General features: G+C 39.4%; 1 long non-coding RNA gene and 1 pseudogene across 1 annotated transcript; both read left to right on the top strand.

Moving 5' to 3' along the window:
- Positions 1-28,315: 28,315 nt before the first annotated feature.
- LOC107779984 (non-specific phospholipase C1-like) lies at positions 28,316-61,865 on the top strand (annotated as a pseudogene).
- On the top strand, positions 30,461-31,656 carry LOC142170730 (uncharacterized). Its single transcript, XR_012700164.1, has 2 exons — positions 30,461-31,382; positions 31,460-31,656. It is a non-coding gene; the product is annotated as an uncharacterized LOC142170730 (long non-coding RNA).
- Positions 61,866-72,089: the final 10,224 nt, after the last annotated feature.

Below are 72,089 nucleotides of genomic sequence, written 5' to 3'. Positions count from 1 at the left end.
ACATGGTCTGCTATCGCATAATCGATATGCGGACCGCATATCGGTCGCATAAATACCATCTAGAACCGGCAAAAATTTATCTCTGTCTGCGGTCACTATGCGGCCCGTAGACCTGTTCTGCGGTCGCATAATGAATCGCAGAACAATTATGCGGTTGCATAGTCGACCGCAGAATTGCATCCAAACTGGCCCTCTCCCGCCTCACTTCTGCGGCCATTATGCGGCCCGTAGAGTGATTCTGCAGTCGCATAATGAACCGCAGAAACGCATTTCGCTGCCAAAATTTTTCCTTTACTTTCTAGTGCATTGTTCAACCCAAAAGGTCCGGCACCATTGTCACGCCCCAACCTCGGGGAGCATGACCGGCGCTTAACCGAGTGAACCCGGTCGAGCAAGCCTTATAAACCTTTCCTACCCGACTCATTCATAATCCAAAAAGGAATCGCATCACCATTTGTAAAACAGATGAGAGATCAGTTATATAAATATATAAACGTTGCTAGTTCATTTTTTCTTATATAGGTACATTATACCATAGTTGAGTTTCCAAAATACAACCCGATCCAACGACCACCCCAATACACATACATGACCCACATAAACGTCTACGGAGCCTCTAGGGATACAAAAGAGCAACATGACAATGCCGGTAACAAGGCCCCAGCTATACCTCAAAATATGAAAACTTATACAAAAGAAGGACTACATGACCCCTGGGAGAAATGGGGCTCACCAAGACTGCTGTGAGGAGAGAAAGAGAGCACCACTATCTGCAATCGGCACTATCTGCAATGGAATCACCTACATCCATTCAAAGATGTAGCGCCCCCGGTAAAAGGGACGTTAGTACTGTCGAATAGTACTAGTATGTAAAGCAAACACCAATCTTAGTAGAATGAACAGTGAAATAAAGACAAGGCAGCCATAATAATCAATAAGTACTTCACAAAAATACAAAGAAACACCAAGTAAGGATCACATAGTTTCCCATTCAATCTTTCCATCTTTTTAGGTTAATAATCTTTAGTGCCAAAGTCACAACTCACAATGCCACCGTATTTTTATACGGAGTCTGGTCTCGGCCTGACTGGCTAAGCCATCTCAAGTGAGACATATCCATATCCACATTGTAAATCAATGATTCCAACACAAATGCCACCATGTGTACAGCATGGCGTCCGATCTCGGCCCGATCGGCTAAGCCATCTCACTTGAGACATAACCTCTTTCAATTGTTCACTCAATTCACAACTCTTTCCCATCTTTCGTTACATGGCACAAACAGCCTCATTTATTAAGTAGTTCTTGGCACTTGGGAACATTTTACAATTCAAGTCTTTCCCTTTTGTATTCGTTCAAATAACATCATCATTCATGTTGATAAGTACCATCACATAAGGCATTTCACACATAAGGGAAGGAGCTTGGAAAATCATGATTTCGTTCTCAAATAGCATGATGACATGGTAACCATCTAAAACAATTAGGGAACATGAATCTTTCAATCCAACACACTAAGACAAACAATTCTTGTATGATCAATTTGGAACTTACACCCATTATTCGGACAACAGGAGTTCGATTCTAAGAAGAAAAGAGTTAGCCATACATACCTCATTTGCGCTTCTATAGATTCTACAATTATCCGGAACCCTTAGCAACCTCAATCGATTTTTGCAATATACAAATTGAACCCAAAATTAGGAAAACATTCATGGTTCTAGTTCACTTTTTATTTTTCCCACACTCTTTATCACATGCATGCAAGGTGAACAACCCTCATACCCATGGACCATCTTATTAATTACTCATTTTCAGTATAAGTTTCAAAATTTAGGGCTAGGGTATAGATTCTTACCTCTAGGATGGAGGCCTAAATTGCTTTCCTTGATAATCTTCAAAGTTTCAAGCAAGAATTGAAGAATAATTGATGAGAATTACTTTCTCACTCTAAGTCTCCCTCTCTCACTCTATAGTATGAGAAAATGAGCTCAAAATAGACTAAAGGGGTGTTTTAACAGAATGGGGGTCGGGTTTTAAATTAAGAAAATAGGTACCCTGACACAGGTCTGCGATCGCATGCGACCGCATAATGGTTATGCGGTCCGCAAAGTGACCGCAGAAATGGCCCTCAGGGGCCTGAACTTTCGAGGTATGCGACCAGTATGTGGTCCGTATATTCGTTCTGCGGTTGCATAATGCACCGCAGAACTCCCTCCGCAAAAATCCAAGAGGGATTATGCGACCGATATGCAGTCGCATAATCGACCACAAAACTGACCTCAAATTGGCCTACATACTGCTTCACTCTGCGGTCATTATGCAGTCCACAGAGTGATTATGCGGCCGCAAAATGGGCCGCAGAAATACTTTCTTCTGCGAAACATTTTCCTCTAAGTCCGTAGGGTATTGTTCAATCCAAAAAGTCTGAACCGCAGCGAGCAAGCTCGCCGCGAAGAATTTCTAATATAATAACGCAGGAATCTACCTTGGCACCACGAAACTCCGAGTTTTTGGTTTAAATTTTTACGGGTCCTTACAACCATGAAACATTATTTTTATTTTACAAAAAATTTTCGGGGCCTTACAATGGATCCCGACAACATCGGGCAAGTTTTTCGTTAAGAGTACATGGAGGATTATGAGACATAGAGCAGCAGCTAATCAAGAATTATGCAATTTGTGGATAAAAGGTTTACCTTTCAAGATTTCCTTCTTCCTATGGAGACTGTGAAAAATGAAAATCCCTACTGATGACCTATGGAGAAGAAATGGATATATCATTGTCTCTCAATGCTGGTGTTGCTCACCATCACATGAATACTCCTACCAACATCTCTTCCTGAAGAATAAAACAGCAGACAAAGTCTAGAAGAGCTTCCTTCAACCAGCTGAAATTATTATAAACATGGTGCAAGTTCATAAAGTTATTAGAGCTTGGTGGAATGAACCATGCTGTCCAAAACTAAGGCCACTATTCCAAGCTGCACCTGCCATTATAACATGGAAACTTTGGAATAGTAGAAACAAAATGAAACATGGGAGAACTATTTCAGACAAAAGGGTGATACATGAAGTAAACAAGACTTTGTATCTTCTAGCAAGAATTAGATATCCTTGGCTGACAAACATTCCAGTATTGTGGCCGGATATGATTAGATATTTTGAAAATGATAAGCCTTATGTAATGAGCATAAGAGTCACCTAGAAACTACCCTCAGCAGGATGGTTCAAATGTAACTCTAATGGGGCATGAGCATAAGAGTCACCTAGAAACTACCCTCAGCAGGATGGTTCAAATGTAACTCTAATGGGGCATCCAAAGGGAACCCAGGCCCTAGTTCATATGTCTACTGTGTTCGAAATTGTACTGGTGATTTGATATTTGCTAAAGCTGCAGATATAGGAGAAACAACAAACGTAGTTGCAGAAGCAAAAGGAATTCTACATGGCTTGTTATACCGTGTTGATAAATAGCTGCATCCACTAATCATGGAAACTGACTCTTTGGTCATGAAAAAGATCATTAAAGGAGAATGGGATTGCCCCTGGACTATAAGAGCAGATGTCAATAAAATAAAATAGATCAAGAACAACTATAATGTCATGTTTCAGCATGTGTTCAAAGAAGGAAATGTTGTTGCAGACCTGTTAGCTAACTTGGTTTTCTCTTTTGTAGGTGATACCACTTTTCACTCATTTGAAAGTCTGCCTATAACAGCAGACTCTTCTTAACATAGACAAATCACAAATCCCTAACATTAGGGTAAGGATGGCAAAAAGAAAATCACTAGACTAACTAATCTTTACAGCTAGCCGTACCCAGATCTTATCTGTATAATGCACTCAACTACTTGAGGATCAAGACACTGTCTGAGCCCTTTCATAATGCCAAAGATAAGAGATCACAGCTGATTTTTTACAAGGTATACACTAATGGGAATAATCAATTACTAGAAATTATTGTGTTTGGAACAATGTCCACGGGACTCACTCTGTGTTGAGAGATTTCCATACGCATTGTTATTAGCCTTGCTTGATGCACATTCTATGGTTACTGCATCTGTATATGGGCAGCTAATTTATGTGTTTATTAAACCTAAATGGTTGGTTACATATGTTCATGCAAAATCACATAACAATGTAGTTGGAGTACTGGTTATTCCTAGCACAACAACTAGGCGGTACTTACATATATTGACATCTGCTACTGAGATTAGGAAGATTTGATAATATTCTGATCAATCCAACTACTTTCCAGTGGTATTAGCTTGGCAACAAGCCTATTCTGGGGATGGTCTGAAGATACACAACTACAACAAACCCACAAGACATCACCAACACCACTGCCCCATCATTCACAACACAATCATCTTCTATGCTCCTAGAAAACACAAGAACATTGGAGCAGAGACTTCACTCCTAACTTGTTTGCTTCATTTTGAAGGTTTCAATAACAGGCTCAGAAAACAGAGACAATAGTATGGACTGATTTTGTACAGATACCATATCAAAGGATACTAAACATGTACTATTTCTGCATAACTCCAGAGATTAACACAGACTGTTGTGGCCAATTGTGAAGACAATTACAGAAATGTTTGGTTTTCTGCAGCAACCTGCGAGCATGAACTCCCCTCTTAAATTGTTTGCTACATTGTGCATGTTCAAAATAAAGGCTCAGCTAACTGAGGCAATGACAAGGAGTGATCTTGATCTTATACAAATATACCAGCATATTATTTCACAGAAGGCTCAATCATTACTATTTCTGCAGATCAACAGTACACTCTGTTCCAGCAGCATCAAAACATAACTGCTGGTGCAATTATGATTTCTGGAACTGATTGGTTTGTCGATTGAACAGATACTACTATGAGGTTCTGGAACTGAAAGTAGTGTTTTCTCTGTTGGCTTGAGATTGACTACTGTTTTATTGGGTGTAATGTTTGTGTGATATTAGACTATTTCTCAGTGGTATTATCATGCCATCATGCTCATTCTGGGGGTGGTTTAACATCCTGCAGAACCATGGAATCAAGCAGGCATCTCATAGGTCCAACATGAGTTCAAAAGCTTCTTGGTGTATGAATTGTTGGTGCTGGAATATCAAATACAAGGAAATCTACTGCTTGAATCTGTTCTTAATATTTACAGTATAGTGTCATATCATTGTCCAGTAGTATTAGTGTGCATGCATGCTGAATCTGGAGATGAGAAAATACTATATTATCCTCAAAACTCAAGGAAGCAGTACTGTCTCTATTCTGCATTCATAAGCTTCATGAACAGTCTCAAAGATGGAAGGAACACAACATTGAGGAGACTTTGCTACACTTGGATTTTTCTATTTTGGATAGCTTCAGTGCAGTGGTTCTCCAGCTCAAATACATATGTGTTACTTTTACAGAATATCATTTCATAAAGTGATCCATCGCTGCTGTCTATCCACATCACACAATTGTTGCATGCTTTATTTTGAAGATAGTTCCTGTTTGTTTGTTGTCGTACAGTATCCCAGTGGTATTATCATGTTACCATGCTCATTTTGGGGCTGTTCAACGACTAACAACAACAACACTTCAACATTATTCTTAGATGGTCTGTTAGTCAAAATTTACAGCTGCAAACTGGATCTCCAGCAAAGTGATCTCAAATGCATATGTTCTGTATCAACAACAATCAACAATGATGCTGGATTTCTTCAGCCCCAAAGAGAAGATGTCAAAACTAATTTGATGTACAACTAGTAAATTTATACAGACCTATTCCTTTGGATTGCAACAAATGGCGCCTGGTGAGAGCTTTGTAGGCGCTACAAGAAATTGTTTGCAACTGGTGTGTCAATTCATTGTCGTCGGCAACATTTGGATATTTCAAAATACTAGCTTTGTAGCTTTAATTTATCATTAGGATTTGATAGCAAAAGCTGTTGTCTTTATTTCTCCTATTTTTTGTATTTTACTTAAACAGTTTGTAATTTTGACCCAATATGGGATTTATTAATATAACAGCTACTAGGTGAACAACCTAGTAGTATATTTGCTAAAACAATTAGTTGAAAAATATAATAGGAATGCTAGATATCCCATAACCCTAGATCATTTTTATCACATTGATAATAGAAAAATTGACTCTTCCTTTGTTTATTGTTCATTATTTATTTTATTTTTAGTTGAATTATTTTAACATCACTACTTTTGGGTTTAATCCTTGTTCAAATAATTAGGATAATCTGATCTAGTTAATAGTTGATAACAAGTCCTCGTGGGTTTGACACTCTGTCTTATAACTTTATTACTTAATGAGCGCGTATACTTGCGTGTGTTTATGGCCGCAACAAGTTTTTGGCGCTGTTGTCGGGGACGTAGAATTAGCTGTTTTCCTGATTAGACTTTTTTTTGCAAATTATACTACTAGGCAGGTTGCCTAGTAGTTATTTTATAAATAATAAAAGAAAAAAGAAAGACCACAAAGGAAGAGTACAAGTAAGGGAGGTAAAAGCTACAGTAGTGTTTCATCTATGCCTTGGCTATGTAATCAAGCTTATGCACCTCCATTTCCTTATAGTGACATCCTCATGATGAGGATCATGGTGTGGCTGCCGGAAAAGTCTCACGAGGGCGAATGATCGCATAGCCGTATGGATACATTTCCAAGGGCATAGGAATATAGCAAAGACATACAGAGCAAGACCTTACCTTACAAATCCTACTAAGGCATGAATAACCTCATCTACTAGCAAGCATGTAAAAAATAAGAACTAGAACTAACGAGATATTCTATGATCATCATAGAGTTTATAACACACTCTATTATGATATTATACATGACGATGCTAATAAAATGATAAAATAAAATGAAATAGAAGTTAGACTCTTGCCCCTTCTTATCCAAACTTGTGACTTCTTCAAGTTATAGCTCTTTGTCTTCTTCATCCAACCTCTACAATATGTATTCAAAATTTATCATTTCTTTTTGGACCGATTGGATCTCGTTGATGTAATTGGGGTTGTATCTTTTTGCTTTGCAACTCTCATTGGGAGTCACCTAATATTCATCCCTTCAATCACATTGCCATCCCAACTCTTCTTCCTTGTACGTGACTTCTTACTTTTTCTACTATGCATAGGTGATAAATCACCTCTTTCAGCCGCCTCTGCCCGACATTGTTGTAGTATTTCTTCTTCCTCTCCTTCTTAAAAAATGTCAACACCTAAATTGCATGCAATAGGTCAAACTTGCACCCCAACTTTCTTCTCATGCACGTCTGTTACTTGCTGCATAAACCTAGGAGATTTCACAATGTGTTCAGTTTCATCTGATAATTTTTGCATTAGATTACCAGTAGTTCCAACCATCAAACGAGCTGCTTGAACACCATCGGTAGCCTGATCATCAACCAAATTTTGAGGTTGCGTAACATCCTTGATCACTTCTTTAACACCCGTAGCAATTGTACCATTCACACCAGTTGCATTCACAATAGTAGTAGCCTCTAAACTTGCATTCACAACCTGTGAAACATCAACACCATCCATAGGCTGCACTTGCTTGTTAGAACGATCAGAAGCAGCCTTCAAAGCACCAGTAGTAGCTTCATACATCCTTGCAAAACCTGTGGCAGCAAGTATATCCTTCAATCTCATATCGTCACCAACCTTTTTTTTCTTCTCAAAACTTTTCCCAGCTTCAATTGGAATTGCAGCAGCAGTAGCCAGAGATTCAAACTTTTGCCCAGTTCCCTTTGTATCAACTTCAACACGCAATTGTCCAGCTGTTATTTTTTCAATAGTAGTACGATCACCAGTAGCATCTTGCTTATCAACACCCTTTGTAACATCAGCCTCAGCACCTTTACGACCAAAGGCAATACCTGTAGTAGTTGTAGTTTGCTCAACACCAGCAGTCCCTATCAAAGTAGGACTAGAATTGGTATTCTCTTTTGTTGCATCTGCCACCAATGCATGTGATGCCCTAATTGGTGCATCAACAACCATAAGCTCTGTAGATTTAACAAGCTCTAAGTTTTGATGTATCTTTGCATTCAAATAATCCCTTGTATCACCTTGTAGTATTTCAATAGCTGGACCATCTTCCTTGACCAAATCATATACTCCTTGAGTTGTTGCTACTATTTTTCCTTTTAACACACGACATTCTCTTTCTTCGTAGACTTGATGTTTACAATGAAAGCAATATGATGGCAAATTATCATATATAATTTCCTGAAAATCCTCCACGATCTTACCAGTTATGGAATTGACATGTCGAAGTCGCACCTTTTCAGGAAGTTGATCCAGTAAATCAGCGATCACTTTCACTCTTGCTGTACTTGGACGAGACCTTACCTGAGTTGCCTTATCAATTGCAATAGGTTTTCCCACTGCAGCTGCAATAGACAGTAACGCCTTGCGCGCAAACAGTTCAGGTGACAATTTTTGCAGAGAAATCCAAACAGTTGCCTTCGAAGTTTCCTCGTTTGTATTGAATCCGACACTCCATGGGAAAGCTCTATATTGATGCTCCATTCCATTGTATTGAAAGTAGTTTACAACTCTTGCCAAACAACGCACATAATCTTCATATTGATCACAATGAATTAAGAGTTGTCGTTGGGCCAATAAACCTAACAAACAATTACCTTTGATGCCAATGATTTTCGGCAGAATATTCCTTAAAACCTATAAATTTAGTGCGTCGCTAGACAATTTAATGATCACTGCTTGGTGTAATCCTTCCTCCTTTGCAAATTCTGCACGTTCATCCCTTGAAAACTGAATCGTATGAATTCCATGAACAAGTTCAATGGTTTCAAATTCACTTTTGAGAGAGGGGCGACAGATTGCTTGTAATTCAAGCTTGCTGCATATGAGATGATATTGTTAGGGTTTGGAATAGCTTCATTAGGGTTTGAACTCGTGTCTCCCACAATGAAAGGCTGGGGAGAGGCGTTGGCAGCCATGGGAGCCCTAAGTCGCCATTCTAGAGAGAAAAAGGGGGTTTAGGGTTTTTAACATAGAAATGTATGATAACAAAGCAGTTTAATAACATAAACTACTGACAGAATTATAAGAATAAACACAACAAGAAGGAAGCAAATAATCGAATACGGACCAAACTGGTAAAATAAGGAAAAATAAAAGCAACAAATATTGTTCAACCAATAACTCTTTCCAATATGATATACACATCAGGAATCACAACCGAAATACCGCCCCGTATTCACATTTCTCAATTTCAATCACAACATTTCCTTATATCACCGCGGGAGCCTTGCATTTAGTTTTAAAAATTATTTTTCCGAAATAGCTACCCGCGTTTTGGCCCACCTTATCTCAATGCATGGCTTCAAATAGTTCTCCTACTAGCAACACGCATATCAAGCTCACCTTATCTCACTACATCCGTATCAACCCATAGCCATATACCATCGCATGCATATCAATATCACAACACAATCACAACTCGCACCACAAGTGCCTATATGCCACAATCTTGCCAAAAGAATCAATAATACCAACGTTTCCTCAACAAATAGCTCATGGCTCAATAACAATGTGTACAAGAATCTCAACAATAACAAAAATGAATGTGAATTGCTCAATAAGAAGGATATCTCAATAATTAACAACTTTACCTCAATGTGTTCATGGCTTTTACAACTTCAACACTAATAAATCAACAAGATATTCCACGAAATAACAACCTCAAGTAAAGTAATTCAACAATTAAAGATGTAACATGACAATAAGGAAGGCAATAACTTCAACTAAAGCACATAAGAGCGAAACACAAGTAAGAGATAAAACAAGTGTTAACAATGTCAAATAAAGCATATAAGGGTAGATTAACACATGTAAGAATAGATTAATAATGATAGATATGACATGTTCTGAAAATTCAATTAAAGGAATGGAAAGAGTCTAAATAACCTAAACCGGTCAATTATCACATATAGCCCGTGTACCAAACTCGTCATCTTGCGTACACGTCTTTCAAATAACACAAATAGCAAATCAACCCAAATCCTAAGGGGTAATTTCCCTGCATAGAGTTAGGCAAGATACTTACCTCAACTAGGCCAACTCAACCTCGAAAATGACTTTTCCCTTAAATTCACCTCCACATGGCTCAAATATAACCAAAAGTGACTTAATATAATCAACCAATGCAAGGAAGAATTATTACAATAGATAAAGCTTTGATCTTTACAAAATTCCCAAAAAGTCAACAAAAGTTAACCCTGGGCCTGCCCGGTCAAAACCTGGGTCCAAGGGTAGATTCTGACTGCCCATAACCCTAAGAGTCCATATATGTGTTTTAATTTCAAATCCGAGTCCAAATCGAATCTCATAACTCAATTCTTCATTTTTCAAAAACTTGACAAAATTTCCCAAATTTGCTTTTTGATTCTAATAAATTTGATGTTAAATCTATGATATAATCATGAAATATAGTTGGAAATTCAATAGAATTACTTACCCAATATTTGTAGATGAAAACTCCCTCTCCAGATCGCCTCCTACTGAGTCTAGGGTTCTAAAATGTGAGAAATGAGACTAAATCCTGACTTTCTATCCCTTTTGTCCAGCTGGAGATGTTGCATTTGTGACACAGGGTTCTCATTTGCGAACCCTCGCGATTGCGAATCAGGGATCGCATTTGCGAACCCTGACAACACCAACAGAAGTTGCAATTGCAAAGCTGGCTACCATCGCAAGAGCGACCAATTGGTCACAATTGTGAACCCTTTCCCAGGCATGCTGACTTCGCAAATGCGAAGGGGTATGTCGCATTTGCGACATCTAACCACCCCTTGTCCCCTTCGCAATTGAGAAGTTAGTGCTCGCAATTGCGACAATAGAGCAACCGCACACCAGCAATTCCAATTTCTATTCAAGCCATTCTCAATCACGTCCGAAACTTATCCTAACCCTCGGGGCACCAAACCAAACATCCACACAAGTCTAAAAATATCATACGAACTCACTCGCGTGATCAAAACACAAAAAGGACATTTAGAACAATGAATCGGACACCAAAACAAGTGAATTTCAAAGTAAAGTTCAAGAACTTCTAGAATTGTAACCAATCGTACGAAGCCTATCAAATCAACTCCAAATGGCACCAAATTTTGTATACAAGTTCTAAATGGCATAACAGTCATATTTCTAAATTCCCAAAACCAAATTCCGAGCCCGATAGCCAAAAGTCAACCTATAGTCAAACTTCTAAGCCTTAAATTGCAAATATTCAGCAAAACAATACAAATCAACCTACGGACTTTCTAATTCAATTCCAGGCATACGCTCAAGTCCAAAATCACGATACAAAGAAATCGAAGCCATCAAAATACCATTCCAAGGTCATTTTTAGAAAAGTCAAAACTTGATCAACATTTTTAATTTAAGTTTCTAAGCCAAAAACCAAACGGTCTAAATCAACCCGAAATCCTCCCGGAACGAAACTAATCAATCCCGCAAGTCATAAAACCTAAATTAAACACATATATGTGAAGCAATAAAAGGGGTAACGGATTGCAATTACACAAAGCAACCAATTGGGTCATTACATTCTCCCCTTCTTAAAACAAACGTTTGCCCTCGAACATGCATATGGACATACCTGAAGTGGTGAATAGATGATAATAACGACTCTGCATGTCGTGCTCGGTCTCCCAGGTCGCCTCCTCGACCGTATGACCCTCCATTGAACCTTCACGGAAGCAATGTTCTTTAATCTCAACATCCAGACTTGTCTGTCCAAGATATCCATCGGCTCCCCAATATAAGTCAAATCCTTGTCCAATTGGACTTAGCGGAAGTCTAATACATATTATAGATCACCATAATACTTCCGGAGCATAGAAACATGGAACACCGGGCGAACTGCCAAAAAGCTGGGTGGCAATACAAGCTTGTAGGCCACCTCACCCACTCTCTCAAGGACCTCAAAAGGACCGATGTACCTAGGGCTCAACTTGCCCTTCTTCCAAACCTCATTACACTCTTCATGGGTGAAACCTGGAGCAAAACCCTCTCTCCAACTATGAGTGCAACATCATGAACTCTCCCATCGGCATAACTCTTCTGTCTAGACTGAGTTGTACGAAGCCGATCCTAGATCAACTTGACTTTTTCCAAGGCATCTCAAACCAAATATGTGCCCAACAATCTAGCCTATCCTGACTCAAACCAACCAACTGGAGAATGGCACTATCTCCCATATATGGCCTCATAAGGAGCCATCTGAATACTTGATTGGTAGCTGTTGTTATAGGAGAACTCCGTAAGCGGCAAAACCTGATGCCAAGTACCCCCGAAATCCATGACACAGGCATGAAGCATATTATCTAATACCTTAATAGTACGCTCGGACTGCCCGTCTGTCTGGAGTTGAAATATTTTACTCAACTCAACCCTTGTGCCTAAATCACATTGCACAGATCTCTAGAAATGCGATGTGAACTGCGTGCCTTGATCAAGATAATTGATACCGGTACACCGTTGAGACGAACAATCTCTCGGATATAGATCTGAGCCAACTTCACAAAAGACTAGGTAGTCACCACCGGAATGAAATGAGCCGACTTGGTCAACCTGTCCATAATCACCCATACTGCATCAAATTTCTTCTGAGTCGGTGGGAGACCAACAACAAAATCCATGGTAACACGCTGCGATTTCCACTCGGGGACCTCAAGTCTCTGAAGCAACGCCCAGCCTTTGATGCTCATACTTCACTTGCTGGCAGTTCAGGCACTGAGCCACATACTCCACTATATCTTTCTTCATTCTCCTCCACCAATAGTACTGCCTCAAATCCTGATACATCTTAGCGGCACCAGGATGAATGGAGTACCGTGAACTTTGGGCCTCCTCAAGGATCAACTCACGCAACCTATCCACATTGGGCACACATAACCGACCCTGCATCCGCAACACCCTGTCATCTCCAATAGAAACCTCCTTGGTATCACCGTGATGTACCGTGTCCTTAAGGACAAGAAAATGGGGGTCGTCATACTGACGCTCTATGATGCGATCATGTAAAGAAGACCGAGAAACCATGCAAGCAAGAATCCATCTAGGCTCCGAAATATCCAAAATCACAAATGATTAGCCAAGGCCTGAACATCCATGTCTAGTGGCCTCTCTGCTGCCGGTATATATGCCAAACTGCCCAAACTCTCCGCCTTTCAACTCAAGTCATCGGCTACCATGTTGGCCTTCCCGAAAAGATACATAATAGTGATATCATAGTCTTTGAGCAACTCTAACCATCTCCGCTACCGCATGGAACACCGTATAGATAATGCCTCAAAATCATCAATGCATACACAATAGCTGCCAATTCCAAGTCGTGCACCGGATAATTCTTCTCATGAACCTTCAGCTATCGAGATGCGTAGGCAGTCACCATACCGTCCTACATCAGCACCACACTAAGCCCAACACGCGGCGCATAACAATATATTTAGTGGGGTAACACCAACACCGGGGTTATAGTCAAAGAAGTCATGAGCTTTTCAAAGCTCGCCTCACACTCCTCGTACAACCTAAAAGGAGAACCCTTCTAGGTTAATCTGGTTATAGGTGCAGCAGTGGATGAGAAACCCTCTACAAAATTGCGATAATACATGGCCAAACCAAGTATACTCCGAATCTCAGTAGTTGAAGATAGTTTGGGCCAACTTCGAACTGCTTCATTCTTCTTCGGATTTACCTTGATCCCCTCATTCGACACCACATACCCTAGAAACGCCAAAGAATCATGCCAGAATTCACAATTTGAGAATTTTATATTCAACTTCTTATCTCGCTAGGTTTGGTGCACGATCCTCAAATGCTGCTCATGATCCTCCCGACTGCGGGTACATCAAGATGTCGTCAATAAACACAATGACGAATGAATCAAGGTATGGCTGGAATACACTGTACATCAGGTGCATAAATGTTGCTGGGGTGTTGCTCTGCCCAAATGACATCAAAAGAAACTCATGGTGACCATATCAAGTCCTGAAGTAATCTTCGAATATTGGGATCTCAAATCTTCAACTCATGATACCCTGACCTCAAATTAATCTTCGACAACACTCTAGCACCCTGTAGCTGGTCCAATAAGTCATCAATGCATGATAATGGGTACTTCTTATTTACGATAACCTTATTCAACTATCGATAATCAATACACATGCGCATAGAACCATCATTTTTCTTCACAAAGATAACTGGGCACCCCAAGGCAACAGACTAGGCCGGATTAAACCCTTATCAAGCAACTCTTGCAAATGCTCATTTAACTCCTTCAACACGGCTGGTGCCATATGGTATGGTGGGATAGAAATGGGATGAGTGCTCGGCAACAAGTCAATACCAAAATCAATATCTCTATCAGGCGGCATGCCCAAAAGATCTTCCGAAAATACATCTGGGAAGTCTCTCACTACCGGAATTGACTCAATGGTAGAGGTATCAGCACTGCCATCTCTCACAAAGACTAGATATGTATCACACCCCTTCTCAACCATTCTCTGGACCCTGCTTGGAATATAATCCAATGTACCCCTCCACTATAACTGTGGCAATCCTGGCATAGCCAATGTCACAGTCTCGGCGTGACAATCTTGAATAGCATGATAGGATGATAACCAGTCCATACCCAAGATCGCGTCAAAGTCTACCATATTGAGTAACAATAGATCAACTCTGGTCTCAAAATCACCAATAACAACTGAACACGACTGATACACATGGTCTACAAAAAAAGAATCTCCGACAGGCATGGACACATAAATAGGAGAACTCAAAGATTCACGAGATATATCCAAATACGGAGCAAAGTAAGATGACACATATGAATAAGTAGATCCTGGATCAAATAAGACTGATGCATCTTTGTGACAAACTGGAACCATACCTATGATGCGACTACCTCCGTCCTACCCGGAAAAAGCATAGAATCTGTCCTGGCCTCCCCCTCTAGGGCAAACTCTACCTGCCTGACCCACACCCCTAGCTGGCTGTGCGGGTGGAGCGATAACTAGAGCAGCAAACATGGCCTTAGAAGTTTGTGGACCAGGTGGAATCCGTGGGGCCTGAGTAGACTGCGGAGGTGCACCCCCGCCTTAGTATGGGGCAGTCCCTCCCCATATGTCGGGTATCACCACACTCAAAGCAAGCTCTCAGTGGGTGTGGATGCTGAAACTAGCCTTGGCCTGGTCCACTAGACTGACCGCTGAAGGCACCCTGTGCAGGAGGTGCACTAAATATTGGCTGAGCAAAATGTGCAACCTGAGACCTCGAAGTAGCCGGAGTACCACTAGAAGCTGGAAGTGCTAAATGAACTGGACGGCTCACATAGCCTCTACCATGATGGGCTGCAACTAGGGCGCGGGTACCACTATATCCTCTAGAATCTCGAGGACTCTTGGCCTGCCAGTCCTCTCTCTCACGGCCTTGTATACCATCCAAACTCCACGCAATCTAAACCACCTATTGATATGGGGTATCTTTCTCTCCAACTCTTGAGCCATGCTAAATCTAATACCATAGTTGAGCCCCTCGATGAATCTACAGACTTGCTCTATGACTATAGAAACCAAGGTAGGTGCTTGTCTGGACAAATTACTGAATCTGATGGCATACTCCGACACTGTCATAGTACCCTGGTGTAGTTGCTCAAACTCCGTGCGCCATGCATCCCAAAGGGTCTCGGGATTAAACTCTCTCAAGAACATCTCTGAAAAATGAGTCCATATGAGTGAGGCTAAATCGGCTGGGCTACCCTCCTCGTAAGCCCGCCGCCACTGATACACTGCTCCTGACAGCTAGAATGTAGTAAAGGCAACTCCGCTCATCTCCATAATACCTATGGTGCAGCGAATACGGTGGCACTTCTCAAGAAAATCTTGTGAATCCTTTGTAGCCAGGCCACAGTAAGTAGGAGGATGATACTTCTTGAACCTCTCAAGTCTAAGCTGCTCCTCCTCAGATGACACAGCCCTAACCTCGGGCCAAACTGGATTAGCAGGCTGCTTTGGCATAACCTCCGGGATGTGATCAACATGGACCCTCTGCTCTGGAGTATGGGCCGAGAGAGTCTAAGTTCCTCCCCCAACCTGAGATGTGGCTGGTGCAAGTGGAATCAACCCCGCCTGAGCTAGAGTGTCGAACATGCTCAAGAACTGTGCTAGGGTCTCCTGAAGTGCAGGGGTGACAATAGGCGCTTCGGGTGCCTATCCCTCAATCGGAGCTATTGGTGGCTCCTCAGTCGCTGCTCGGGGAGGTGCCTGTAGCTACACCACGTGCCCCTCCTCGGCCTCTACCAAGACCATGGCCTCACGCGGCTCTAGCAGGGGGTGCGGGTGTCTGATCGTCGGATCCAGTAGTGTGTGTCCTCACCATCTGTGAGAGAATAGAAAGTCAGAGATTCAGATTTCAAAGTCAACCAACTCGCACAATAATGAATCAAAGAAGTGGAATTTTCCTAACAGCTCTGTAACCTCTCGAAAATAAGTACAGACGTCTCCATACCGATCCGCAAGACTCTACTAAACCTGCTTATGACTCGTAACACCTATGAACCTAGAGCTCTGATACCAACTTGTTAGGACCCCAATTTCTTACCTTAGGATATCGTGATGGCACCTAGTCTCTAAAATAAGGTAAGCCTAACATGCATAGAGGACTAGCTAAAATAATACTAAAACCACAAATTAAATCATTACACTATTATAAATAAACTCAGTAGTACATAGTCAACAATTCCCCAAAAGCTGGTGGAACATAGTCATAAGCTCTACAAGTACTTATAGTCTCGTAATAGAATACTATTTTGAGACAAGAAATAAATAGTAAAATATCTAAAACCAGAAGGTGACTCTGAGGCTTGCAGACGTCGAGCAGGTATACCTTGAAGTCTCCAATAGAGGCTAGTCAATAAATCTCTAGCGTCCAGCATGGGCAGATGTACCTGGATCTACACAAAAATATGTGCAGAATCATAATATCAGTACACTACAACGGTACCCAATAAGTATCAAGACAGGAGCACCCCAAGGTTACATACTAGGCCGAATGAAGCCCTTATCAAGCAACTCCTGCAACTGCTCCTTCAACTCCTTCAACTCAGGAGGAGCCATACGGTATGGAGGAATAGAGATGGGCTGAGTGCCCGGCAACAAATCAATGCCGAAATCAATATCTCTGTCGGGCGGCATGCCCGAAAGATCGGCTGGAAATACATCAGGGATATCCCTCACTACTGGAACTAACTCAACTGTAGGGGTATCAATACTGATATCTCTCAGATAAGCTAAATACGCGTCGCACCCCTTCTCAACCATTCGTTGAGCCTTAAGAAATGAAATAAATCTGCGGGGATTATACTCTAAGGTACCTCTCCACTATAATCGCGGTAAGCCTGGCATAGCCAGCGTCACGGTCTTAGCGTGATAATCAAGAATAGCATAATAGGGCGACAACCAGTCCATGCCCAAGATAACATCAAAATCTACCATGCTGAGTAATAATAAGTAGGCTCTGGTCTCAAAACCACTAAGAACAATCAAACACGACTGATACACGTGGTCCACAATAAGAGAATCTCCCACGGGAGTAGACACATAAACAGGGGAACTCAAAGGATCCCGAGATATGCCCAAATGTGGGGAAAAATAAAAGAACACATATGCATACATAGAGCCTGGGCCAAATAATATCGACACATCTCTATGACAGACTGGAACAATACCTGTAATCACAGAATCGGAAGCAATTGCCTCTGTACGAGCCAAAAGAGCATAATACCTAGCCTGGCCTCCCCCTCTAGGGTGACCTCGACCTCCCCGACCTCCACCTTGAGCTGGCTGAGCAGGTGGGGCGGTAGCTGGTGCTGGAATCATGGCTTGAGGATCCAGTGGAGCACGTGGTGGCTGAGAAGTCTGTGGAGGTGCAACCCTCCTACGTCTGGGACAATCCCTCACCATATGACGGGTGTCCCCACACTCAAAGCAACCTCTTGGAGGGCGTGGCTGCTGCGACTGACTCGGTCCAGGTCTGCTGGACTGGCCGCTAAAAGCACCCCGAGCAGGAGGCACACTAGATACTAGCAGTGCATAATAAGGTTCCTGGGGCCTAGAAGGGGCTGGAACACCACTGGCAGCTGGAAGAGCTGAATGAACGGGGAGACCCACATAACCCTTACCATGGCGAGCTGCTGGGGCATAAGCTAAGAACCAGTCTCTCGAGACCTCTTGGCCTCTCTCTCCTCTCGGTCCCGGGCATGCATGCCCTCCAATCTCCTAGCAATACTCACAACTTGCTGGTAAGGATATCCATCTCTAGCTCCCTGACCATACTAATCTTGATACTGGGGTAGAGTCCCTCAATAAATCATCGAACCCTCTCTCGAACCCACTAACGGTCAGAAGCAGCCACTAAGAAGACTATTAAACAACTTTTTTCCTTAACGGTGAAGTCCTATACAAGAGGACGCCGAACTTGGATCTATTAAGAAGTGAAGATACTACTGAAGCGACAAGATTGTTGGAAGAAATACATACAGGAACGTGCAAAACTCACTTGAATGGTTTCACCTTAGCCAAGATGATTTTGAGGGCAGGATGAAGTAGGAGAATCTAGAAGCAAAAGAGCACCTCGCTGGAGTTTTACAAAATAAGATAAGAGATAGTAATGTTAGCGGGAGACTGGTAGAAAGCTAAGTAAAGCATTATGAGTAGATATGAGAAATCATTATAGAATATAAGCAAAGGTATGGTAGTATGACAAGGTTCATAGTCTAGTAGAAGAAGAGATAAGAAAAAGCAAGTTTTGAGATTATAGAGAGATGTAAGCCATAAGATTATGTTACATTATAAGTAGTGAATTGGCGAACTTATTGAGAATTATAAGAAGACCGATTTAGCCCCTGGACTTAGAGATACCACTATTAGGGAGTAACCTAAAATAGCTAATATCGAGACAGAGACTCGAAGAATTAAAGCAACAGTTGGCATCACAATATTAGAAAAAATAAACGATTCAGCAGTGAAAGGATGAACAACAGAAGAATAACCATTGTGGGTCTTTGAGAAAGAAAGTTCCTTGAGACAAGTGTCATAGGCAAAGTTAAGCACATTAAAATCAAGTATGGCAGCTATATATACATACCACTCCATAAATGAAAGAGATTCGGTTGCCCTAGTACGGCAAATTTAACCTAAGGTGAGTTATAAGATAACCAAGTGAGATAGGTTATGAAGGACGAAGATGTAACAACTTAACCTTTAAAGAAGCGGAATCCAACAACACAAGATGTTAATTTCTCTCCTAGGAAGTGGGGGTGGGGGTGTTGATGGTGTAGTGATGTATCAAAAAAGAATCATGTGTTTCATTTAGTAATAGAGTGGCAAGAAGGACTATGACAAAAAGGTTGCAGACAAATGGGATCGTATTTACTCAGTCTTTACATCTACGTCACGAACCCCGAACCATATGTGAGTAAACTATTAGGGAGAAGCCAATGACGATCTTCTGGCTAGAGGTTCCAATTGTTGTTAAATGCAACTGGGCATTTTAATGTTCAGAAAATTACTATGACGTATAAGTGAAGGCAAACCGATGTAGCCCAATAGGAGTTACTCAGGATAGAGATATAAAGATAAATCAATTGGAATAATCAATAATTGACTTATGGAGGGCCTTGTTGTGGCTAAAAAAGAGGTCCAAACACGTAATTAAATTATACAGAATGACATAGTGAATCCAAGAGTATGAAGTTTCAGTTTCGTAAGAGCATAGTTGCAACTCTCAGAAGTATTTCAAACATAAGCAATGTTAGATAAAGTTTAGTATAAGCATTTTAAAAGCCAAAGGGGGACGATTGAACCTAGTATACTAGGAAGGCATTTAAAAGTTGTGATCAGAAGTAATAGTACCAGAGTAAAGGTAAAGTGAAAACCAATTAGGGATGATAGTAGACAGTTCAAAATCACCTAAGGTTTTGCGAAGTACTAATGTAATGAGCTCGCGGCTTAATATGAACAACAGAATCATTTCTAAGTGCAATTGGCAAAAGACATTAGCCAAGAGATAAGAAGGGAAAATTTGGTCTAAGTGTTGAGATTTGAATTCGACATTATAGAGAAAAATGGCAGGTAATGCCAAGTTCTTCAGAATTTTTATGTATTCTATAAAAAAGTAAGTTAGTAACTCATCGTGAAGCATGTCCATTGGATGAAGGATTAGAATCAAGAGCGATGTTGGAGATTATGTATACAGGAAGTTCCATAATGTGTTGGAACCAAGATAAGTTCGTAAACATACGTTTCAAGCGTCAAAATGAATACAGAAAGGTAATTGTTTATACTTCGAGGTAATTGAGAAGGCACAAGAGGAACTATCTGATCTACGCTCTAGAGTTAACTGCAGTTGTACACGCAGTTGAGGTCGGAGGCATTATTTATTTGGCATACGAGTTGACATCCTCACAAATTACAAGAGTTATCTTTATATCCTCAAATAGGAGGAGCTAAATACATGTCTGAGGCGATATGTTGAGTATTAAAGATTATGGCGTTGATGCTTTATGCCATCTATGAAGGGCTAATATGGTAGCCGATGCTGTAGATCCATGGACAATTTAGCTTACTTGTCATGACCCAAATATCTACCAAATCATGATGGTACCTAACCCAACCCGTTAGGTAAGCCAAACAACAGTTACACAATTCTACTGAAGATCATCAGTAATCAATAAATGAAATAGCTAAGTTTCCAAATAATAACCCAAGGATTGGTAGTACAAGTCATGAGCCATTAAGATTTAGGTTTACAAAGCTAGTACAAAAATAAATACAACATCTATTGGAATATACATAAACAGAGTATGAATCCAAAACCACCAAGGACTAGTTGTAGCTATATCCGGAAACAGGTACATCTTCAATGCCAGCTCCCTTCATATACATCAACTCAGCTCCAAGATCTGCAACCAAGGTGCAGAAGTATGGCATGAGTATAACCAACCTCATGTACTCAGCAAGTATAATAACTAACCTCGGCGAGCTAATAATGGCAAGAATTATTAATGATACTCGCTAATATTCTGTCCAATCCCTGAATTTCACAAGTACACAGCACTGGTGCTGTCTAGTCATACAATACAGATAAGACCACATTGGTGCACAAAGAGATAACGTGCTAAGTCCTGAATCAGTTAACAATCCAGCATATAGAGAATATATGTGTTCAATATCAATAAATCATCAAACTTGCATATAGAGAAGATATGCGTGAAATACAAGATAATCCTTCATCAGTTGCATATAGAGAAGATATGAATGAAACACTAATTAATCCTTCAACAATTGCATATAGAGAAGATATACAGAATTAAACAAGTCAAGTCACACGGAATCACATATAGAGAAAATATGTGTTGTCTCATTCCATCAAGTAAGGTAGCAATTAGAGAAGATATTCATAAAATCATGTATACACTCTGGGGCTAGCAAATACAGAAGAGACACAGCAAATTCATGTATACATCCTAGCAAATTCATGTTTCCATGTTGTGAAAGTATCATGAGGATTAGTCACATGTGCTAGTTTTTAGTGCAGTACAGTTAGATGAGAACTTGGCTTATGAGGAGGAACCAGTGGCCATTTTTGAAAGGCAGGTTTGGAAGTTGAGGTCAAAGGATATTGCATCGGTAAAGGTTAGGTGGAGAGGTCAACCGGTTAAGGAGGCGAGACCGAGCATGATATGCAAAGCATATATCCACATCTTTTTGGCACTCCAGGTATGTTTCTAAACTCGTTCAAAGACGAACATTTATTTAATAGGGGGAAAATTTAATGATTCGGCCGGTCATTTTATGTATTTGAGCTCCGTTTTTCAATTTGATGTTTTCCATATGTGTATTTATTATTTTTGACTTGCAGGATTGATTGGTTTGGCTTCGGAAAGTTTCGGGAGTGATTTGGAGCACTTAGTGTCATTTATGGAAGCTTAAGTTGTAAGAGTTGATCGAGGTTTGACTTTTGAGCAAATGACCTCGGAATGGTATTTTGATGGTTCTAATAGGTTCGTATGGTGATTTTGGATTTAGGTGTATGTATGAATTTGGATTTGGAGGTTCATAGGTTGATTTGGCTCTTTTTGGCAAAAATTAACAATTTGAAGGTTTGGAAGGTTCATAGGTTTGACCGGGAGTTGACTTTAGTGTTATCGGGTTCAGATTATTGTTTCGGGAGTTAGGATAGGTCTATTATGTCATTTGAAACTTGTATGCAAAATTTGAGGTTATTCCAACTTGGTTAGACGTGGTTCGACATGAGTTTTGGAAGTTGGATTAGTTTATTAGGCTTGAATTGAGTTCCGATTTGTAGTTTTGATGTTATTTGGGGTGACTTGAGACCTCGAGTAGGTCCGTATTATGTTTTGGGACTAGTTGGTATGTTTGGACGGGGTCCGGGAGCCTCGGGTGAGTTTCGGATGGGTTTCGGATCATTTAAGGTTGAATTGGCGGGTCCTGTTCTTGTACTTTCGCACCTGTAAAGCTTTGTCCACAAATGCAGACAGTGGGTCGCAGATGCGGAGGGGAGCAGCGCAGGATGAGTCTGTAGACGCAGAAGGTTGGTCGCAAAATGAAAGCGCAGGTGCGCCCAGGGAATCGTATAAGCAACTCTGCAGAAGTGGAGCCTTGAACGCAAAAGCGAAGGCTAGAGTTTAAGTGAATTTCCTGCATCAGCGAGGGATTTTTCGCAGATTCAGCGTCGCAGATGCAACATTTGCACCGCAGAAGTGGAATCACTAGGCAGTGTCTCTTTTAATCGAGGGTTTGGCCTCATTTATCATATTTTGAGATTGGGATCTCGGATTTGGGCGATGTTTGAGGCGATTTTTACCACTTTGATTGGGGGTAAGTGTTCTTGACTTAGATTTGGTTTTATTCCATGATTCTATCATTGATTTTGGTCATTGGTTGGTGAATCTAAGAGGGAAAAATTGAGGGTTTTGGCAAAACCTTTCTAAAGTGGAAAATCGAGATTTGAACCCCGATTTGAAGTTGGTTTTGGATTAAACTTATATATTTGGACTCGTATTCGAATGCGTGTTCGGAATTTATGAATTTTGTCGGGTTCCGGGAGGCGGGTCCGAGTTGACCTTTTGGTTGACTTTGTGCAATTGATTAAAGATTTAATATTTATTATTTGGGTTCACTTCCTATGGCTTTATTTAACGTTATTGAGTTGTATTTGACTAGATTCGCTCGTTTGGAGGTCGATTTGAGAGGAAAGGCTATTTTTGGAGATTAGAGGCTGCCAGGTGGAGGTAAGGCTCTTGGCTAACCTTGTTAAGAGGGAAATCCCTAGGATTTGACTTGTTTGCTATGAGTTTTACGGTATTGGGAGTAGTGTATATACGTGGTGGAGAACATATACGCATTTACCGAGTTTATTTCATGATTCTGGGTAGAAATTCGAATATTTCATGCTTTGTTTGATTATGTGCTCATTTGATTCATTTATTTATTTGTCTTATGTGACTACGTTTGCTCTCTTATTCATGTTAGAAATCATGACTAGGCTTATGATTAATTGTGAAGGCATAGGAACTTATTCTTAAGTTTGGTGGATTTTGTGAGGGTATGGAGTAGTTATCATCATCATCATCATCATCATCATCATCATCATCATCATCATCATCATCATCATCATCATCATCATCATCATCATCATCATCATCATCATCATCATCATCATCATCATCATTATTATTATTATTATTATTTTGTGAACATGTTCAATCTTTTATACATGATGTTATCTTATAAATGTTGGCTTTTATTTTTTTAGAAAAAGTTCTCTATCCCAAAACATGGAGAAGCGTGGATCTTAAAGTCACTAGAAAAGAAATGAAAAGATTACAAGTGCGATTTAAAAGGTCAATATACGCGAAAATATAAGATTAAAGACGCTTTGCTAAAAAATAGATCAAGTCGCATACCGAGGGATCAATGGAGTGGTCTTGTTTTTTATTATTTTTCTGATAAAGTTAAGGTATCAACCGTGAAAATTCTCCTAGTATGCTCATTTTCATAGCATTTTGATTTTAGTTATTCTCAAATTTTATTTCAAATTTATAATATATCATTTTAATATTTCAATGACAGAGACATACCTGAGCAAATAGAAATAATAGGGCCAAGCAAAAGAGGCCTCACACAGGAGGATCCAAAAGTATTGATACATTGATGAATGAGCAGGTAAACCTGTGAAATTACAAACTATAATATTTTAAACCTTTTTTATCACGCATGTCTAATATCATTTTTAGTGTATTAGGCTGTAAATGGATGGATTCTACACGAGCAAAATTTTTTATATTAACTCATAAAAACGTAAGAATGGTAAACCACTAGATGATGATTCTGCCAAGACAATCGTAAGATTTATTCTTTCTTTTATTTTATAAATTGGGAAACATTTAGAACATGAGAAACATGTTTCTTCATTCATTCAAAGATATTAGGTATTCCTGTTCATAAATTCCAAAATGGATTTATTGTGTATTCTATGGTCAGGAAATGATAAATGAAAGGATGAGCAATAGTGAGAGATCTACTAAGCAACCTCCTCGTAGTGTTGCTTGGGAAGGCGATGTGTATTCTCAGGTGCTGGGGTAGTAGGTCTTCCTTAGAAAATATTATTACAGATGATTCGTCTAATGAGGTTATACAAAGGTTAGAACAGGAGATGATCGAGTTAAAGGAGAAATAAAATGAAGAAATGAATATGATGAAACAAAATCAAGAGAAGATGCAATCAGAATTACTCCAAATGAGACAATTCATGCGCAAATATGCTCCTAATGCATCTATGCTTCAAAGTAGCAATGGCACCTCAGGTAAATATGTGTAATATGATTTATAAAAAAATAGTAGTGATTATGATTTCATTGACTACACAAAGGTGAAAGTTGATATATGTGTGTTAGTGCGGTCTTCTTTGAGTTTTGAGATTTTGTGTTGACTCTTGACAAAAATAGCTCTGTGATCTTCCTAAGACATTCAGTAAAGTCCTTCACCAACTACTGCACTGCATCTACACATTAATCATCATATTACTGTTTCTACCGATCATCTATACTTTTTGGTTTTAAGGCTCTTCAAAACGGAACAGGGTGTTAGATTAGTGCTTTACTGTTGGGTTGTCAGAAGGAAATACAACAACAACAATAACAACAACCCAGTATAATCTCATTAGTGGGGTCTGAGGAGGGTAGTGTGTACGCAGACCTTACCTCTACCCTGGGGTAGAGAGGCTGTTTCCAATAGACCCTCGGCATCCTTCCCTCCAAGAACTCCCACCTTGCTCTTGGGCTGACTCGAACTTACAACCTCTTGGTTGGAAGTGGAGGGCGCTTACCATCAGAGCAACCCACAATAATTGGAGATATATATATATATGATGATGATGATGTTGTTCCAATCTTGTTTATCAATGGAGCGACTATATTTTCTCGTTTCCCTTTTAACGTAAAGTTCCTTGGTTTTAGAGTTCTTTTTAAAAAAAGCTTGTGATGAAAACAAATTTGGTTATGCAGTTGTAGATGTTTCTGTCTTTGTGTTTGTCAATTATTTGAATAGTTAAAGAGATTGGAAAAATTGGGTATTCTTGAGGTTGTCATAGTAGTTAATCATATTAGAATTTGTCTAAATTTTCATTCTGCTTGTTACTTTTCAAAAAAAAATATTCATTCTTATTGAAGTTCGAGTCTTTATGCAAAAGAGAGGATTTCAAAAGTTTGATTCGGTGGAGTGGTAAAAGTCGGAGATTCCAAATGCGGAAGGATACTTTTTTCAATTGTATTGCTTATGTTGAACTGTAGTACGCGTGACAAAGATACTGTCTTGTCACTCATCTATGAGGAGTTGGAAAGAATCCCGCTTACGATGGTCAATTACATTTTGATCTGTCTTATTAAAATATTTATTCCCTGACAGTTATTTAGTCGAACATTTTACCTCTAATCCTATCTGATGAAAGATAAGCATTAACCAATGGCTAGATATTCTGTAGAGTTTAATTGGGCATAACAATAGTCAAGAAATGCGATATTCGATAATTTAACGGGTGTAAGATATCAAAAAGATGAATAGTTGCGAATTGCATATATAATGACGTTATATTCGTTTGGATTACGTATATAATGACGTTAGCTATTTAGTTTAAACAATATAAGTTTATTTTTTAAGTTACCATGACATTAATATTTTTTATTAGTACTTTCTTTTGTTTGTTAAGATTTAATGAGATATATTATGTTTTTTTTGAATTAATATTAATATATTTATTTGGGTCATATTCTGAACTAATATAGTAACTATTATTAATGGTGGCTAAACTATTGCTATTACCGCTTGTGACTTTTTGCGCTAATTTAGTTGGATATAGCAGCTATAAAAATGAACGATAAAAGGCAAATTAAGATATCTTCTCAAGGGATATTACAGCCGTTATAATTGCTGGAAAATAATCGTCGTTAAAAATATTGACTTTTAGCGGCAATTTAGTTAGACATATTAGCCATTAAAATGGACGCTAAAAGGAAAAACTAAGATGTTTTCAGAACGGATACTATGGCCATTTTAATTGCCACAAAATATTGGCCGTTAAAGATGCGAACTTTTAGCGGCAATTATTTTGAATTTAGCGGCTATAAAAATGGATGCTAAAGGAGTATAGTTAGCCATTTTGGATTGGATTTAGTAGCCATTATAATTGTCGCAAATAATTACCGTTAAAGATAATAATTTTTAGCGGCAATAAACCATACATTTTACCGGTTTTGTTAGAAAGGCCGCTAAAGGCTTTGCCGACCTCGGCTTCGGCGGCAAAAAACTAATGGTCGGTAAAAGATACAGCGGCTATTGTTATTGCTGGTAAAGCCGTTTTGTATTGTCGCTAAAGCCCCTTTTTATTGTAGTGCATGAGCACATATCCGTATGATATTAATTAAGTCCTCGTGAACCCTTTATCTATAATTCGTGAGCATATACATGCATTTAAAATAATAAATACATGGTTCAGACTGAGAATTTTGGCATGAAGGGTAAGCGTGCGGCTAAGATACAATTATGGCACATTGGACTTGATGATCAGACATTGACTTATGAGGGATGCTATTATTTCCCTCTTGCGCTTGTATTTGGATTCGTTCCTCCGAAGTCATGTGATAACCCATGTTACTTTGGGCCCTGTGAGTGTGGTTGGTACATGAATTTTGTACCAGGACGATATATGGATTCTGTATCGGGTTATGTGATGCATGGATTGTGTATCGGGGTACATGAATCTTGTATCGGTTGAGCATGCATTATTATTATTATTATTGACTCGTTTTGAGGTATTTATCTCATTGTAAATTGTTACTTGATATCCTTATATTTCAATTGGGAGTCCCGACTCCATTATTTGAACATGTCATCTTTTATTATTATAGCTGAGCAGCGATAGGTTTAATTTGTGCTAGAAATGTATGCTTATCCGTTGATATTTGTGACTCTTGTCTCTCATGATATTACTTATTGTTCAGTTATCAAATTCTGCTATTATATTTGTGTGGTAAGTATTCGGAAGCATCTAGCCTCGCTACTACTTCTTTGATAGACTGGGTTAGGAGATCTTATGGAGACTTAAGGTAAGTTGCACTTTATGGATCTATTTCACATGTTTCTGTTTCTTTTTTGTATTTCTATCTATTGTATTTCAGACAGCTTGACATGGATACAGACTTTGTTTTCTTTCCGTATTTGCTTGTACACTAGTGGTACCTAGTCTTGAGAGCGTATTGTATTGGCCGTGTTTAGGCATTGCTTGTGCTATTATCATATATTATCACTATTTTGAGACTATTTCCATAGTTTATTGCTATATATCTCTGTTAAATAATAAAATGGACTTTATTTGTTATTTTTGGCTTGACTTGCTTAGCAAGTTCGGCTAGGCGCCATCAAGGGATTGAGGTAGGATTTTGGATCGTGATAATTTATTGAGACAAATATATTTAAAATATAGTTCAAATTATTTTATTGAATATACATCCAATAAATTTTACATGGGTACAATTGTCTATTTATATGTTTTCTTTAAATCCACATTGAATCCTTAATTAGTCACGTAGGGAAAGATTTAACAACTTCGAATTCAGTGATTCTCTCATATTGATTCTCTCTTCCCTGTTTACTGTAAAGAAGATATTCTTTCTTTAACCTGCATCCTCTTCAATTTTCTTAAAAATCTGAAAAAAGCCAAGCAAAAGGGGGGAAAAGAGGGACGAAGAAGAATTGGTTGAAAAATGAGGGAAAACAAAAACAAAAACAAAAGAGATACTGCCAAATTTCAGAAAGGATATAACTTGGCTAAGATAAAAGTAGTAGTGTGTCAAACAAAACTTTTTGTAAACCCACTATCAAATGATAGCAAATAATTCTCACAGGATATGCCATTTCCGTCAACATTACTACATACTTATTATAATATGTTTTGACAATTCAGCTTGACTTTTCTTGCTGAAGCGGCACATATCCATTATTCATTATCATCCTTACCTGCCGTCGCCGGATTTTAAGATCGCCGGAACGGAAATGGGTCGTCGAAAAATGCTTTTCCCGGCGACCCGCTTCACTTTATTCTTCTTAGTTTACCTGATTTTATCCCCTTCCCTTTCCTCTTCCTTCCCCTTTCACAAGCGCAAGCATCACAAAATCGATGGACCCATCAAGACCCTTGTCGTTCTGGTCATGGAAAACCGCTCCTTTGATCACATCCTAGGTTGGCTTCACAAGGCCCGACCCGATATCGACGGCCTGAACGGCTCCGAGTTTAACCTGGTCAATGCGTCCGACCCTTCTTCCCCGAAAATCTTTGTCTCCGATGATGCTGTCTTCGTTGACTCCGACCCGGGTCACTCCATTCAAGCTATTCGAGAGCAGATATTCGGGTCCAATGATTCCTCCGCTAACCCGGCTCCCATGAACGGGTTCGTGCAGCAGGCTCTCAATATGGGCGTCCATGATATGGAGCAAACCGTGATGAGCGGGTTTAAACCGGAGTTGTTACCGGTTTACAGGGAGTTAGCGAACGAGTTCGGGGTGTTCGACCGGTGGTTCGCGTCGGTTCCGGCTTCCACTCAGCCAAACCGGTTTTATGTTCACTCGGCAACTTCTCACGGAGCTTCCAGCAATGTCCGCAGAGATTTAATCCATGGGTTCCCTCAAAAGACCATCTTCGATTCTTTAGACGAAAATGGCCTCTCTTTTGGAATTTATTACCAAAACATCCCAGCTACGTTTTTTTTCAAGTCACTGTGAAAACTCAAACACATTTTTAAGTTTCATGATTATGCATTGAAGTTCAAACTCCACGCTAAACTTGGGAAACTACCAAATTACGTGGTGATTGAGCAGAGATACTTTGATATTAAACTTGACCCGGCTAATGATGACCATCCATCCCACGATGTAGCACTTGGACAGAAATTTGTGAAGGAGGTTTATGAGACTCTGAGGGCGAGTCCACAGTGGAAAGAAATGGCACTGTTGATTACGTATGATGAACATGGCGGGTTCTTTGATCATGTACCCACTCCGGTATCTGGGGTGCCTAATCCTGATGGGATTATAGGGCCTCCTCCATATTACTTCAGATTTGACCGCTTGGGTGTGCGTGTCCCTTCTTTCTTGATTTCCCCATGGATTGACAAAGGCACTGGTGAGTCGCTTGATATTGACTAATTACTTGTATTTCATTTCATTATCATTTAACTGTTTAAGGTACTTTTGTGGTTGATATTTACTACTTAGCATTTGATAAGGAGAAATATATGTGGTAGAGCTGGTGATAGGAATAGGATTCAGTGGGGTTGTTGCGTTTTTAGGATTCTTTGAGATGAAAAGTTTGTAAATTAACTAGGAAATCTTTCTAGTCGTGGTATTGCTATATGTGTGCAGTTGAAGCTTATGAGTTATAACCATGTTGAACACGAAAGAGGTGCCATTACAACTTTACAAGAATATCTTGCACTAATGTATCCTGTTGAAATTAAATCAACGGTACATTAGATGGTAACGTCAAGTAACCTATATGCTTGGAATATATTCTTCTATGATAAGAAACTGGCGCATATATAATTTGCTTTTTTTGGTAAAGGTGGATCAGAAGTATGTTTAACCTTACCTTATCAATATGTTTGATGCAGTGATCCATGAAACAAATGGTCCAACCCCATCTTCACAATTTGAGCACTCTTCCATACCAGCAACTGTGAAAAAACTTTTTAATCTGAAGTCGAGTTTCTTAACCAAACGAGATGCATGGGCTGGGAGCTTTGAGAACTATTTCCACGTGCGTAAGACTCCCCGTGATGATTGTCCAGGTACAACTTCATCAAACCATGAACAATTATTTAGCGTATTGCCCAATTACTACATGCTTAATACTGAAAATACTATGTTCATACAGACTGACTAATAGTCACTTAGACTGGAAAGTAAAGAGTTCCATGGAATATATATGGTTGTTTTTTAGATGTTAAATACTTTAGGAAACACTATACAGTAAAAATATATCTGCTAAAATTCTTCAAAAGCACATATGGTGAAGACTCTATTACTAAACGTTTATTCGTACTTTTAACGCGTTATGACTACTATTACTAGTAAAAGCTGCTTCTTTCCTCAAACGAGTTATGATGCTTAGCAAACACAATTTTTTTTTCTTCTGGATAAGCTGCTTTACACTTCCTTATGGAACACTATGGGCTCCCGCGTGAACTCGTTTTCCCGACTTCAAGAGGGTGTTCTTTTAAGCTTTTTCCCACTTTAGCTACCGCAGGAGTTGTAGTTCTCTTTCATCATTTAAAGCAATGGGGTGTTTTCCATCTCTGGTATTGGTGAAAGCTGCAGTTATCCTTTAAATGATATGATAAAACTGATTTGATCTTTTATAGCTTTTAGAATGTCGGAGGAAGAAGAATGGGGTGCTTTATCTTTGATAATTTGTGAAAATTGCTTCAATGCGAGCTTGAGTTCTTGATAGAACAGATGGGATCTCTGATATAACCATCAGTTTGGATGAATTGAGTGGACCTATGATTTATACTTGTGTGGAGTTGCGTGAATAAAAACTTAATTGATGGTTAGAAAATTTGTTTAATTATTTTAGGTTTGACAAGAGTGGGTTGCTCTAGTGGTAAGCACCCTCCACTTCCAACCAAGAGGTTGTGAGTTCGAGTCACCCCAAGAGCAAGGTGGGGAGTTCTTGGATGGAGGGAGCCGAGGGTCTATCGGAAACAGCCTCTCTACCTAGGTCTGCGTACACACTACCCTCCCCAAACTCCACTAATGGGATTATACTGAGTTGTTGTTGTTGTTGTTGTATTTTAGGTTTGCAACACACTCCTGCACATGCAAGCCTAATTCTGTTGGCTAGGCCAAGTACATAGGGAAATATTTATAGTGATGACAGGCGGTTTGAAACTCGAAATGAGGACTCGTGCTTGCTCTAATACTATGTTGTAATATGTGAACCTTCATTGACAAACTTTAACGGTTACAAGGGGAATTGTTTTCGTTATTTATTATATGTTTGCAATAACTTAATATGCATTTTTATTATCTTTGGCCATTAGGAGTCTCCTAATTCTTCAAATAAAACAAGAGCCTTATCACCCATTTACCGGCTAATCATAATCATTTGATCCGTATGATGTCTGAGCAGAGAAACTTCCCGAGGTGAAGACAAATCTAAGACCATGGGGACCAAGAGAAGATGTAAAACTCTCTGAATTTCAAATAGAAATGATCCAGCTTGCTTCACAGCTTAATGGTGATCATGTGCTCAAAAGCTACCCTGATATTGGACGGAACATGAATGTTGGTGAAGCTAATCGATACGTAGAGGATGCAGTCAATAGGTTCTTGGAAGCTGGACGGGCTGCTCTAAGAGCTGGAGCAAATGAGTCTGCCATTGTTACAATGAAACCAGCCCTCACTAGCCGAGCATCAGAGGGAGGATTCAACAAGTGCCTGGAAGCCTAATAATTTGGTTTATGGGTCTTGTAAGTACTGCCCTATTATATATGTGTATATATATTATGTTGCATGTAATCCACGTTCCTGCATAACGACAACACTTGCCATCAATTGTCCTTCTAATGATAAATAAATTATATTATACTCTTGAGGAGTAATGCTCGTTAAAAAAAATTAGGAAAGCTTTTTCTTTGTAAGTGTTGAACCGGTTATTGTAATCACTTTTAAGTATAGAAGAATTAACCCAAATAGCCGCCCACCCAATAACCTTAAACTAAAAATAGTCGGTGAAGGTATAATATATGCATAATTTATGTATTGTATGTGTATAATTGTGTACAATTAATGTATAATCTATGTATATGGCTAGAAAAAGTAAACAATTAATATGACCGACTATTTTGTGTAAAGATCACTTTAGTAAACTCATTTTAGAGCCCGTTTGGCCAAGCTGTCAAAAACTGCTTATTTTGAAAAGTATTTTTTTCACAAGTGTTTTTTCCAAAAGTACTTTTGAAAAAAATAGTTTGTGTTTCGCCAATTCATTTAAGAAGTACTTTTTGCAATATTTGGTAAACAAATTATTTTTGGCCAATCTTTCTAAAAAGTATTTTTAATGTCAAATTACCAAAAAGGATAGTACCAAGTGTAAGCATTTAAATTTTATTGGATTTAAATCCAATAAAATAATTTGGACTATATATTAAATATATTAGTTCAAATAAATATTATGGGCTGATATAATTGGATCAATTACTCAAGTCCAATATATATGGATTAAATAAATAAGTCTTAATCCATTGGGCTAGCCCATTTAATTGGGCTAAAGTGATGAGCCCACTTCATTAAGTCCAAGATGTCATCTTCCTACAGGCCTAGTTTGGTGCCATATGATGTGGCACGCCAAGTCAAGCGAAAAAGTCAATAAGATCATGCCACGTGTCAAAATGACAAAGCATGCCAAGTCACATTAAAAGGCGAATGAAATCGCGCCACGTGTGCAAGTAACATGTTCTGGCCAATCAAATGCGGCCTTGTCACACTTCAATTTGATTGGCCGGAAAGAGTTTGTTCTTTTCATAACTCTCCGCTCCTACAACTATAAATAGGGGTTTTCATAACCCAGAAAAGACACCAGAAGTTATAACAATATGCAAGAGAAAGCTCGTGGATCAAATGCTGCAAATTTCTTTACAAGTTTCAAGCTTCAAGCAATCAAGTTCAAGTTCAAGAAATCAAGTTCAAGCTCAAGAATGAAGAACAAATCAAGATTCGAGTAGTACAGGTTCAAATCAAAGTTCGTTCTAGTGAATTCAAGATCATCATTTGTGGCAACAACTACATATTCAAGATCAAGCTCAAAAGCCCTTGGATTTATTTACTATTGGAAAGAAGAATCAAATGATTCATAGAGATTGTACACTCATATTATTTGAAATCAAATACTACGATTGTGGCAATATTTTTTGATCTCGATTATTTTCTTGACGCAAATTTATTGTCTACAAATTCTGGCACGCCAGTGGGACAATCTCTACATCTCATCTCAACTTTTCAATCACCAAAGTTCAAGAACATCGAAATGGCTTCAATGAAAACCAACACCAGATCAACATCCACCAAGGCTGCTAATTCCAGGTTCTACGCTGATGTGGAAAGCATTCTCGATGTTACCTTTGGAAGCTTTGGACCATTTACAAGGAGCAAAGCAAGCTCTTTAGGACAACAAGCACTACAAGTGTCGTCCGCATCAACCCCTGTTTTCGGATTTTCATCCTCAAAAGGAGCAAGATCTTCCACGAACACACCTGAAGGAGGAAGCAATGTTGCTGAAAAGATTAAGAAAACTCTTGCTCTGCTTGACCTCTCCGGATCCAAGAACTCTGCTGTGAAGGAAGATGATGATATTTCCAGTGATGGATCCTCTCCACTTACACCGCATAGCGTGAGCCTATCGAGAATCAATCTGTGTGATAATCCATGCTACTCTCCATCGTCCACAATAATCATGCAAGCCATAGTGACAAACGCTTCATCTGTCGAGGAGCAGTTGGCAAACTTGACGGAAGCAATCTCTGGATTGACCAAGTGCATGCAAAATCAAGATGTTAGAATTGACAAGCTAACGGTCATGATGGGAATCTTGATGGAAGAAGAATCCACCCATGCACTTGGCAAGCTCCCAGAAGTTCCAGAGAGTGATTCTCCCCAAGACATGTAGCATCCGCTAAGGCTATCCCTATCTCATCTGAAGGGATGATTCCAATCGATCAACTGAAGGAGTTCATTGAAGGAACTATTAAAAATAAATATGAAGTTGTTGCCAAGTCTTCTCTTACATACGCAAAGCCGTATACTGCAAGGATCGATATGTTGAAGATGCATGTTGGCTATCAACCTCCAAAGTTTCAACAGTTTGATGGTAAAGGTAATCCAAAACAACATGTGGCGCACTTCATTGAGACGTGCAACAATGCTGGGACTTATGGAGATTACCTTGTCAAGCAATTTGTCCGCTCGCTAAAAGGAAATGCTTTTGACTGGTACATAGACCTCGAGGCTGGATCTATCGATAGCTGGGATCAACTAGAGCAAGAGTTCCTCAATTGCTTTTATAGCACGAGACGTACTGTGAGTATGATAGAACTTACAAATACTTGTTAACGAAATGGTGAACCAGTTATCGACTTTATCAATCGTTGGAGAAATGCAAGCCTCAACTGCAAAGAGAGGCTTAGTGAAGCTTCTGGCATAGAGATATGCATCCAAGGTATGCATTGGGGACTCCGCTACATCTTGCAAGGTATCAAGCTTAACACATTTGAAGAACTTGCGACTCGTGCCCATGACATAGAGTTAAGCATGGCCTCCGCCGGAAACGAAAGGCTGCCTATCTATGAGCCTCGCAAAGGGAACGATAAGCAAGAAGTCAGGAAATGGAGCAAGTTTGCACCTAAGTCTGAAAACAAAGAAGCTATGAATGTCAACACATCACCTGTGAAGTTCACAATGAAGGTGAGCAAGAAGCAGAGTACGAAATCCACTTCTTTTCAAGATAAACCAACTGGGAAGTTGACTCTAAAAGAAATGCAAGAGAAGGAGTACCCATTTCTGGATTCTAATGTGCCAGCAATTTTTGAAGAACTCCTCGAGTTAAATCTCATTGGGCTTCCGGAGATGAAGCGGCCAAATGAAGCTGGTAAAACGAATGACCCAAATTACTGCAAATACCATCGACTTGTGAGCCACCCTCTAGAGAAGTGCTTTGTATTCAAGGACAAAGTTATGGATTTGGCTCGTGAAAAGAAGATCGTGCTTGAAGATGAGAAAGCAAGCACAAACCAAGTCTCTATCACCTTTGGCTCATTCAGTCCGGATGAATTATGTGGTTTTAAAGAAAGTAAAGATGAAGAATTACTGGAGAACAACAAAGTTGAAGTCGATCAACCTAATGATGATGAAGGTTGGACGTTGGTGACTCGTCGTAGGCGCCACAAAAGGAGCCCACGAAAAGAATCAATAGAACAACCAATAAGGAAGATGATGGTAAAAAGACCAAGGAAACAGAATCCAGTTAGGCGTTTGAAGAAAGCAAAAGTGGAGGTGCACCACCCTCAAAAGCCACGACATCCAGTGACCTTGTAGGATTTCTTGCCATGTTGGTTCCGCATGAAAATTTCCCGTGATGGTATTGAAGCCTTTTGTTGCAATGCTAATAAAGGGGAAGAAAAGAGTGATGACCTACCATCGGCACCATCTTCGGAAAAACTCATTGAGTCCATTCCTCAAGAAGTTAATGCTTGTGAGGAAAAAGTTACATTCACAAATCACGATCTTCTACTCGGTGACACTCCTCATAACCGCCCATTGTACCTAGTTGGCTATATGCGCGATGAAAAGGTAAATCGAATTTTGGTTGATGGAGGATGCTCAGTGAACATCTTGCCAATTCGCACTGTGAAAGAACTTGGTATTCCCATGAACGAACTCTTGGAAAGTCGTGTGATGATTCAAGGATTCAACCAAGGGGGCAAAGAGCCATAGGTGCGATCAGGTTGGGAATCACCATTGAAGATATGCAATCAAGTGCATGGCTGCATGTGATCGATGCAAAGACTTCATACAATGTCTTGCTTGGAAGGCCTTGGATACATGAGAATAAAGTAGTTCCATCTACCTACCATCAATGTTTAAAATACTACGAGGGTGAAGTCGAGAAGAAGATAGTTGCTGATGATGAGCCATTCACCGAGGCTGAGTCACACTTCGTCGATGCAAAGTTCTATTTGAAGAACCGCATTGTGAAGGAGCTAAAAGCTGAGCAAGAATGACGAGCCCACAACTAAAAAAGCTGAGGTGACTACTGGTAGAGCCAAAGCTGTTACTAAGGAGGTACATCCTAACTCGAATAAATGTTATAGATGGGATATTGCGTCTTATGGCAAGAAAGTAACTCATGCACTCCAATATGTCTCTAAAAGGAAGAAAGATGAAGGTGAATCATCTAATCTCCAAACTAACATGCTGAAGGAGTTAACTCTTCCGGTAAAACGAATTGAGGCAGTAAAGTTGTCCTCAAAGCCACTTGCAGGGTTTGTGGCCCAAAATCGTTTGCAGAATGTGGCACTCCCTACAAAGCGAACAGATGAAGGTTTTGATCCTAACGCTTACAGGATATTTGCAAAAGCTGGATACAATCCCAATGAGCCGTCAAAGTTAGGGAAGCTCCCATCAGAAGCTGCGACGAGGCAACCACGTGAAGGTTTGGGATATAAGTAACCGTCACCAGTGCGCATCTCCATAAGAAGGGTGAGCAGCAATTATATCACCGTAGAAGATGAATCTGCCGCTTCTAACAAGCCTTATGTCTTTGATCGACTTGGAAAATCAAATGTGAGGACTTCCGTGTTTGAGAGGTTGGGTCCATTAAAGAAAGGGAATAAGTTCCAGAGAAATTATCGAAATACAAGAACACACGCTTCGCCCAAAATTCAGAAGATCTCTAAAGATTTCCAATGTTTGGTTCCTTCTAGAATGAGGCCACAAACAAAAGTCATGGTTTTGTGTAATGAGGTACTAAAGGTGAAGCCATACACTGTGGTCTACACTAAAGAAAAAGAACATGATGAAAAAAGTGTGGGTTCTTCGTATCATGTTACTGCACAAGGCGAGCACGGTGTTTCATCTCTAATGGAGGATGACGAGAAATTGGAGGATGTTTCACCGTGTTATCACATATCCTTCAATGATAGGGACCTTCAAGAAGATGAAGATGCGAAAGATGCTCCCTCGGAACTTGAATAAGGGGTGAAGGCAACGATTGATGCCTTAAAAGAAGTTAACCTTCGCACAGATGAAGAACCAATTCTCACATACCTAAGTGCTTTACTAGCAATCGATGAAGCAAGCACTTATATCGAGTTACTCAAGAAGTTCAAGGATGTCTTTGCTTGGAGTTACAAAGAGATGCCTGGCTTGGACCCTAAAGTAGCAATCCATCACCTTGCAGTCAAGAATGATGCTCGTCCTGTTAAACAAGCTCAAAGGTGCTTTAGGCAAGACTTGGTTTCCTTGATTGAAACGAAGTTAACAAACTCATCGAAGCTGGCTTTATTTGTGAAGTTAAATACCCAACATGGGTTTCAAGTATTGTCCCTTACTTCTTGGCAGATCACCCTATACCTGATGATTGGGAGCTAACTGACGAACTAACTGATGAGGACGCAATGGTCATCGAAGTTCAACATCCATAGAAGATGTACTTTAATGGTGCTGCATATCGCGGAGGAGCTGGTGTAGTATTTGTCACTTCTTTATGTGAAGTTCTGTCCTACTCTTTTACGTTGATGCAACTCTGCTCTAACAACGTTGCTGAGTATCAAGCACTAATACTTGGGCTTGAAGTGGCTGTCGAAATGAAGCGGTTGCAATTGCAAGTCTTTGGTGACTCTCAGTTGGTGATCAACAAGCTTTTAGGTAGTTACGAGGTCAAGAAACCTGAACTACGCCCATATCATGATTATGCAAAAAAATTAATGGAGTGGGTCGGTAACGTGACTATTCAACATGTGCCAAGGAAAGAAAACAAGAAGGTTGATGCTTTATCTGTCCTGGCTTCATCGTTAATCCTGCCTGATCAAGCGTAAGTTACTGTCTGTCAAAAATGGGTAGTACCGCCGCCACATGAGGCTGAAGGTGAAGAAAATGAACTCAAGCATCTTGTCGCTGTTTCTGAAGCTGAGAAAAAAGAATGGCGACAACCCATTATCGACTAGTTAAGCTATGGGATACTTCCTGAAAATCCAAGGAGAAGGAATGAAATCCGTCGTTGTGCACTTCGCTTCCTTTACTACAAAGATACTCTATATAGAAGGTCATTCGAGGGAGTACTCTTGCGATGTTTAGGGGAAGAAAAGCACTCCAAGCTTTGCAAGAGGCACATTCTGGGGTATGTGGGTCACACCAGTCTGGATCAAAGCTCCACTTCCATATAAAAAGGATGGGATATTATTGGCCAACGATGGTAAAAGATAGCTTGGAATACGCTCGAAGGTGCAAGGCTTGGAATACGCTCGAAGAAGGAAAATGTTGCAAGTTTCATCCGAGTAAACATTATCTATCACTTTGGCATTCCTCGTTACATAATAATGGATAATGGCAAGTCAGTCAACAATAGGTTGATAAACAAGATTTGTGAACTCTTTGGCTTCAAGTAACATAACTCTTCTATGTATAATGCTTCCGCCAATGGTCTAGCCGAGGCATTCAACAAGACTCTATGCAACTTGTTAAAGAAAGTCGTCTCCAAATCCAAACGGGATTGGCATGACTGTATGGAAGAAGCTCTGTGGGCATATAGGACAACTCACCGCACGCTAACACAAGAGACCCCTTATGCAATCGTTTATGGAGTCAAAGTCGTCTTGCCACTCGAGCATCAAATACCTTCATTACGGTTAGTTATTCAAGAAGAGATCACTGATGAAGAAAATGCTCGACTTTGATTAGCAGAGTTGGAGGCTCTTGATGAGAAGAGGTTGGAAGCTCAACAGAGTCTTGAATGTTATCAAGCTCGATTGTCTCGCGCCTTCAATAAAAGAGTTCGCCCAAGATCCTTTCAAGTAGGAGATCAAGTCCTTGCCATAAGAAGACCCATTATTACTTCCCATAAACCTGTAGGGAAGTTCACTTCAAAATAGGATGGGCCATATGTCGTGCAAGAAGCTTATTCAAGTGGGGCTTACAAGCTGGTTGATGCAAATGGCATGAGAATCGGCCCTATCAATAGTAAGTTTTTGAAGAAGTATTATCCTTGAAATTGCAACGCTCCTTGACGCATGAGCCTAAACTGCATGTTCCTACACTCCTGGCCCGCATGAGTCTAAACTGTGTACGGCCCAAAAAAAAAGCTCGCTAGGTTAAAAACCTCGAAAGAGGCGACCTAGTCAAAAGTTAGGATATAAAAAAATAAAAAAATAAAAAACCCACCCATTCTGAACTACGGTATGACTTGATCTTCTTCATCGAGGTACGTAGGCAGCTTAGAGTTTCATTCTAAGTTTGGAACCCAAGTATCTCAAGAATGACGGACATAGATATGTATTTGTGATTTAGGTATAGTTACGACCGAATTTAGCACATCAACATACTCACAAAGAGTCCATCATATTTAATCAAGTTGTAATAAGCTGAAGCATGGTCTCCAGAGTTGATATTTGTGCTCATATTATAGGAACATGAGGCAAGAAAATCATAAAGTTCAACAAGGAACAAAGAATTATATAATCTACCCCAAGTATGGATAACCTTGGAACATGCACATATGCTCGTTACCTCGCATATGCATCACCCTCGCATGTAGCAAATAATATCATTTTATTAGGAAAAATCCCTCCAACAAAGCTACACAAGACACTTACCTCATTCGGGCTAGTCCAAAGCTCCAAAATCGCATTTCCCATAGGAAGTAATCCCAATCAATAAAGCCTCAATCTTTGAGGAATTCCCCATAAGCCAACTCTGGGCCTGCGGGTCCAAATCCCGTAACCCGTAACCTGTCGACTCCTAATATGATTAGATTCAAAAATCGAGTCCAAATCGGTACTCAAATCCTCAAAATACAGTTTCTTAAAGTGTAGTAAAAAATCCCAAATTTCACGTTGAAAATCCATGTTTTTTGTGTAGAAATCCATGTAGATTCTTGAAATATAATCACAAATAGGTACAAATCACTTATCATATTTCCTTGTATGACCAAGAACAATCACCCCTCACCAAGTCTAGGTTCAAATTATGAAAGAATGAGCTAAAATCCCAAAATTTTAACTCTTAACCCAGTTGCAGATGTCGCATTTGCGATAAAAAATTCGCAGTTGCGTATGTTCGCAATTGCGACCAAAGGTTTGCAATTGTGGAACTAGCAATTGCGACCATAAGTTCGCAAATGCGGAGTTCGCAATTACGTCCAAAAGTTTGCAATTGTGAAGTATCAGCACCAGCAATCCCAAACTCCACCAAAATGATCCAATACCAACCCAAAACTCATCCGGAACCTCCCGGATATAAACCATATATGTATTTCAATCATAAAATACTCTACAAACCTCCTCGCGCACTCAAAACACCGAAAAGAAGTCATCTTGACTCGATATAAACCATGGTCAAATTCCAAATCCTTAACTTGTCTCTCAACCAATGACCTAAAACATACCCGTGCCCCTCGGGACCCCGTCCAATCATACCAAGAAGTAAAAATATCTTATTATAAATTGTCCAAAGTCTCAAACATGAATAACAACATCAAAACCAAAAATCTAAGATCGAATCCGTCTCTTAACTTTCAAACATTCAAACTTTGCCGAATGCATTTGAATCACACTTAGGCATTCCGGTTGACAACCAAACTTTGCACACAAGTTCCAATCAACCAAATTAACCTATTCAAAATCTCGGGACACCATTCAAAGCCCGGTAACACCAAAGTTAACTCCTTGTCAAACTTATAAACTCTCCAAACCTTCAAATTGCCAACTTTCAGCAAATAGAGCCAAAACCTTCTAGGAACCTCCAAATCCAAATCCGGACATACGAACAAGTCCAAAATTACCATACAAACCTATTTCAACCCTCAAATCTTGATTATGAGGTTGTTTGCTCAAAATGCAAACCTTGGTCAACTCTTCCAACTTAAGCTTCCAAATTGAGAATTACTTTATCAAATCAATCCCGAACTTCCCAAAAATAAAAACCAACCATACATGCATGTCATATTACATCATATGAAGCTACGCAAAGTTTCAAACCACCAAACGGAATGCTAAAGCTCAAAATGACCAGTTGGGTCGTTATATTCTCTCCCACTTAAACATACGTTCATCCTCAAACGTGCCAAGAGTCGTTCAAAAGATGCCAAATCACTGTATAAGCTTGTCATACATATACCCACGGGTGATGTCATGTCACCTTAATCTATTTAAGTTTATTAACACAATCTGACTAAAGATTCTTCCTCCGACCTTAGTCCACAAGCCTTAGAACAAAATTTCAATATCTGGAAACCCATATAAGTTGTCACACCCCGACCTCGGGGAGCGCGACCGACAATCAAAAGAGTTACCCCGGTCGAGCAATCCTGCATAGTGCCGTCTACCCAACTCACCCATGAATAAAGAGAAGAATACATTTCATTAATTAAATAGTAAGAGGTCATGTGAATAACACCAGTTCATTTCCATTAGTTACGTCATTAACAAGTCCCCAAAACAGTACACTATACATTCGTGGTTAAAGTGGGACAAATGATACAATTACAACAAATTTAGTTCAACCTTCCCAAAACAAGATACAACCCACACTATGTCTACGGAGCCTCTAATAGAAACAAAAGAGTGCTATGACAGTACCGGCAACAAGGCCCCGGCTATACCTCAAAACACTATGTACATGGACAAGAGATATAGGACCCCGAAATGAAGTGGGGCTCACCAAGTCAGCTAAGGAGAGGGTGTGCTTCTATCACTGATCAATACAACCTGCTATGGAACCAACTGAATCAATTAAAGATGCAGCGCCCACGGCAAAAGGGACATTAGTATATATGGAATAGTATTAGTATGTAAAACTAAACACCCTCTCAATAGAACGAGTAACAACAAACGGAGCAGGAAACATGAAATCAATAAGAGAATCAAATAGTATCAACGTGTCAAGTTAGGGGAAAGGCAAATTTCAAGTAAGTTCCAATCTTTTTAAGTTGGGAGATCTTAGCACCGATACACCACCGTGTTTTAGCACGATGTCCGATCTCATCCCGACCGGCTAAGCCGTCTCACCCCGAGACATCCACTCACAATACCACCATGTGCGCGGCATGGCGTCTGATCTCAGCCCGATCGGCTAAGCCATCTCGCCACAATGCCGTGTGGGTCGACATCACGTCACATCTCGCTAGCAATAATCTCATCCCATATAAGGGGAAACAACTCAACACATCAATCTCATCCCATATAAGGGGAAACAATCTCACCATATTAACACGAGGATTTACCCCTCAATCACTCCTACACCGGCACGTGTAGTTTTGGGGTTAGGTTATTTCGACATACCGTTCCTCGGTGGCTAATCGATACTCCCAAAGCATTTACTATTAAAAGAATTTACCAATTATTTCGTAATCTTTTGCATATCATTCATTTCATTGGCACCAATGGTGATGACGCAATATCATCCTTGGCACATTGGCCGCACATCATATTTCAATGTTCTCTTCTTTCATTTTCAAATATCATCATGGATAATCAACAACAAGGACTTTCAAATTAAGACTTTAAACACATATTTGAGCAATTTAGGGTCTTAGGCACATGTGATTTCTTACACAATTTGACGTGGTAGTTTTCATTAGAAACACATTTTAAAATCATAACATAATAACACACAGCCCATACTTAAACCACATTCTCATACAACAACTCAACATAACAAGAATATTTGGAATGCATATTGAACGCATATTTAAACAATAAAGTGGTCATGTCTGTAATTACCAATTTCTTACCATAAGTTTCACCATTTTTAAAGTCTCAAATGGACAAGTAATACAACCACTACATAGCATAGTTTGTCTTTCTCAGTACCAATACACAACCCACACTATATCTACGGAGCTTCTATAGATAAAGAAGAGTTCAATGATAATGCCGGAAACAAGGCCCCGGCTATACCTCAACCATAATACATAAAGAACAAAAGATACATGACCTTGAGATGAAGTGGGGTTCACCGAGTCAGCTGGGAAGAAGGTGTACTGCTATCACTGATCAATGTCTCCTGCTATGGAACCACCTGCATCCATTTAAAGATGCAGCGCCCCCAGCAAAAGAGACGTTAGTACCGTCGAATAGTACTAGTATGAAAACTAAACACCAATTTAAGAATTTAGAAATACAAGATAATTATGATGAACTAGTGCGGCAATAGAATAATATAGATAACTATCTCAACCATAGCAAGCTTATTAAAAGCTATCAACAACATTTATAGGATTTAAGATGAGATCCTCTATAACCATCTTCACACAAAGAGGCCCCACCGCCTCACCCGATGTATGCAGGTGGAGGTGTACGTACAATACCACAACTCTAATCAAGCGGCCCTGCCACCTCACATAAATGTATGTGGGTGGATGTATAACCACAGTACCATGAACCTACACAAAGCGGCTATGCCGCCGCACCCGAATGTATGCGGGTGGAAATGCATCAACGATATCAATACCAACACAAAGCGGCTATGCCGCCTCACCCCAATGTATGCGGGTGGTGGTGCCACAACAATACCAAAACCATACACAAAGCGGTTGTACCGCCTCACCCCAATATAAGCGGGTGGAGGTGCAGTCCCACAATATCATAATCCCTACACAAAGCGGTCATGCCGCCTCACCCCAATATATATGCGGGTGGAGGTGTGTCACAATCACAATCTCTACACAACTTGGCATAATAATTTTCACATAAATCACGACTAGAAATTATAACATATGGATACGTAATCCATAGTTTGGGACACATCCTTAATTTATAATGCAATATGATAAGAGCATTTGAAATACGAATTAAACATATATCTTCATCACAAAACTTATCGGAATACTCGATTTATAATCAACATCTCGGAACTTACAAGGATAATGAGGATTCCAATTTTTTATTGAAGAGTTTAGCCAACATACCTCACTTGAGCTTCCTTACACTCTAAATATTCCGGAATTATTAGCAACTTCAATCTATTTTAGAAATATAACAAATATAACCAAAATTAGGAAGATGATTATGGTTCTAGCTCATTTGAGTATTTTATCAAACACTAGGTGTGCATTACGGTTTCGAGGCCCTTTTTTTTATGGAGAATTCCATCATCCCACAACCCAATATTTACCATGCCTAGTTCAACAATCTTCCTACACCCCTTGATATCACATGCATGTAAATAAACAACCCTACTGTCCAGAAATTATCTTGCTAATTATCTAATTCTACACAAAATTCGAAAGTGAGGGTTAGGGTGTAGAATCTTACCTCTAAGATGAAGACCTAGTGAGTTTTCCCTTCTTAATCTTCCAAAACTTGGGCAATATTTGAAGGACAAATATTGGAGAACACCTTCTCACTCCATGGCACTCTCTCTCACTCTAAAATGTCAGATAATAGCTCAAAATTGACCCAAAGAGTGTATTTAATGAAATAGGGTCAGGTTTTAAAAACCCAAAAATGGAGCTCCAGAACAAGGTATGCGATCGCATAACCGATATGCGGACCGCATATCGGTCGCATAGTTGGTTACAAAATAGCCAAAAGAACTGTCTGTGTAAGCGGTCACTATGCGGTTTGCATAACCATTATGCGGCCGCATAATGCACCGCAAAACAGTTATGTGGTCGCATAGTCGACCGCATAATTGCTTCCAATTGGTCCAATTATCTGCCTCACTCTGCGGCTATTATGCGGTCTGCAGAGTGGTTCTGCGGTCGCATAATGGACCGCAGAAATGTACTTTTCTGCCAAAACTTTTCCTTTACTTTCCGGTGCATTCTACAATCCTCAAACACATAAGCTTAGTCCGACACCATGAAACATTATTTTCTTTGCAAAATTTACCGGGCTTACCACTTAAGTACTTCAAAATTTTTCGGGGTGTTACATTCTCCCCCGCTTAGGATCATTCGTCTTCGAATGAGGGTAAAAATCCGTCATTAGCATCTTATTCAACTTAGTTTGTTTTATACCACAAACTAGCAACCCCAAATTTGACTAACTCCCTAAAAGTCCAAAATTTCGCCAGAGTTTCCCTTGTAATTAGGCCTATCCACCTGTCAGAGAGCCCCCAGAAACACATCCTAACAGCATATACATAATCTAACAACGTAACATAATACAAAACAACACCAACTGTGGCCTCACAAGCAATTATATTACCAGAACGGAACACCCTTAACACCAAATGTACAAGTCATACATATTTCATAGGAATATCCCTTAGCATTTTCATAAGGCACAACTCATAATTACATGGTTATTCAAATAAATTAGCATACTTTTTCTTCATTTCTTCTTCGGCCTCCCAAGGAGCCTCTTCAACCTGTTGGTTTGCCATAGCACTTTCACGGATGCAATTTCTTTATTTCTAAACTTTCGGACTTGCCGATCAATAATAGAAACTGGAATCTCTTCATAAGTCAGTTCTTCATTTACCTCAATAGTCTCAATCGGAACAATGGCTGTCGGGTCTCCAACTACTTTCTTTAACATAGACACATGAAACACCGGGTATACTAATGACATCTCAGGTGGTAGCTCAAGCTTGTATGCTACCTCACCGATCCTCTGAATGATTTTGTACGGTCCGACATACCTCGGACTCAATTTCCCTTTCTTACCAAATCGCATTACACCCTTCATGGGGAAAACTTTTAAAAATACCCAATCATCTTCTTTGAATTCCAAATCTCTACGACGAACATCCGAATAGGATTTCTGACGACTCTGAGCAGTCTTCAACTGCTCCTTAATGATTTTAACTTTTTCCATAGCTTGACGCACGAGGTCTGGCCCTATCAACTCTGCTTCCCCAATTTCGAACCACCCAATGGGAGATCCACATATCCTACAATATAAAGCCTCGAACGGTGCCATTTGAATGCTAGCATGATAACTATTGTTATATGCAAATTCTATGAGTGGTAAATGATCATCCCAGCTACCTTTGAAGTTTATAACACAAGCATGCAACATATCCTCAAGCGTCTGAATAGTCCGCTCTGCCTGCCCGTCAGTCTGCGGGTGAAAGGATGTACTAAGATTCACTTGAGTACCCAAACCTTGCTGAAATTTCTTCCAAAACTTAGCAGTGAATTGTGCCCCCGATCAGAAATGATGGAAACTGGGGTGCCATGCAACCTGACTATTTCTTTGATATATAACTCAACATACTTCTCTACTGTGTCGGTAGACTTAACCGGCAAAAAGTGTGCTGATTTTGTGAGTCGATCCACAATCACCCAAATTGAGTCAAACTTGTGCGGAGTGCGCGGTAATCCTACCACAAAGTCCATATTAATCATTTCCCATTTTCACATTGGAATTTCTATGTTCTGTGCCAACCCACCGGGCCTTTGGTGTTCGGCCTTCACTTGCTGACAGTTCGGACATCTTGCTACAAAGTCCGCCACATTTCTCTTCATATCATTCCACCAATAGACTTCCTTAAGATCATGATACATTTTCGTAGAACCTGGGTGCACGGAATACCTAGAAGTGTGAGCTTCAGTCATAATTCTTTCCCGATGACCATCCACATTTGGAACACAGAGTCGCCCTTGGTACCTTAGTGTACCATCATCCATGCCAAGAGAAAAGGCCATGGTCTTATGTTTATGAATCCCCTCTTTCAACTGCACCAACAATGGATTGTTGTATTGCTTCTCTTTGACTTCCATAACAAGCGATGATTCAACCCTATTTTGCACAATTACCCCTCCTTCACTAGAGTCCGCAAGACGAACTCCCAAACTAGCCAATTAGTGATCGCATAACCCAAAAATGAAGCTCCGGAACAAGGTATGCGATCGCATAACCGATAGGCGGACCGCATATCAGTCGCATAGTATGTTACAAAATAGCTAAAAGAACTGTCTGTGTATGCGATCACTATGCGGTCCACATAACCGTTATGCGATCGCATAATGCACCGCATAATAGTTATGCGGTCGCATAGTCGATCGCATAATTGCTTCCAATTGGTCTAATTAACTGCCTCACTCTGCTGCCATTATGCGGTCCGTAGAGTGATTCTGCGGTCGCATAATGGACCGCAGAAATGTACTTTTCTGCCAAAAATATTTCTTTACTTTTCGGGCTAGTCCGACATCATGAAATATTATTTTCTTTTCAAAATTTACCCGGCTTACCACTTAAGTACATCGAAATTTTCCGGGGTGTTACAAGTTTAACCAACATACCTAGCTTTGAGATTTCCTTAATTCACTACACAGTTCCGGAATCCTAGCAACTTTGATCTATTTAGAGACACAACAGCATTGAACACGAATTAGGAAGGAGTTCACGATTCTAGCTCATTTGAGCATTTTATCAAACACTAGGTGGCCATTATGATCTCAAGGTCCTCCTATGGCGGATTCCGCTATTTCACTACCCAAAATCTACCCAATTGAGCTCAACAATCTCCCCACAATCATAGATAGTACATGCATGCATATTGAACAACTCCCACGCCCAAGAATTGCCTGGCTTACTACCTATTTTTAGTTAAATCTCGAAATTGAAGGCTATGGCTAGAATCTTACTTTTTTGGTTGAAGACCTTATGAGACCCTTGTGAAATCTTCAAGGCTTTCGCAAAGATTGATGAACAAATGACTTGGAAATTCCTTTTCTCACTCTAGACTACCTTCCTCTCTCTAAAATATAAGTTTGAACCTTCTAATATGATCCCTAAGATTATTTTATAAGAATGGGGTCGAGTTTATAAAACCAGAAAAATGAAGCCCCGATGCAGATCTGCGGTCGCATACGCAACCGCATAACGCTTCTGCGGCCCGTGAAATAGACCGAATAATGGCCCTCCGGAACTGGGCACTCCTGCCTTACTCTGTGACCGGTCTGTGGTCTGCGGTCCGCAGACCTATTCTACGGTCGCATAGTGAGCCGCAGAACTTCCCCCCGAAAATTTTCATGCTGGGTCTATGATAGGTTGTGCGGCTCGCAAAATGATTATTCGGCCGCATAATGGACTGCATAATGGTCCAAAGATTAGCCTAGATTTCTGCTTCAGTCTGCAACAGATCTGCGATCCGCATATCAGTTCTGCGATCGCAGAAATGCCCTACACTTCCAAATATTTTTCTTCAACTCCCCAACGCATTGTTCAACCCAAAAAATCTGAATACTTCATATCAATCATCAACGCATAAGTCTACTCCAACATCACGAAACCCCGGGTTTAGGTAAAACATTTATGGGGACTTACATCCTCCCCGCTTAAGATCATTCATCCTTGAATGAGGGCCAAAATCCGCCATTAGAAACCAATGTGAATCAGCTGCTATAACACACACCAATAGTTCCAAACTTTTGACTAACTCCCCAAATTTCCAAAATTTTTGCCAGAGTTTCCCCTGTAACTGGGCCTATCCACCTGTCAGAGAATCCCAAAAACCAACCTTAACAACATAACCACAACACAACGGTGTTAAACAATATGGAAACAACACCGGCAACAATGCCATAAACATTGCATTACCAAGAGGGTGTATCCTTAACATAAGCTGCACAGGGGGAAATCATAATTTGCATAAAATTAGCTCTTAACATCATAGACTATTACATAGCTATTCAAATAAATTAGGGTACTTCTTCTTCATCTCTTCCTCGGCCTTCCAGGTGGTCTATTCGACTTGTTGGTTTTGCCATAACACTTTTACGGAGGCAATCTCTTTATTCCTCAACTTTCGAACTTGCTTATCAAGAATTGCAACTGGAATTTCTTCATAAGTCAATTCTTCATTAACCTTAATTGTATCAACCAGAACAATGAGCGACGGATCTCCAACCACCTTCTTCAACATGGATACGTGGAACACCGAGTGCACTAAAGACATATTTGGAGATAGTTCAAGCTTGTATGCCACCCGACCAACCCTCTGAATGATTCTGTATGGTCCGACATACCTTAGACTCAGCTTCCCTTTCTTACCAAATCACATTATGCCCTTCATGGGGGAAACCTTCAAGAATACCCAATCATCCTCTTTAAACTCCAAATCCATGGGACGCACATCCGAATAGGACTTTTGATGAATCTGAGCAGTTTTTACCCGTTCTGTAATGATCTTAACCTTCTCCATAGCAGATGCACGAGGTCTGGTTCTATCAACTCTGCTTCCCGAATCTCGAACCATCCAATGGGAGATCTATATCTCCTACCATATAGAGCCTCAAACGGTGCCATCTGAATGCTAGCATGATAACTATTATTGTAGGCGAATTCTATGAGCAGTAAATGATTATCCCAATTACCTTTGAAGTTGAGAACACAAGAGTGCAAAATATCCACAGCGTCTGAATAGTTCGCTCTTCTTGCCCGTCGGTCTGTAGATGGAAAGATGTACTAAGATTTACCTGAGTACCCAAGCCTTGCTGAAATTTCTTCCAAAGGTTAGCTGTGACTTGTGCCCCCCGATCAGAAATGATGGAAATTGGAGTGCCATGCAGCCTGACGATTTTCTTGATATACAATTGAGCATACTGTTCCGCTGTGTTGGTAGCCTTAACAGGTAAGAAGTGAGTTGATTTCGTGATTCGGTCCACAATCACCCAAATCGATTCGAACATGCGAGGAGTGCGAGGTAGTCCTACCACAAAGTCCATATTGATTATCTCCCATTTCCACATCAAAATTTCTATGTTCTGTGCCAACCCACCGAGCCTTTGGTGTTCAGCCTTCACTTGCTGACAATTTGGACATTTTGCCACAAAGTCCCCTACATTCCTCTTCATATCATTCCACCATTAGACTTCCTTAAGATCATGGTATATCTCTATAGAGCCCGGGTGCACGGAATACCTAAAAGTGTGAGCCTCGGTCATGATTCTTTCCCGGAGACCATCCACATTTGGAACACATAATCGCCCTTGGTACCTTATTGTACCATCATCCATGCCAAGTGAAAAGGCCATGGTCTTATGTTTATGAATCCCCTCCTTCAATTGTACAAACAATGGGTCATTGTATTGCTTCTCCTTGACTTCCACAACAAGCAATGATTCAGCCCTATTTTGCACAATCACTCTTCCTTCACTAGAATTCGCAAGACGAACTCCCAAACTAGCCACCCAACGGCCTTTGATATGCCTCCAAGTGAGCCAAACTGCCCATAGATTTCTGGCTAAGAGCATCCGCTACAACATTGGCCTTCCCCGGATGATATAGAATATCGATGTCGTAATCCTTGAGTAACTCACATGGACTCCATACAGATAATGAAGCCAAATCTTCAACGCAAATACCACCGCCGCAAGCTCTAAGTCATGTGTTGGATAGTTCTTTTCATGATTCTTGAGTTTCCTATAAGCATAAGCTATCACCTTGCCATGTTGCATTAATACACACACAAGTCAGATTCTTGAAGCATGGAGTGGGGTTTATGATCCTTCTAATATGATCCCTAAGATTGTTTTATAAGAATGGAGTGGGGTTTATAAAACCAGAAAAATGAAGCCCCGATGCAGATTTGCGGTCGCATATGCGACCGCATAACGCTTCTGCGGTTCGCGGAATGGACCACATAATGGCCCTCAGGAACTGGGCACTTTTGCCTCACTCTGCGACCGGTCTGCGATCCGGAAGACCCTCGACTCAGGAAGGGCAAGAAGAAGAAGAGGAAAGCAAGGAAGGAAGAAAGATGGAAGAGAAAAGAAAAAGGGAGAGATAAAGGATAATTAGTACCCAATAATAGCAACAGGAAAATACAATACCTGAGGCGAACAATGAAGAGACATGCATGCTACTAAGACTATCGGTGAACAACTATAAACTGCCCACTAACCTTCTACCTTAATCCTCGACCTCCACACCATCCTCTCAAGGGTCATGTCCTCAGTGAGCTGAAGCAGCGCCATGTCCTGCCTAATCACCTATACCCAGTACTTCTTAAGACTACCTCGACCTCTTCTCAAACTCTCAATGGCCAACCTCTCACACCTTCTGACAGGAGCATCAATGCTTCTTCTCTTAATATGTTCGAACCATCTCAGCCTTGACTCTCGCATCTTGTCCTCCACGGAGGCTACTCCCACTCTGTCCCGGATAGCTTCATTCTTAATCCTATCTTTCTTGGTACACCCACACATCCATTTCAACATCTTCATCTCTGCTACTCTCATCTTCTGCACGTGGGAGTTCATGACTGGCCAACACTCAGCTCCATACAGCATAGCCGGTCGAACCACCACTCGATAAAACTTATCATTAAGTTTTAGCGGCACATTCCTATCACACAAAACACCGGAAGCGAGCCTCCACTTCATCCATCCCGCTCCGATGCGATGCGCGACATCTTCGTCAATGTCCCCGTTACCTTGGATAATAGACCCGAGATACTTAAAACTTTCTCTCTTGGGGATAACTTGAGCATCAAGCTTAACCTCTACATCTGCATCAGGGGTCCCGTCACTGAATTTGCACTCCAAGTATTCTGTCTTGGTTCTACTCAGTTTGAAACCTTTAGATTCCAAGGTCTGTCTCCAAACCTCCAACCTCACGTTAACTCCACTACGCGTCTCGTCAATCAACACTATATCATCGGTAAATAGCATGCACCAAGGCACCTCCCCTTGGATGTGATGCGACAATACATCCATCTCCATGGCAAACAAAAATGGGCTAAGAGCCAGCCCGCAAAATGATTATGCGGCTGCATAATGGACCGCATAATGGTCAAAAAATTTTCCCAGATTTCTGCTTTAGTTTGCAATAGATCTACGGTCCGCAGATCAGTTTTGCGACCGCAGAATGGACCGCACAAATGCCCTGCACTTCCAAATATTTTTCTTCAACTCCCTAACGCACTGTTCAACCCAAAAAGTCTGAATACTTCATATCAATCATCAATGCATAAGTCTACCCCGATATCACGAAACCCTGGGTTTGGGCAAAACTATTACGGGGACTTACATAAGTTTCGATCCTTATAATTATGCACTGTATCAATCTCAACAAGTTGTATGAAGCCGTCAATACAATGCAAAGATCAAACCACACGATGTACCCCATAACCCATGTGCTCACAGCAATAACTTCTGACTACAATAGCTGCTCATTACCAACCCTGGTACCGGTAATATACTTCATATCAGATAAAACCTCATTCCAAACCTTCGTAGCACTACAATGATGAAAAAAACACATAGAAACTCATAACCACCAATCAAACCAACAAGTAATGGAGTTCCCTCGCCCAACAAGAACCGTAGACAAATTTTGAGCTGATTAATGACATTATTCTTCCAAAAATACCTTATCCAAATCCAATTGCACAAATTCCAGGTCCAATAACCTCGCCTCACCCAATACAAGCTGCCTGACCGGCATGCCACATCAAATTCAATCTAGAACCAATCACCCTAGCATACCACATGAAAGTCTTAACACATGTTACTACAAATGTGAGGCATTCATTACCGAGATTTAAGACAAAGTAAGTAAACAGATTCTTGAACATTCAAGCGTCAATACACTAACTAAACAATCTTAGGAAGATTCAGATTACCCAGTTATGCATAGATAATCTCAGAACTAGCAGCATTAGTACTAGTTAAATGCTAAAGAGACTTAAAGCGCATGCAAAGTTAATAGAGTGGTGCTTCAAAGTAACCCAGAAATATATTAAGCCATGGATTTTAGAAGGAAGAACACATGAAAATCAGAGACACATAAGGATGAAATTGCAAAGGGCAAGTAACTTACCAGTTAAACGAAAATACAAGAAAGAACAAAAGTCCACAGTATTCTGAACATCAACGAGAAGCAAGAACCCAGAATTTAGTGGCCTTGGCTTTCAGCCGGCCAAAACCAAAGTATAGAACGAGATAATGAAGAATGACTGAGTAAAGCTTTAAATATTTAGTGAGATTCTAGCGATTCCCAGCCTTTTTTCTAAAGGGGAATGGGGATGGGTTTATATAGTGACAAAGATTGAACAAGTAAATAAGGAAAGGTGTCAATCAAACACTAGAAAGGAAAGAACATCACATGCAATCGAAATCAGTAAGGAAAAGAGAAATTTTAAAACCCTAATTTTAGGGAAAGTACAAAAAATCGACAGAGTCTAAAAATAAAAAATCAAACGTTGCACAGAATCAGATGAATATAGACATAAACATCGCTTAAAATCAAAGAATCAAACCAATTTTGGTTCGATTTAAAGAGATCTGAAACCCTAATTATTAGGGTAAGTAAGAATCAACAGAATATAAACAAATGTTTGAACTCACAGTAGCATAGGATGAACATAGACGGAATAACATTCAAAAAATAGGGATTTGAACCGATTTTGGTTCGATTTTGAGGAGATGTGCTTGCCTTTTTTAGGCAAGCACTATAGGAGAGTAGCCAGTACCACAAGGGGGTCGAGTATGGTAAGTAATAGCCATAGAATCCCATATTAGGTGGGATTAGGAGAAGATTTAGGGGGCGGCGGCTAGGGTTCTTGAGAGGGGGAGAAGGGAGATGAGAGGATGCAGAGGCGGCGGGCAAAGGAGAAATGGGTTAAGGTTAGGGTTAGGGTGATTGGTTAATTAAGAAGGGGGATTAAACAGGGGCCGTTGATCTTAAGAGATCAACAACCTGGATTTAAAGTTTGAATGGGGCGGGTTAAATATAGCGGGTCCGACTGGGTTGGGATTTAGTCGGTCATTGGTTTGGGCCGGGGTTATTTGGGTTAGTGTATTAGGTATTTTGGGCCATTGTTTGGTCTGAAAATAGGTTTAAAAGTGGGGCTAATTTTTAAATACCCAATATTTATTAAAACAATAATTTATAAAAGTTATTAATAAATAAATAAATTATTATTTGTGCCCTAAAATGATTAAAAATAATAACTTAATATTATAAAAATATAAAAAAGTTAATTTTTGCATAAATAATATAATTATACATGAATACAGGCTATTATTGCAAAAATGTACAATTAGCCTAAAAATGCAAAGGTAATTATAAAAAGAATGCACTGAAAAATATTTAAAATATCATGTTCGTATAAATGATAAGTTTAGATAATTAAATAATCATAAAAATAATTTGGCGGATAATTACTGGATATTTATATAATAAAATGCAGAAATAAATTGGTTTAAAGTATTTACAAATTATGGAAAATTATAAAAAATACATGTATATACTTATGAATCAAAATGATGATGTGTATGCACTATTTTGAAAGTATATATATATATATTTAAAAATATGAGGGAAAAATTGGATATCAACAGTTGCCCATTTTTACCCGAGAATGATAAAAGAGTTGTCGGGTAAAGAAATGATGACCGATTTTGACCGAATGGGGTGATTTTAAAAAATATAGGCCGAACCCTAGTTTCTGAGTTGCCTACATATCCCTGATTTTACAGGAATCAGGCCATGTGTAGTTCTGGATCCAACGGTGGAATAAACCGATGGAGTTGTTGTAGGAACGGACAAGCTCTTCTGGATAGGACGATATCGGAACTGTGAATGGATGTATCTGGGAATGGTTATGGATATTTTAACTATTATCAAATGGGAATGGGTAACGGACGATGGTTGGTTACGTTTGCAGGATATGAACGTTGAACGGAAACCGGAGCGAAGATTGCTCCCGTTAGGAGGACGGTTACTTCCGGGATTACCTGCAAAACTTAAAACACAACGCATGCAAATATATATGGATTATTACGAGAATTTAAACATGATGCAAATTCCCTTTGGATCATGGAGATCGTCTTTGGACGGTGAGGATGATGTCCTTAGACCATGACATCGCGGGCCATGAATTGTGAGATATGGGATTCGCATGCAATGAAATAATGTTCTCGGGCCATGAGGATGATGCCTCTGAACCATGATGCCTTTGAATAATGATGTGCAATATTGATAGATCCTCAGGCCATGGCATGATGTCTTCTGGCTATGAGGATGATGCCTTCGGACTATAACGCCTTCGGACAAAATGGCGATATTTCAGCCCATGAGATGCAAAGACATGATACTTGGTTATGCAAAACGAAACAGGACAGAGCTTAGTCTTGTGTAAGATCGGGGGCAGAGCTTAGCCCCGAGGTAGAGAATAGTGCAAGGTTTTAAATAGCATAGCATTTGGAGTTACATAAAGAAAGGCAGAGCTTAGCCTTATGCGACTAGGGAGGCAACACCTACTGAGGAGGTCTACCCGTCTGTCTGTCTAAACCTGCACGCATGAAATGCAGCGTCCCTAGAAAAAGGGACGTCAGTACGAAATAACGTACCGAGTATGCAAGGCAATAAAATAACTGAAAGCTGAAACTGAACTAATAATATAATAACTGAAGGTAACTGGGAGTCAAAGATGATATGGAGATATACTTACCTGTTGATACTGACTCAACTCTCTCAATATAGTAAGTAAAATTAATGTCCGGCTCTATAAGGCTCGAAACGTGTAACTGCTCCTCCGTAGTAGGCTCGCTCATAGGCCCTCGGCCATACTAGGCTCTGTATCTCGGCCATTCTGGGCTCCCTCATAGGTGCTCGGACATAGTAGGCTCAATATATAACTTACCATCTGATCAGAGGTTGCCCAATAAGGGCCTGCCCATCGATTATAGCTAGGTGGTAATGAAAATACTGTAATACTGTATATATAGGCTCTCTGCTCTCTTGACTAGAAGAAGACAATACTCAATTAAATATGAAGTCCCGATAAGGAGAATACTGTAATTTATGAGACTAGGATAATTTATATAAATTCGGGAGTATGAACTTCTCTTTATGCCTCCTTATCAAATACATGTAATTACGAGATCATGCCAAAATAAAGGAAAGGTTTAGCCTTAACATACCTGAGTCGACTCTCTTGACAATACCTCTAACACACGTCAATTGCGACAACACGTAACGGCGGATCGAAGTAGGGGAAAATCCGTACGATATTCTTGAGAAGGATTGCACCGTACTCCCTTAGAATTGCAAAATCCCGTTGCTACATTTTCATACGAATTTGTTGAGCATTAATCCGTTACTTTTTGTAGTGTAGTATGAACTTGATGAAGTAATTCACATTACTATTGAAAAAATATGATCATTGTAAGTGTGACCCTTCTTTATTTGGTAATTTTAGAAAAGATTTTTGTATTAGTGGGTGTGGGCCCCACTTGTAGCATTGTTGGCCAAAGACATCTCCAAGTTTTGCCACATTTTATTTGAATTCAAGAGTCATGTTTATGTAAGGTATTTGGCTTCCACGTTAATCTCCATTAGGTTTATCCAAAACATTTTAATTAATTACCAGTCCCTTAATGAACTTGATAATTCCCCACTAATCTAATAATTAACCAATTACTCACATAATTAAGAATTATCTCAAATTACTTAAAATACTACTCACTTTTAATACACTTTGTACACCTTACTATTATGGTCATGTGGTACCTTGTATCACACTAGTCCATAAATACCGGCTATTATAGCTTGGACCGTATTTTATCTCAAAGTGACAAACTTCGACGAAACTCATTTTCTTCGATCCGCTTACCCTCTCACCTTCACGAATTTACTCATGAATTATTTGAAATAGCATAATGCTTATAATCTCATAATAATCCCATTCCCTAACTTACGTCGATTTACGACGAAACTTTAACATACGAAAATGCGGGATATAACATCTCATTTCCGAGCTTCCATCAATTTACTTATGGCGTACTTTCACGTACGAAAACATGGGGTGTAATAGTATCGATGCTAAGGTCAGCTTTCTTATCCCTTTGGCCATAGCATCAAGTTGTACCTGCACAGATGTGTTAGCATTAACTTGGTGAACACCAGTTGATCTTCTTCTTTCAGCACTCTCAGAGGGCCACTGATTTGCATCTTCAGATAACTCATCAAGAATTGTGACTATCTCCTCTGGAGTCTTCTTCATCAATGGGCCTCCAGCTGCATTGCTCCATGTTCTACGTGAGGCCGGTGTCAATACATCCCAAAAGTCCCGAAGTTGCATCATGAGTTCAATTCTGCTATATTGACACTTTCTAACAATCTCCTTAAATGTCTCCCATGCTTCAAAAATAGTTTCCGTATCTTTCTGGCGGAAGTTATGGATTTCTCTTTTAAACTTGCCTGTTTTAGCTGAGGACAAATATTTATCAAGGAATTTTCTGGTCATCTCCTCCCAAGTTCTAATTAATCCCGTGGGCAAGCTTCGAAGCCACTGTTTTGCATCATCTTTAAGTGTTGAGGGGAATGCCCTTAAGTACACTACATCTTGTGACACACCATTGTATTGAAAGGTGTTCATAATCTCCTCGAAGTCCATTAGATGTGTGTTTGGATCTTTGTTTGGCTTCGCTCTGAAGACACATCAATTCTAAAGAGTTTGAAGCAACCCTTGCTTCAATTCAAAGTTATTTGCTGCAATTGGAGGTGGTCTAACACTTGGTAAACTTTGATTGTAGACCGGTCTAGCATAATCACCAAGTGGTCTCCCAGGCATGGGAGCTATATTTCCGAAGTGGTCTGCACCCAAATGTTGATTCTGAGCAATTCTACGATCCCTCTCTTCTTCGTAGATAATCTGTGCATCTCTAATAGCTGCTTCTTCAGCATCCCGTGCAACTTGTTCTCGTCGTTGGGCTGCCTCACTTATAGCCAAATCCACATTATTATCATCGGTTCCAGCTATATCTTCTTTGGTTGAGGATTGCCCAACCTTTCCTGATGTCTCGGTGAGATTTCTTTCCTTCCTCAGTTGTCGCGGTCGTTTTTCAATTTCTGGCTCGTATGGTAGCACTTCCTTCGCAGAAGTTCGAGTCATGCACCAATCTAACCTGTAACCTGCACACAGTCAAAGAACACCAAATGTAAAAAAGACAAAATAATATAAAAATAAAAGAAAAATTTGTGAATTTACACTACAAACTACTTCAAACACTATTAATTGCAAATCCTTGGCAACGACGCCAAAATTTGACGAGCTTGAAACACACACTTAAATTATGCTCGCTAGTCAAAGATAGTATAGTATAATATCGTATTCACATGGATTGGAGTTAAACAGTATTTTCGTAGTTTCTAGCTTGATTGCTATCTAGGAGAATCGACAATTGAGGTTTATATGATTTCTAACTAAAATAAACTAAGAATCCTTGGGCTTAATCCTTGGGCTTTTACTCAGATTTCAAAGCTCCAAATAGCTCGAATTAGCTCCATAACATCTACATCACTCGGAATCACTTCTACAAGGCATAAAATATTTAGTTAGTGCAAAATACTATCAATTAAAACTCAAAACAAGTAAAGTGCAGTAAATTAGAGTGCAATAAGCGACTAAAATATGAGATTATAGCCTACAATCAATTGTGGAGAACATCTTATTGACTGAAGATATAGTTTTTGACATTAGGAAGATGGGTAAACCTTTCAATGTGGTGATCAAACTTGACATGACAAAGGCTTATGACAGGTTATAATGGTTGTTCTTGACAAAAGTGCTTAGGCAGATGGGCTTTGATGAGAAGATCATTGACATGGTATTCAGGTTGGTTTCAAACAACTGGTACTTAGTTTTGTTGAATGGATAAGACGGTGGATTATTCAAATCAACAAGGGGTGTCAGGCGAGGTGATCCCTTATCTCCAACTTTATTTATTTAGGCTGCTGAGGTGCCAGTGAGAGTATTACATGCCTTGTATGATAATCAAATTTTTATTGGTTTTGGAATACCAGAGTGGAGCCAAAATATCAATTACCTTTCCAATGTTGATGATACAATTATATTTAGCTCATCACACTATGGTACCTTACAGTTGATCATGAATATTCTTGAGGAGTATGAAAATGCATCTGGACAAAAGGTGAACAAGGAGAAATCATCATTTTATATGCATGAAAATGCAACTTACCATGAAGCCAGTATTGTGCATCTAATCACAGAGTTTCAAAGGCACCCCTTCCCCTTTACTTATTTAGGTTGTCCAATCTTTTATATTAGAAGAAGGAAAGAGTTCTAGAAGGACATTATTTTTAAAGTACAAGAAAGGCTTCACTCATGGAAGGGAAAGTTACTGTCCATTGGTGGAAGGGCAATATTGATAGCACATGTGCTTGAAAGTATGCCTATACATCTCTTATCTGCAGTCAATTCTCCACAATATGGTATAACATAAATGCATAAGATGTTTGCAAGGTTTTACTAGAGTAATTATGGGATAGCCAAAGAAGGGAAATGGGCATCATGGGATACTTTATGCTTGCCTAAAGAGGAAGGTTGTGTTGGCTTTAGATCTTTTGCATGATGTTTCAAAAGCTTTGTTTGGGAAACTATGGTGGAATTTCAGAACTAAGGATACATTATGGACATCATTCATGATGAATAAATATTGCAAGAAGATACATGAAGTACTTGTGTCTTGGAATTATGGTTCACACGCATGGAGAAAAATGTTACAAATGAGAGACATAATTGAGCATCAAATATGGTGGCAATTAAAGAGTGACAGTGCCTATTTCTGGTATGATAACTGGGCAGGTGTAGGGTCTTTATACCATGCCTCAGGACCTGATCAATGGTGTGATGAGTCTATTGTACATGTTCACGAAGTTATAGAGGATGTGCAATGGAATGCTGATATGTTGAGAGGCATATTACCAACGGAACTTGCTGAGCACATAATTGAAACCATTGGGCCACCTCCACCTTCTAACATACAAGAAAAACCATGGTGGCAACTAGAATCCAAGGGAATGTTTACTATGAAATCAGCCTGGCAATATATAAGGAGGAGAAGGCAAGAGAACAAGTTGTACAAATTTATTTGGGTGAAGGGTGTACCATTTATATGGTATTTGTGGAAGAGAAGAAATGCCAGGGTGATCTATAAAGTATCTACCTCAATCAATATGTTACTAAAGGTTAGAAGACCTACATTCTCAGGTCTCACTACTAACTGGCCATACTTGCATGACAAACTGATGGCTCGCATACCAAAATTGAAGTACAATATGGTGTGGTGGCAACTGCCTCCTATAAGGTGGATAAAGTGAAACACTGATGGAGCATATAGAGAAAATGGTAGAGTTTCTTATGCATTTTGTATTAGAGATGGAATTGGTGACTTACATTATGCACAGGCAGAGGAAATTCATGATGCCACCAACAATGTTACTGAAGCAAAAGCCACCCTGGAAGCTCTAAGGTATATTGTACAATCCCAGTTACCTCTTCGTGTCATTGAGACAGATTTATTATTGATGAAGCGAATATTGAATGAAGTATTGGAGCCTCCATGGCATATTGTGGTGCGAGTGGAAGAAATTCTTAATCTCATATCTAGGTGTGTAGTGGTTGTAACTCATGTGCTTAGGGAAGGGAATAAGTTAGATTATCACTTGACTAAATTAACTTTAAAATTAGATGCTCATAATCATGTTGAATCATTTAGTGATTTGGACATTCATGGGAAGAAAATCTTGAACAGTGATAAGATGCAAGTACCATACATTAGAGTAATGAAGTATAAACCTAATCATACATGACAAGAATGGAAGAAGATGTGGTGATTTGGAGTGTGTGGTGGGGAGTAGCCGTGGGCTATGTACTGTTGTAAAATTGGTAGTGTTGTTTGGGAGATGTTGTGGCCAATGTGCACGTGAGGTGCAGTTAATTATTGTATTGTGAATGAGATGCGCATGCAACAAAATATGGGTGGTGTGTATATTGGTGTGCATGTAGCGAGATAAGGGGGTCTATGTGCGTGTTTCTAGAAAGGATAAATACTTCATTGTGAAGCACTCGCGGCGAGATAAGGGGTTTATGCGCATGAAGATATTTTGGGAAAATGTTTTAAAATGTGAAGTTCACGCGGAGTGATAAGGGTGACTTGTGATTTGTGATTATATATCGGGGTGATTCTTGTTATAAATCTTGTGTTGGAACGACATGATGATTTGAACTGTCACAGTTTTCCTTAATTGATCTCATTTGTATTCTTACTATGTTTTGGTTAATTTGTTGTGTTATCACATGTTTACTTGTTGATTCCATTTATTGATTTTGCGGACTGTTTTTAGATTTATATTGCTATTCTGCACAGATTTTATTTCTACTGAGAGTATTGACATAAACCTCGTTACTACACCTCCGAGGTTATTCTTGATACTCACTGTGTACTGATTGTGGTGTACTTATACTACGCTTATCCATATTTTTGTGCAGATCCAGGTACCTCAGATTGTTCCGGACAGTAGAGAGTTGAGGTATAGTTGCAGAGACTTCAAATTATACTTGCTATTCCGCACGTAGGTCTCGGAGTCACCTTCTATTGTCTTTCCTTAATACCGTTATTTGTATTTCAGAACAGTGTTGTATTTCGAGATTTCTAGTGTATTCTCAGTAGAACTTATGAATTCATACTACCGGTTTTGGGATGTATTATTGTTGATCCCTTTTCAGTTACACTATGTCATTTATCAAGTTTTACTTAATAGTTAAATATTTTTAATCTGTTAATCTCAGCATGTGTTAGGCTCACCTAGTCCTAGAAATTAGGTTCCATCACGATCCTTAAGGTAGAATTTTGGGCCGTGACACCAGTGCCTCATCAGCTCTTCACGACTGCAAATCATATTACTAGTGCCGACGAAGTAACTGATGGTCGACTCTCTTTGAAAGAAGTGCTCTGTTTCCCACACTTACAGCAGCATGTTGCAACCCTTAAAGAAATTGTAGGCTCTTGAACATGCTGATAAAGCCCTAAACATTTCTGCCAACAGCATCGGGACGAGGGTAACTCTCAAGTTCCCCCGAAATGTGGCCAAGACAAAAGGTAGCACATTGACATTGATCTATCCTTTCCACTGTCGAAAAACCAAAAGTCCTAACAATGCCAAAGAGAAGATCAAGGGGCGAAGGATCTCACACGTCTCCTTGTCGTACTGAAACTCCTTATAATGTAGGTCACAGCTCTCCAGATGCCCAAATCTATCGAATAGTTGGTCTAGACCTATCCACCCGTCTTCGGCATTACTCAGATTCCAGCTGCTCTTAAATCCTAATGCATAGAGAAACCTATGACCCGACATGATGACCAGCAATATTGTCTTTCGTCCAGCGAATGACAATTTCAGTAAAGCTGGTAATATCCTAGAGCGTAGGTGTTAGCTCACAATCGACAAACTTAAAGATTGCTTTGGCCGGATCCCAAAATTCAATCAACAACTTCGTAAGCACTCTATTAGCTCGGACATTCAACAACACAGTCAGTGCTCCTAGGTGTGTCCTAATTTTATCTCCATGCACCCGCCGGATGTTCCTCCACCATTATTTCAACTTGTGGGGCGCTCTCATAACTATACTTATATCAAGGATGTGTTGGTTGATTACATCTAAAAGGAGAGAAAAAGTCTAGGTAAGTGTGTTGCTTCGAATCCTTAGTGTCTTAATCTGAATTAATTTGTTATTTCATAGAAGGCATATCGTTAGGTGCATAACCTGTTGACATTATGGAGGTTTTTCTACCTGTGGGGTCAATGCTAGGGACTGACCTACCTAAGGTATATGCAACATGATCTATATTTTCTAAGAGTATAGTGTTTCCTAAACTTTTTGAGTGGTACTGAATAATTGCGAGACGACATATCAGTTGACCTCATATGTCGTTCTCTAAAACTAGAGAGTTTTAAAAAGAAGGTTCAGAGGGGTGAAAAGACAACCCTCGCATGATATGTGTATTATTGTGTACGGCAAAGACTCGATAGAAAAGTGCAATGACAATGTATAAAAGCAGTAACAAGTAATTGTGATAAATCGATGACAATGTTGGTGATAAAGCAAGTAAATACATAATTATAAATTATGAAACATAAAAAAATATAGTGAAGTATTTAAGCAAACAGAGTATAAACAAGCATCCCAAGTGTTTAGAATTTAGCCTAAGTCTATTAAGGTCAGAAAATAAGTGTAAATCCCCAACAGAGTCGCCATGTTGTTGCACCCTATTTTGCACTTGTCAAAACAAAATACAACTTGTGGTTCCTCTAAAGTTAATAAAAGAAGAGTCCTCACCTAATATTTAAAGGTATACTAGGGTACCTATAAGTTAGCAAAGATCAACATCTTAATGATCCGCTAAACCGGTGAGAATCTGGGTAAGAGTTCTAGTTATTCTAAGGGAAAGGTGTTAGACATCCCATAAAATCCACACCAATTTAGTTCCTTGAACTTAGGCTAGACATGGGGAGGGAATTATTTATATCCTAATCAATTAGTGATTAAGATTGCTAAACAGGTCTATGTGAAGGCTTAATTAAAGTGGTAAAGTGTATTAGTCTTATTGGAGATACTTATTTTGAAAATTGGTTTGTAGCTTAGAAAGTTTTTTTTTAAATTCAAAACTACGTTTAAGGCCTTTTTAAAATAATGAAAGTTGGTTTTTTATGAAAGGTAATAAAAGTATGAGTTTATACCAATATTCATCTTTTCATAAAGTAGAAAACGTGTAAATATACATATATCTTGTCTGTGTTTTAAAGATTCATTTGGTCTATTCAACTTTCAAAAAAACTTTTATTTTTAATAAAAAGACCGGATCCAAATTGATTCTGCCCGCATCGCTTTTCTTTTCAAAAATGTTTATGGTTTAGAGTTTGCCTAAATGATCAATAGTAGACACTTTTTAAAGATTATTTTTCGTTTATCTCAATTATGCAAATGCTTCTACAAAATCGTTAGAGAAAAACAAGTGACTGAAATAAACTGAATGGATAACAAGTTAATATATGCTCATGTTTTGAGTTGTTATTATAGTGAAAGCCGCCTTAATTGCATTTAGCTTTTATCCTACAGGATTAGTTTGTACTAAGATCATTTCCTAAAAAAATCACAACAAAAATAAGAACACATAATAACAATGTTAGTTTTATAATACAATATGCACAGTAATGGGATAACAGTGATAGTAATATGAGGGAGGGGTGGGGGGGGGGGGAGGGGGAGGGGGAGGGTTGAGGGAAACTAGACTTTTGTAATGGGTTGACAAGCATCAGGCCCATTTAAAAATTATCCAACAGCATGCTTTAGCAAGCAGTAATGAGACAAGAAGAGTGGACGCCCAGTTCATTGAGCTTGGGCCAGAGTTCAAAGTGAACCCCACTGGCCCAAGGTGCTCATGCAAATGAAACAGGGGAAATAAATTAGTATTTGCACTTAAAAGGTAAAAGCAGAAATGAATATTATAATTTGAAGTAAACGAAGCAAGTCAAGTTATATTTGTGATAATCCTCTGGGGATCAGACAAAGTCAATAGCTATTGGCTATAGTGAACCATATTCCCCTTTCAAGGATTCCTTTTGAACCCTTGGTATTTGAGAGTTCACAAGGAATTCTAGGGTCCCGAGCAGTGCTTGTGCCAGGGAGGGATACATTGACAGTGAAATTAGATCCACAACAATGGACATATACCTCTGATATTTGTTCCTCCATAGAGGTTGAACACATATATTAACTTAGAGCTTCAACCAACATTCTGGCCAATTAGACTCAACCAATTCTCACAAGGAAACTTTTAATATAGAGAGTCTAAGGCAGTGCCTCAAATAGTATAAACATGATAACATTCGAAGAACATAGTTATGTAGAAACACAGACAACTCAAGGCAATGTACCAGATCATGTCAACGGAAAACATCACTTTGTGACTGAAGCATTAATCTAACCAGACATTAAAAGCAGGATGCTAGAAATGATGTAGATTTTAAGTCTTCTCAACAAACTAGTCACACTTAGAGGCACAACAACATCACATATGGTTATGGTATCTAAGAAATTCCTTAAGAGGTTTCAAGGCCTCAGAAGGTAACTTATAATCACTTTGCATGCAATAACAGATACAGCCCCTTGAGAATCACTATTTTAAACAGGAATGCTCAAATGAGAGTCACACAAATAAACTGTACCAATAGTGTACCCTTATAAGCACGTTTCCTATATTAAAGATGATTTTATGTTAATCTAAGTCACCTAAAATACTAACTAGAGCTTAGCAGAAGGTAAATATCCAAACATGTACTTATCTATTAAAGTTCAATAGAGTCTTGGTACTTTACAAAGGTTAGACAAGTGCATTAAAGTACCATCTATAGCTAATACTAGTAAAACAAATAAGTGACTTCAAATCGGCTGGGGTTTAATCAAAACATAAAAAGATCAGTGTTAAAGGCATGAAATATAACATGATAAGTAGAAATATCTCATAGCATGCTTCATATCACATTCATGCTAACAAGGTAAGAAAATACGACTGTCAACTTGAGCTTTCCATTTGTATACATCATAATAATTGAGTATAAAAACTATCAGGTTCACATACTGTAACGACTCGACCGGTTGTCTTGATAATTTACATTCATTTTGGTGGTTGAGGTCATGATTAGCTTTATACGGTATATTATGACTTGCGTGTATCGTCAGTTTTTATTTTCAAGTGGTTCGGGATTGGTTTGGAAGAATGATTCTCATCTTAGAAGCTTTAAGTTGGAAAACTTGACCAAGTTTGACTTCAATATATTTGAACTTGGATTGGGGTTTCGATGGTTCCGTTAGGTCCGGATGGTCATTTTGGACTTGGGCGTATGCCCGGATTTGCATTTGGATATTTCTAGAAGGTTTTAGCACTATTTGGTAAAAGTTGGCATTTTTAAGGTTTGAAAAGTTCATATGTTTGACCGGGAGTTGGAATAGGTTCGTGTTGTCATTTGGGAGTTGTGTGTAAAATTTGAGGTAATTCCGAGTTGTTTAGACGTGTTTGGCATAAGTTTGGAATTTAGAAACTCGAAAAAGTTCATTAAGCTTGATATGAGGTGCGATTTATGGTTTTGATGTTATTTTGTGGGATTTGATGCCTCCATTAGGTCCGTGTTATATTTTGGGACGTGTTTGTATGTTCAAACATGGTCGTGAGGGGCTCTGGTGAGTTTCAGACCATTTTTCTTTCATATTGTGTTACTGGTTTTCTGTTGTTGGTGATGTCATTCGCTATCACGAGGGACAAACCGCAATCACGTAGTGTATGATGAGTTGGATGCTTCTCCTCTTCGCACTCGCGACTAGAAAGACACTTTTGCATACTTTGTGGTGACTAGGAAAACGCGTTCGCGATGAAGAGCTGGGATCTGGAGGTGATGTCTTCGCATTTGCGAGGATTTATGCCGCGTTCGCGTAGTGTTGTTTGATAAGTGCAGTGCATTCGCATGGTATATGACGCGAACACATAGAGTTATTTTAAGTTATGACTTTTGTGCTTTGCGATCGCGATTCTCTTCCCGTGATCGCAATGTGTATCCCTGAAGCAGTGACTATATAAATACTCTATTTCAAAGGTTTTGGTTACTTTGTTATATTTTGAGTTATAGAGCACGAATTGTTGCGATTGTTTAGGGGATTTTAGCCACATGGATTGGGGTAAGTACTTTTTACTCGGATTTGATTATTTTACATGATTTTTGCCACATGGATTGGTTAGTTTCGAGCCGATCGGAGGTTGATTTGCGCAGAAAGGCATTTCTAGAGTTTTATTTGGCTTACCCGGTATTGTATTTGGCTTGTTCTGGTAAGTAACATATCTAAACATAGAATTGAGGGTATTAACCCCTGAGAACTATATTATTTGAGATGTGTTGAGGTGATGCACATGCTCGGTGATGGGCATGAATGCGTGCACTAGAGTATTCACGATCAGAGTGGACTTTAGACTATTACGAGACTTGTTTTACTATCTTTTTTTTATTATATCGATGTTTCTTTATTCTCTTGATTATTTGAGATATGATTCATGTGAGAAATCATGTTTAGGCTACATGCTTATTTTGTTGAGACATAATTGAGCTATTCTTGTTGTTTTGAGTTGTATGTTGTAACTACAGTTATTTACTCAGTCATGATTCCTCATTTGTATGTCATATCTCAGTCTTAGTACATTAATTGTTTTCTACATCACACATGGTTGTTGTATTCCATATTTGATACTGTTTGGGGTTGTGCTCTATGAGATTGTGAGCAATTGAGACTTAAGAGGTTGTTGACTGATGTGGACCATAGAGCCGTGTTGTGAGTGGGACTTGGATCGAGTTGCATGCCGCAACAGGCCATATTGATTATTGATTGATATTTGGATCGGGCTGCACGCTGCAACACGCCATATTGGCTTTTGATTAGCGCTTGGGCTAGGATCCGCTCCTTCGGATTCTGATACTTCCATTGAGCGCACAGTGATATATACACGTTCTTTGATGAGAGGTATTTATTCCAGAAACCCATACGGTGTTGAGCGATCATGTGTCTGATGAAGTGGGACAGTTGAACCAAGAACCTTGAGTGTGCTAAGAGTGAGTGTACTTGTTGATATTATTGTGACATTATTTACTTGCCATGTATATTTGACATGTTGGCATAGAGATATATTTTCCTCATGCTAGATTGTAATATGACATTTGATGACTTGATATGTATATTGATATGTAGGCATAGAGATGTATTTTTCTCATGCTAACTAGTAGACGAAAAGTCTTATATGATGTTGTGAATCGGAAAAACATAGTTCTTTTGATAAACTCATGTTTAATTGATTTCAGTGGTAAGATTTGGACTTGTTTGTTGTATTTGAAAAGCATGTGCACTTTATCGTAACTATGAACGAGCTGAGCATAATATCTTTTAAGTTATTACGAGTTGTTATTAGCTATTGGTGTTGGATACTGACCATCTTCCGAGCTCATCATTACTTTCAACCTAAGGTTAAGGGTTGTTACGTATTGCGTACATGGGGTCGGTTATATTCATACTACACTTCTATACCTTGCGTGAAGATCTTGGAGCTAATGCTACTATGTATGGCGGGAGCTAGCATTGAAGCTGTACCTTCTTTCGGATATAGCTACCACTTGTCCTTGGTAGTTTTAGAGATTTTATTCTTTTATGTATATTCAAGATAGATGCTGTAATTATTTTCATACTAGCTTTTTAAATCAAAGTCTTAGCGGATCATGACTTGTACTACCAATCCTTGGGATTTTGTATAGAAGTTCAGTTATTTCACTCATTGACTCTTATTATTCTCATTTGAGTTGTGTTAATTGTTATTTGTCTTACCGAGCGGGTTGGGTTAGGTGCCATCATGATTAGATGAATTTTTGAGTCGTGACAAGTTGGTATCAGAGCTCTTGGTTCATGGTTCTACGAGTCATGAGCAAGTGTCTAGTAGATTCTTGCGGATCAGTATGATGATGTCCATACCTATCTTCGAGAGGCTACATGGCATCTAGGATAAACTTTCCATCTTTCTTTCCTTATCGTGCGACATTGATTCAACTTAAAACGCATCTCCTTGAATTCCTTCCATCCACTTGTATGTTAGGTTTAGCACTCGGTATCAGGTGTGTATCGATGACTTGTGATGTCATGGATGAGGTGCGAGATGTGTTATCTCTGTTTTGGTGATGGGTCAGTCTGGAGGAATCTAGGCCAGATTCTGACCGCAGCTTGGGCTCGGTGGTTTCAGTTGTGTTACTCTGTGTTTTTGGACTTATATGACTTGTAGTGTCCCTATGAGTGGGATTATGTAAGGCCCCGTCAAATTTCACCAAGATATTTAAGGTTTCGTGATGCCGAGGTAGGCTAATGTGTTTAAAGATTATAGAAAACGAGCTGCGGTACGGACTTTTTGGGTTGTACAATGCATTGGGGAGTTGGAGAAAAAATATTGCAGAACATGGCATTTCTGCGGTCTATAATTCGACTACAGAATTACCCCGCAAACCGCATATCCGCCGCGGAGTGGAACAGAAAAGGGGCAACTTTTGAAAACTATTTTTGTTGGCCACATAATGATTCTGCTGACCGCCTAATGATTATGCTACCATAAAATTGCATCGCGGAATGGACAAGACTCAACCTAGAATTTGAAAATCATTTTGTGGCCATTCTGCTGGCCATATATTTATTCTGTTGGCCACATATTCGTTGTGCTACCGCTGAATTGCACTACATAATTGACTTTGGGGGGTCATTTATGAAACTTTTCTTACTCGATCCCAATTTGATTAGTAGCCCTTGGGGCTCATTTTAGAGCAAAAATCTAACAATTTCAGAGAGAAATGGGAGTATTTTAGAGAGAGGGAGAAGGCCATTCTAATCATCCATTCTTGCCTCCAATCTTCAAGAATTATGGAAGCCACTCACTAGACCATCATCTATCCGGGTAAGTCCTTCTCCTAAGCTTTCATGCAAGAGGTTATGGGTTTAAGTATGTTATGGGGTTATAGATACGGCCATGAATGTGCTAATAAGTGGTAGTATGTGGGATTATTGAACTATTCTGGGTAGTTTCCTGTTGAAATTGGTTGAGGGAGGAAGATATTACCATTGTAGAGCTTTGTAGTTGATTTTGCGTAATAGGTGTTTGACAAAATTTCCAAGAGAGTTATATCATGAGAATCTTTCTAATTATTATTCATTTTTACTATCTTCCTACAGATTGATATTGCTAGAAGTGTTGGGATGTTATAGTAACCCAACGAAAGCTCAAGCAAGGTATGTTGGCTAAACTTCTCTCTTAGAATCGAATTTCATGATGTTCCCATAAGTTTCAAGTATGGTTGGCCCAAGTTCCTAATTCCCATGTTCCAAGTTATTCCTTATAAATTTTACTATTCCTAATAAGCTTGTTTTGAAAGATATATACTAAAAATGTGCACCAAATTCTCCTATCATCTTGTGTTCTCCGTCGGGAATGTATCCTAGTGTGACCAATATATCGAGATAGTATGATTTCAAATCATGTTTAAATTGCAAGTTGTTATGCCCAATTGTGAAAGAAAACTCAATGCGCCTAAGACCCATATTGTCCATATATATACTTAAGGCCTTGATTCCAAATGCTCTTATTGATGATGATCTATAAATATGCTTGAAAGTAAAAGAAACGAGAGTGAGATATAAAATGTGGCCATGGTTGTTATAACTAGTGCATTTGATTTGAAGTCTTGTTTAAATCTTAAATCACCATGCTCTCCTTTGTAAATATTTCCAATATAATTTGAGTTCTTACATACTCATGAGTTGAATTTGTGTATTGCCTTTTGGGAAGAAGCATTTCAAAAAGATACGACGTATGACTCATTTATGATTTTTAACTTGTGTTGTGATTACAAGTCATTGTGCTCCATACCTTGGAAAGGAATCTATTGTGTATAAATCCTTCACTACTAATGAACTTAAAGTTATGATTTTTGAAATATTCTATATGTTGATGTTTATGATGATGATCATGGAAAGTCAAGAAATAAAAGTGTGGAATATGAAATACAGCCAACGTGCCATGAATGAAGTATCATATATATGGCTAATAGAGCCAATGAAATAATGATGCTGTGAGTGGCCAAAAGTACTAATGAGGCTATATATGGTGTGGAAGGTTACGAGGTGAATGTATTTGTATTTCTATTTTTGTTGTGTGCAAAGAAAAAAAAAGTTTTTGGGAGCATCATTAGTCACCGAAGAAGGGTAGGTTGAAATAACCTAACCCCAAAACTACACATGCCGGTGTAGGAGTGCGTTGTGATTATTCCTCTTATTTGGGATGAGATTGATATGATGAGAATATTCCTCTTAATTGGGATGAGATAATTGCTTGCAAAGGGTGATGTCAATCCACATGGCATTGTGGTAAGACGGCCTAGCCGATGGGGTCGAGATCGGACGCCATGCCGCACACATGGTGGTGATTGTGATTGTGATTATACCTGCACCTGCATACATTTGGGTAAGGCGGCAAGGCCTCTTTGTATAGAGATTGTGATTGTGATTATGACTATGATTGGATGTCTTTGGGTGAGACGGCCTAGCCGATCGGGCCATGTTCAGACTCCATGCTAAAATCACGGTGGTATATCGGTACTAGTGATCTCCCAACCAAAAATAATATTATTTTCGTACTTTGAATATTTTTCTGTTATAACTTGATGTTTGGATATCATTGTTTGTTATTTTTTGCTTCCACAGTTTTCCCCTTCTTATATTGGCATTCTATTTCTAAAGAGGACATTTAGCTTAACATACTAGTATTATTCCACATGTACTAACGTCCATTTTACAGAGGGCACTGCATCTTCAATGGATGCAGGTGGTTCGTCTGCGGGCAGCTTTGAACCTCATTAGCAGTTACTCTCTATTCAGCAGTTTTTGGTGAGCCCTACTCTATTCCAGGCTCGATGTCACTTGATGTTGTATTTTGTGTTTTGAGGTATAGCCGTGGCCTTGTTGCCGGCACTTCCATACTACTCTTCTGTTGTACTTAGAGGCTCCGTAGATATGTTGTGGGTTGTACATTGGTGTTGGGAAAGTCAAAAGTAGAAATCTTGTATTTGTACCACATATTCCACTTCAAACTATGAATGGGTAATATATTTTGGGAATTATAAATGAATCTACTAATGGTAATGGAATTGGTGTTGATTAAGAAATCCTCGTAATGTTTAAATAATGGAATATATCTCCACTGTATTCATAGGCAAGGTCGGGTAGAAAGTATCTAGTAGACTTCCTTGACCAGGTTATCTTGGTTGAGCGTCGGCCGCTCTCCCCGTGGTCGGGGCATGACAAACTTGTTATCAAAGGCTAAGGTTTT

The sequence above is a fragment of the Nicotiana tabacum genome, chromosome 2 (assembly GCF_000715075.1).
Source record: "Nicotiana tabacum cultivar K326 chromosome 2, ASM71507v2, whole genome shotgun sequence".
Lineage (NCBI taxonomy): Eukaryota > Viridiplantae > Streptophyta > Magnoliopsida > Solanales > Solanaceae > Nicotiana > Nicotiana tabacum.
The sequence above is the reverse complement of the archived record's forward strand: the minus strand, read 5'-3'. Positions and strand labels throughout refer to the sequence as shown.